The 72,089-nt window shown below is 37.2% G+C and overlaps 1 protein-coding gene and 1 pseudogene across 1 annotated transcript; one reads left to right on the plus strand and one right to left on the minus strand.

Annotated features, from left to right (window-relative positions):
- The first annotated feature begins 5,596 nt into the window (after positions 1–5,596).
- LOC125233596 (probable 3-hydroxyisobutyrate dehydrogenase, mitochondrial) lies at positions 5,597–25,077 on the plus strand. The gene is made up of 6 exons (XM_048139655.1): positions 5,597–5,791; positions 20,457–20,639; positions 22,088–22,205; positions 23,404–23,614; positions 23,997–24,153; positions 24,901–25,077. The coding sequence occupies exons 1-6, from the start codon at positions 5,654–5,656 to the stop codon at positions 25,054–25,056; spliced, it is 963 nt and encodes a 320-aa protein (XP_047995612.1). The 5' UTR covers positions 5,597–5,653; the 3' UTR covers positions 25,057–25,077.
- A 36,911-nt stretch (positions 25,078–61,988) lies between these two features.
- Positions 61,989–72,089, minus strand: part of LOC125233635 — a 16,188-nt pseudogene continuing 6,087 nt past the window's right edge.

A 72,089-nucleotide genomic window follows, 5' to 3' on the forward strand; every position in this document is an offset into this window, starting at 1 on the left:
GACACAAGGCGCTGTTCATAGCAAACCGAATCACACCCAGCTTCGTTGGCCACGACGTATGGTCGTTTCCAACCAACATTCCAAGCTGTGTTTTAAGATCGCGATTCTTGCGCTCGGCGGGATTCGCCTCAGCGTGGTACAGTGGGATGAGGCTCTGTTTGACGCCGAGGACAAACATACACTGTTGCATGACCGCCCCGACAAACTGGACCCCATTATCCGAGACTACCCTGCGTGGGAAACCGTACCTGAGGAAATACTCTTCTACAAGAGTACGCGCGCAAGCTTCGGAGGTAGCTTCTTGTAGCGCGTAAAGCTCCACCCATCGTGTGGCAGTATCTTCTACCAGGAGGATCCAGCGCTCTCCCTTCTCGCCTTCTGGTAAAGGACCAAACAAGTCGATAGCTATTACCTCATTGCGTTGACTAAGAACCGGAGTTTGGAGAAGGCCAGACGGCTTCTCATTAGACGCTTTGTATCGCTGACAGGGTACACAACTTTTTATGTACTCAGCGATGATACGACGCATACCTGGGAAGAAAAAGCGTTGCGAGATCTTGTGAAAGGTCCTTTCAATCCCCTGGTGCCCCGACAATGGAGAATCGTGGCATTCCTTCAAGATGTCGAGATGCAGTGAAACAGGAACCACCAGCTGCGGCTCTTCACTATCAACATCGGGATTGTACCTGTACAAGACGCCTTGCTGCATGAAGTATCCTCTCTCAGACCAACGCTTTGCTCCAAGGGCTGCAGCATCTGATGTACTCTCTAATTCTACTATAACCTTTTTCAGATCCGGGTCACCAATCTGAGCACGTCGTAGATCTATGGGGCTGCGGGCAGGTAAGTCCACGACGACCGCGCACACACCACACTGATCTCTACTTTCCTCTTCACAAGGAGGACGACTGAGCGTATCGGCGACCACATTAGCTTTGGCCGGCGTGACACAGTAAGGCGGCACCGCGATAGGTGGATGGTCCCCTGTGTCTATCCTGTGCTCGGCAAAAGGAGTTGGTCCTCCCCCTGGCTCAAACAGGTCACTATTTTCGGTGAGCAACTGGGCAAGCAAACCGTGCTGTTGGGCGGTAAGTGATGTGGCTTCGTCCTCCCTTAATGCCTCTAACGCAGCAACGCACAGAGTCGGAGGTGAAACACTTTCAAACTCTAATTTAAATTTTTCCCCAATGTTATCACCGAAGTACCAAAATTCTTTTCCAAAGTGAATGTCAATATCAAAACTTTTCAGAAAATCAATTCCTAGAAGCGACTCATTTGCTACGGACTCAGGGAAAATAACAAATTTAACTTTTCCCTTTTTGTACTTAAGTGTCACCTCCACCTCTGCAGTGAACACAGTTCTTTCGCTGCTGACACCGTCGGCCAACCTAACAATTCGCGTTGACGACACTAATGGGTGTCCTTTACTCAACAAGAAAGCGTACAGCGTGTGACCGGCGACACTAGTTTTAGCCGCAGGATCTACAAGTGCAGTGCCATTTGCACCAAGTATACTGATATTCAAAATAGGACGGCGAGAAGTTTTAACATCGCCGACCTCTTCACAAAAAGTTTGACAAACACTGGTTTTACAATCAACAGATTTAACATTAACATTTAAATTCCCCACTGCATGAGCAGGGTTACCTCTACTACAGTGCGCAGACGAAGGGTTAACAATCGGCGCGGTAATGGTGTCCGGCGCATCCGCAGCGCCCGCCGACTCTTCATAACCGGCGGCGTAAGTATCGCGCTCTCGCGAGTACTCGTTGGCGCGCGGAGGACTTAAGTTTCGCCGTGCGGCGGGACTTTCGCCGTGCCGTGCACGCGAAGCCGCGCCGTCACCGTCGGGCGGCGGCTGAGATGCAGGTTGCGACGCGCAGGCGCCGCTTACGCTCGACGCGCCTTTGCGCGGAGCAGCGGCGTCGTCGACGATATCAACCGCATAAAACGACAAGCCCGAACCGGATTTAGGCGATTTAGAGTTACAGTTTGAACACTTTGACCGAATAACGTTCGGTGCACCGCAACCGTAACACTTAACCTTATCAACAACTTTGTTATCTACGCACTTATCACTTTTTTCACTTTTACCTAGCTTTTCACATTTGTCTTTATTGTGACCGCCGCGACGACAATATACGCAATATAAACGCTGCGACGTTGAAGCGCTGCTGTCGACAGAGGAGGCGGCGGCGCGCGGAGTGGCAACGTCGCTCGCGCCACTTGCGCGCGACCTTCCGCCGCGATTCGGAGAAACGCTCGCCGTCGAACCTTGATGATCGCTTTGAACGATGTTTTTCTTCGAAACAGGAACATGATTTTCTTTTCTAGCGTCTTCTATGCTTTGACTGTTTTTCAACAAGGTAGCAAACGAATCTATGTTCTCTCTTTTAAGACGTTTACGTATACGGCGATCCAAAAGGCCAAACACCATATCTAACTGGACCCGCTCGCTTAGGTCCTCTGGCGGGAGCTTAGCTAACAGGGCCCTTGCTTTCGCGACGAACAATTCCGTGGTCTCCTCACCTTGTACCATAGAAAACAGCTCCGTGTAAATGACAAAGGGAGGACGGCGCTCGCCGAATGCACATCGTAACTTATTAATTGCGTCTTCCCATGTTCTTATCTCAAGCTTTACTCCTTGCCACCAAATACCTGCGTCTTTGGTTAATAACAAAGACAAACCACGAACGGCATTTTCATCCGTTATGTGCATGCAGGACTTGTAGCTTTCAATGCTGTCAATAAAAGTTTCTAAATGCTCGTCTTTGCTGCCGCTGTAACGCGCCGTACACTGCGCGAAATTTCCATTTACCGCAGCAAACGTGGTAGCCGCGGCGACGGCGGCAGCTGTGGCGTCGGCCTGTGACGGGGTAGAAGACCTAACTTCACGTAACAACTGCTGGCAAAACTCATTCTGAGTCTGTTGCAAGGTCGTGAGCATCGCCGTCAGAGCATCCTGATTCATCGTGATGTTGTTGTCAGCATCAGAGTCATCGTTATGCGTCCCCAACGAGTGTCTACCAGCTCGACGTCCACGAGACATTTTGAAAACGCAACACAAAAATAGTCACAAAACACTATACGTAGCTAGTGTAACACACCCACATCGAGAACGTTCCAGACCCACAAAGTTGGGCAGCCAGAATATGGCGTACCTACACACTTCGAGAACGTTGGGCAGCCAGAATATAGCGGGACGTTTTAAAGTAACAACAACGGTTTAATGAATCCAAGCTATATTTTAGTTAAAGTAACACAACAGTTTAACTTTAAACATTCTAACACAATAAAAATTAGACAAAGGGTCGTGCGGATACGCGTGCGTTCTCGAGTGAAAGCTAACGGCCACTGTCTCACTGTCAAACGCCGCGCTGCCAGCCGCTACGTGTTTTGAACGAAGCTAGTTGCACACAATAACCAGCTAAGGTTGACCCGCGGCTTAGTCCGTCAGGAAGCGAGCCGGGGGTCTACCTCGATTGGTTCTCATAGGGAGTCGTCTATCTCTCTCTTGACTCGTGCCGCCTCTCTGAGACGCGTTAGGCGTAAAGCCAGTGTCACACGCTATAGTATACACTTAAACCAGTCGAATAGTGCGGATATAAAGCAAAATTTTAGGTAACCACCTAATGTGCTAATACAATATTTGCAATACCTACTTTCCTACACCTAGCAACCCACCTACCTGAGTATTATCACAATTCTTATCATTTTATATAATTTTAATATCAAAACGTGGCGGCCTTGACTGAGCGGTTATATCTTTAAATAAACATAATCACAGTAAATTGCTTTACGACAGTAGGAATTAATGTAGTGATTATACCGATAACCTTTATTTTATGTAGGTATGTATAATAGGTAGGTAGGGACTAATAGGTACAATGTATGGAACAAACTTGAACGTGCTGCATAGACGTTACAAGTACAAACAAAGTAAAGAATGGTAATCTAACATGGGCGAGTTCTTGTTGGAGTGTAACGGTGGCCATCTATAGATTTGAATTTTAATTTTAGATGTCTTAGCGAGTGTTCTCTTTGCCTGTCACTCGATAACAAAATCTGTATTTGTAAACATGTCATATATTATTTTATAGTATTATTTATTAAATATTTCACTCTCTTCCCAGCTGCGTTTATCCTTCTACTCTGATAACAAACATTAGGTTATGGTAACCAGATTAGTAAAGTGAAAATATTATTATTTTACTCGAAATATGGAAGAGTATACTAATACGAAAGTTTCGATGGAAAAGCTCAAAGGTACCATTATTTAACTATCGTGATTGGGCATTTCAAATGCAAAATATACTTATATTCGAGGATTTATGGCATTGTGTTACTGATGGAAAACCCAAAACCTCAGGTGAGGACGTTGACAAATTAGCTCGTCGTGAGGTTCACTCTCTTCCCAACTGCGTTTATCCTTCTACTCTGATAACAAACATTAGTTCTAGAATTAGTCGACGTTATGAAGTAAACTACTAATAGTACTGAGGTATACCTATATCGCCGCACTATTGTTTTACGAAATAATATTAAAAAATAATGTTAACAAACATCAAATACTTTCATTTACGTGTTGCTCTAGCAAAACCAATCCAATAATTGGTATTGTTTTAAAAATTGTCGAATCGCCGGATTGGAAACGTCGGGATGAATTGATAATTCATTATACGCGATCCGTTTCCATAGTTTTATTTCATACATTTAATACCCGTTAGCCCTATCTACTGAATATTTAATTTTACTGCGCATGGGCTTGTTTTGCTTGCTGGTATCAGTATGGCGTTCGAATACTATAACACGATATTACGCTATTAAGAATTTTGTTAATAGATTTTGAATATTTTCTTGCAAAATCATTATAAGGTTATGTAGGTAGGTATTTCACGCATTAATTCTTTTTATTTCATTGTTTTTAATCAAAAGATAATTTTTTGACCTCAAATTCAAATGAAAACACTTACTGAGCAATTCCCGAAAAGTTTGTACATTTGGATCACGTCTTGGAGCATCATGGATTCTATCAGCCTACCAATTTTTATCAAAATCGGAGACGTCCAAATGTACAAACTTTTCGGGAATTGCTGTACCTACTATGACTTTAAAACTGATAACTAATTATTTAAAAGCGAATGAGTTTTCATTTGCATTATTATTGAAAATGTATGCGCATAGCGATAGTTTGAGTCCGAACAAGGCCCAAGGGACTGAGGGCCAATCTCATTCCAAAAATCCCCGTTTGTAAAGAAGATTGAAGTTTGTATTGATTAAAAATCTGATTGTATAAAACCCTGCTTAGTTACTAATTCCACGCAGATGTAGTCATCAGCAAAAGTTGAAAAGATAAACTAACTAAAAACTTACACACATAATTAACAATCCAAATAAAATTCCTCAAAACTAATGACGGAGCTGATAACTCGATAACGTTATCAAATCACTCACACCATAACCAAATCATCATAAGTACAAAAAACCTCACTCAACATTGAACCTTAACCCGACCAGTTCTACTACAAATTGAAAGAAAACATTAATAAGTCTTTATTGACATTATATTCATGTATCCGAACGACATTCAAACGCAGAGTTCAGTCGCTTTGCGCCGGCGCCTGAGTTCGACGCTTTAAATAAAAGATTCAAAATGGCGGCCAGGCCCATCCTCACTACAAGTCTCTCGACTTTCTCAAGACGCGCATATAGCTCGAAAGCTGACAAAAATGTGGCGTTTCTCGGCCTCGGGAATATGGGGGGCTATATGGCTGCCAACCTGGTCAAAAAGGTAGGATTTTGTAATGTTATTATAATTTATTCGTGTAATGTGGCACCGGTATGAATGTTGTTCAAGAATTTGTTTGTTGGATTTAAATAAACTTGTGTTGAACTTATTCTAAATAAATGTATTTTTTTAGGCTATACTATAGACCCTAGTAAATTGCAGTTTCAATAGTTAATACTTATCTGGTTTAAAGTTATTTAAATTAACTGTTGGATTATTTTTATTGCTAGCACATATTTACAAAGATTGATATCTTAATACTTTTGTAACTAATAAGATATACAATTTTAAGAAAAGGCAAAATCATTTATATTTTTTTTTGTTTGCTGTTTTTTCCGTTAACCGGTTTCAACTCTGACATGATAATGATCGTATTATTTGAAATTAGACTTTATTTAGTGGCAAGACCGTCTATAATCCCAACGTGATCATTACAACTGTCTTTGAACTTCATTGCTTTGATATTATAATCGATTCATTCTGTATCTTGTAAGTAGAATAGGTATAAATTATTACATAAGAATAAAAGATAATTAAACGTTAAAAAACATTTGATAGATTTTTTGTTAACTTATAACAATAGTACATAGGTATTATTATTCGACTTATTATATTACATAATAAATTAATATTATCCATTAGGGGGTTTGAGCTCCACATGATTATTTCTACACGAAATCTTATTAAAATAATTGCAACCAATTTTGAGAACAATCAGACCTTATTTAGAGGTCGTTCAAAATAATGCAATAATGCCATACTGAAATGTATGAAATGAATTTGATTAAAGAAAAAAATCTTACATGGAGGTATTTTAATGGTTTAATTATATTTTTCCCTATTTCATTAAAGCTAAATAAAACATGAACCGGGCAGTTTACAATGTTTTAATTATTTCGGTTTTTATTTTATTATAGGAGATATCCAATTTTAAATGTATCTTAAGCTACCTGTAAATAATGAGCAAATGGGTTAAAATTTGGTACATAAACTACTAATTCATAATAGAACAAAGGGAGAAAGGATTAGCCATATTTATTTTACTTCCATACAAATGCGGACCACCCTATTATCCATACGTGATCAAATGTGTCCATTCATTGTGTATCTACGATGTGTTTGACGTCACTACCATCTACATACATATTTATATTTAGTATGAGGCGTTTCGGAGGTGTGGCAAAAGATCCAAATTCAATTCCTAATCCAGAATTCATCAATAACTTTATACTTTCAATTAGTATTTGAATCTCACACTTAGAATAATGGAAGGCCGATTCTAATGGTCTGATTTGTCAAGATTTAGGTTTTGTTTTGATATGAATATGAAGAGATTTTACACTGATTGAATTAATGTCAAAGTAAAATGATCACAGAATCAAAACTTTTGAACTTCAGTTTTGACAAATTGGCCTGTATTCTTAACTTAATATGTGTTAAAATTGTCGAATATTAATAATAGAGCCATCTAGACGACCAAATTATTTTTATTTTTATTTGGAATTTATTATGTAGTTTTTGGCGATCATGATGAAAAGATAAATATACTTTTGACATGTATAGTGTAATTTCTATCGTGATATAAATAAATCTAAATCTAAATGATACATACTTCATGACGGTTCCGAGGTACATTTTTTTTTTACTTTAGCTGTATTTATGGAATCATAAAATACAATTGAGTATTTTTTTTAAATCGAAGAGTCGGATAATTTCATAAAATATTATCTGAATACAACTAGCCTATCTTAAATTCCTTTCTCTTATCGAAAGCATTCACTAAAATTTCCACTTGACTAAATACATTGTATCTAATTAAATAAGTAACATATTAAATAAAGGCGATCCACACAACGTGTTTACAGTAGGCGTGGTGAGACGCCATTATATAATATAAATAGAAATACGTTAATTTCGTAGATCGGATCTTATGCGTGTATACGCATGATTGAGGAAATATATTTTTGTTTAAATATACGTTATGTTTGTGTTGTTTTCAAAGACCGACGATTTTGATAGGGATCTTCACTTTATAATTATAGGCATAGTGATTAGTGACTATTTTGCAGTTTATAATTATTTGCGCCCGTGTGGTGACGGGTTAAGAATTTCACCACCCCCTTTCTTCCCGTGGGTGTCGTAGAAGGCGACTGTGGGATATCATGGGTTAAATTGTGGCGTAGGCGAGAGGCTGTCAACCTGTCACTGCAATGTCACAGTTTCGTTGTCTTTCAACCACTTATTTGCCAAGAGTGGCACTGAAGCTTTAGTAGTTTCATGAGCTCTGCCTACCCCTTTATGGGATACAGGCGTGATTGTATATATGTATTGTATGTATGTGTAATTATTTAGTTATATGAGGACTTTACATCATTCCCATGTTAACTGTATTTGTAGCTGAAAAGCATAAAGGAATAAGAAGAGTTGTAACTCCATGCATCAGTAAATGCGAGTTATTTGTATAGGCATAGTTAAGTGACATCTAGCGACAATCACGCGTCAAGTAGCGTAAATTATCAATACCACTACTTGATAGTAGGTGTCTACAGGGTCTCGTCTGCCTAAAATTTCATATTAGAACAGTTCATAACTTATATTAAAAACAGAAGGAATTGAAAACAGAATACTGATTAAACAAAATTGTGAAGAAAATAAAATAAAAAGTGGGGTTGCGACTAAAATCATAAATGCAAATCGTGTTAGTTTAAATCAATTCAAAACTATCGACATAAAAAGTGGTGTTATTTACGTTATAGACATATTATATAAATCCGCATAGATAGATAAAGTCTAATTTCTTAGCTAGGAACCATCAAGGAAAATATACCTATGGTGGTCTAGATAGACGACCTTTTGTTGATTCTGGTCTAGATGGCGGTAATATTAATGTTAACAGTATGGTCATTTATTTTGGGTTAAAAAAATACAATAAAATAAAAATCAAAGTCAAAACAAAACCCAAAGACCATACCAACCCACAAGACATTATTTGGACACTAATCAAATTGTCAAAACGGAGGTGCAAAAGTTTTAATTTAACGCTGTGTCGAGAGATGTCTATGCACTGTGACTACATCTTACTTTGACAGTTACTCTCTATGAATGAATGAATGAATGAATGAATGAATGAATGAATGAATGATTTATTTGCATGTGAATATTGGGTTTACATTATTAGGTGTTAGGTACAATATTTTATATTGGGATCTCCAAGATTCTACCTATACAGGTGTACATGCACTGTATATTGGCTTGGCTCGCTACTAATAGTAATAGAGTTTCACCATACTACAGAAAACTTACATATAACGAGACTTATTATAAAATGTTACAATATGAGGCTATAATACAATAAAATTATACATCAAAATTATTAACAAATTAGGGATAAACATGTCATAGAAATTACAAAACAATAAAAAAAGAATATATATGGACTAATAATTAAAAATGCGAAAATAATGTCATACACATAAAAATTTAAGTTAAAATTTAGATTGAAATTTATAATTTAAAAAGTAGTGTAGTTATACTATAAAAACAACACTTACATAACATTTCATAGAGTTTACGTTTGAATTCTTGAATTGGCAAGGTTTTTAGAGCTACAGGAATTTTGTTAAATATTCTAATGCACATAATGTATGCACTCTTTTTCCTGACTACTAAGCTATGTGGCGGTATTGGCATTTGATATATACTCGATCCTCTTTGTTTACATTAAAAGACACGGCAGTCTATGAAGACACCGGTTCGAAGACACACTTGCTCAAACAAGTAGCTGTTTGGCACTGCCAAGGTAATTTGAATTGATCGTGTCAAGAGTAGGAATAACTGAATAATTTAGCAAATGAACTGTGTTCAATAAATCACTTAAGTATGGGCTAGGGTACTCATTATAATAATCCTTAAGTTCACTTAACCTAGGACGCCATTAAGTCAATACTTTTATTTGTGTGCTGCAAAACAAATAAATCATATTTAGGAACATTTATTTTATGTTTTGTTGTTATTTTCAAAAAACGATTTGACAAACCGACCCATCGTTTTGACCCGAGAAATTGGCCGCATTACCTCGTTGTCTATATCTATCTACCCATTACATAGCAGATATAATCGATTCTGATCAGTAAATTATCAATTTCAGGGGGCCGATTTTTGAATGTCGATTATTCGATTTCGTGAATTTCGTTCAATAATATTTCCACTCTACTAGCGATCGAAATTCTACTAATAGGATCAAAAACGAGTGGCCACTAGATTTAACATTATTAGACGTCCTTTTTCAAAAATAGCATTATGTCGTTTTCCACAGACTTTCGAACGGCGAATTCATGAGTTCGAGATTCAAAAATCGGTCCCCAGGTAATAAACTTTTCCCCTCACTAGCTCGGAAACACGTGTTTTGTCCTTTAATACTAGCGGGTAAAAACGCATTTTATCCACTAGTGGGTAAAGTAATTTTCTCTTGAATAAAGTCAAATTAACTGCTTTAAAATTGATAAAAGTAGGTGAATCTAGTAATAAAGATGATTTACCACCTGTGGAACTACTGGAAGCAGTAATAAACGCATTTTTTGCGTTGTAATTTCCTCGCTATAGTGAGGGGAAAAGTTTTGTGTTACACTCGGGTGCAAATGTATTTTACTTCTCGTGTGTTAAAAAACTCGCAAGTTCAGGATTCTATTTTCGAACCACTCGCTTCGCTCATGGTTCAACTATAGAATCCTTTCACTCGCTCGTTTTTCAATTCCACACTTGGCGTTAAAATACAACTTTGCACTCTTGTATAACAAATAACTATTAATTGACATTCCTTACGCAAAAGAAATACTTTTTAATTACACAGGATTAATATCGTAATAAACTTGAACTGACGTTCCTCGCGCAAAAGAGATACACAGAAATATTTTTACACTTACACGTGTTTTATTTTTCCCATTTCACGACAAAAAATACATAATCGTGTATCTAATGAAAGATAAACATTCCAATCTGGAAATTGAAATACAAATACAAAATACAAAAATCCTTTGATTATTATGTTGTTGCATCTGATAAATTAATTATATAATGTTCATAACACAATAATTTATGTCACAGCCCGTTTCCGTATCCTATAGATATCTGGCCCCGTAGCCGAATGGCATTTCTCCGACGCCAAACGAAAGCGATACGCCGCTGGCTCTGTCGCGCCAATACGCAAGCGCGATAGAGATAGATATCTACTAGCGCTTCGTTTCGTGAGCGTTTCGTGAGCGATTGTGCCATTCGGCTAGCCACCCTGACGTTCCTCGCGCAAAAGAGATACACAGAAATATTTTTACACTTACACGTGTTTTATTTTTCCCATTTCACGACAAAAAATACATAATCGTGTATCTAATGAAAGATAAACATTCCAATCTGGAAATTGAAATACAAATACAAAATACAAAAATCCTTTGATTATTATGTTGTTGCATCTGATAAATTAATTATGTAATGTTCATAACACAATAATTTATGTCACAGCCCGTTTCCGTATCCTATAGATATCAGAGGTTGCTAACGATAGCAAAAACACGAGCTTGTAACCCAATACAACCGCAAACTATCGTCTGTCTTGCTTTCACGGGTAGCTTAACAATCAGGTCGGACTGGACTTTCTTGTGGTTCCTAGTAGATTAATTACTTCTTGTATCAGAACACTAATGCAGTTAGTAATAGATGTTGCATATAAGACGACATAGATATTATACATGGAAAATACTTTTATTAGGTACTAGCGTTTGCCCGCGGCTTCGCTCGCGTTAGAAAGAGACAAGAATTAGCCTATGGCACACGCCATCCCTTCAACTATCTCCACTTAAAAAAACCACGTCAATACGTCGCTCCGTTTTGCCGTGAAAGACGGACAACCAAACAGATAGACACACTTTTCCCATTTATAATATTAGTATGGATTTTTATAAGTAAAATGAGTTACCACAGTGAGTAAACTGCCATCTTTTGTCACAGGATTGAAAGTTTAGAACCTCATATTTGACAATTTGGCCTATATTTTTCACTTTACATGTGTCAAAATTGTCATATATTAATATTAGCGCCATCTAGTCGAGAATTAACCAAAAGGTGCGCCGTTGTCGACCGTGTGTGTATTCTTGATGGTTCCATGGTAGGTTTTTTCTAAACTTTATCTGTCTATACGGAGCTATATATCTCTTTTGTTTAATATAAAAGTAACACCGCCATTTAAGCCAAAAAGCGGTACAATAGCGTCGACATTTTACGAAATTTCAAATTAAAATCGTTTCAATTCATGCAAAAAATATGCTAAAATATGGAGATGGACACATTTTACACAGGGGTCGGTCACGTTACTTAGCTTCCTTTTGTCAAGTATTTTTAACAAAGAAGATAACGTCCTACTTTGCATTTACATACTTTTTTCTATTTATTTACTAGGGCCGCCATTGCTTTGATTAAAAGTACAATTTGAACTTTAAGTGAAGTCAAGGACATATGTAACTCGGTGTATCGACAGGTGTTACGTATTTGCTTTTCGCATGTGTATGTAGGCTGTACGGTGACCTAGATGGCGAATATACCTTTGGGGGACGCTCGGCTAGATAGCGCTAATATTAATATTTGACATTTTAACACATATCAAGCTAAGAATGTGGGACAAATTGTCAAAACTGAGGTTCAAAGTTTTAAGCCTGTGTCGAGAGATGGCAGTCTATGCACTGTGATTACCAGTGATTACATTTTACTTTGTTTACTTTGACAGTGACTCTCTATAATACTCGATCCTCTTTGGTGATGTGAAATATTAGCTTGAGATATTTTGTTTATTTGGATATGAAACAAACCGTCATACAAAAATGTTCATGCAGTTTCTTCCATATTTCCCATTTTTCTTTGACAAATCTTTATAAAAAACACAAAAAATTACCTACTTAACATATTACATAAAATTTATCTAACATATTTAGAGATAATATCGGTATGTTCAAATTCAATTCAATTCAAATCTTTATTGCGATCATGTTCATTTTCATTTTACACAGGTGTTAGGTAGTAACATAATAATAATAATAATAATCGCGTCAGCGATCTCTACCAGCCAACCCTCAAATAGCGAAACAGCGAACATAGTTAACTGAACGGGTGGTGCAAAAAAATATACTAAAAAAATAAGAAAACACAATTTTTATATTAAAGGAAAAAATGGAAAAATTTACGCTTCCGGCGGGACTTGAACCCGCATCATTTGCAATCCGTGCAAGGCTCTTAACCAATTGAGCTACGGAAGCCACGCCGGACATCGCAAATCTTTCCATGCCTTTCCTTATGTACACACGTCTTGGGGTGACGTCTAGCGCCATCTACCGACAGACTATTACATCTTGTAACGGCACTGGAGTCTCAAGTTATATTGAGAATTCACCAGTAACAATGTGCTAACCCATACTAAATTTATTTTTAACAAGCAGAAACGTCTGCTAACGATTCTAAACATTTTTATATTAAAGGAAAAAATGGAAAAAATTACGCTCCGGCGGGACTTGAACCCGCATCATTTGCAATCCGTCCAAGGCTCTTAACCAATTGAGCTACGGAAGCCACGCCGGACATCGCAAATCTTTCCATGCCTTTCCTTATGTACACACGTCTTGGGGTGACGTCTAGCGCCATCTACCGACAGACTATTACATCTTGTAACGGCACTGAAGTCTCAAGTTATATTGAGAATTCACCAGTAACAATGTGCTAACCCATACTAAATTTATTTTTAACAAGCAGAAACGTCTGCTAACGATTCTAAACATTTTTATATTAAAGGAAAAAATGGAAAAATTTTTTGGAAAAATTTGGTTATATTGGTTATATATAATAGTATTGGTTAAGAGCCTTGCACGGATTGCAAATGATGCGGGTTCAAGTCCCGCCGGAAGCGTAAATTTTTCCATTTTTTCCTTTAATATAAAAATGTTTAGAATCGTTAGCAACGTTTCTGCTTGTTAAAAATAAATTTAGTATGGGTTAGCACATTGTTACTGGTAAATTCTCAATATAACTTGAGATTCCAGTGCCGTTGCAAGATGTAATAAAAAAATAAAAATAAAAATAAAAATCATTTATTCATGTACCAAAAATAGCAGTTATAAACAGGGCATAAACTATATTAACACAAAAAAGGCTTCACCATGTCCGTGCCTGAACTAGGGAGATCCTGTATCTCAGGCAGAAAAAATAACTTATAAACTAAAACAGGGAAATTATTTGATAATATCATGTGCATTGCATAGGTATTCAACTAAAAAATAAATAAATTACATTACAGATTTATAAATAGAGTAGGTTACCTACTTAAAACTATCATAATTCTAAAAGTACAGCAAAAAAAAAATGGTAAGCCATATGTAATACTTATTGCTTATTAGCATTTTGATGAGTCAACAGTTGTACTTTATCGCATCAGCGTAAGAATACATAGGTAGGTGATATTGAAAATGTATCTAAATCGCTAATTATAGTTGTATTCATTGATCTGTTATAAATTAAGCTAAAGAATAAATAAAATATAAATATAACCTAGTATGTATACCTTGTGTCTAAAGTCAAGAAGCGATCTTAGGAGTGGCGCTCAGCAGGCGCCTTCATAATCTATAGAATTTATGTATCTCTGCTCAGCCTGTTTCTTGGCAGGACATTCAAGGTCACCTGTTTTGTGATTGTGGGGCTTCTTGAAAAATCTGCAGGTCGCACATCGGGGGGGCTCCGCTTTTTTTGAGCACTCGTTGCCCGAGTGCCCCAAGTCGCCGCAATACCCGCACGTGTTGTCTGCCTGCTTACAGGATTTCGCGGCGTGTCCAAACTGCTGGCATTTGAAGCATCTGGTGACAATGGTGAAATCTCTCACAGGGCAGGAAGACCAGTTGACGAAAACTCGACTTTGGGATACTAGGGCTTTGCGTATCAAGCTTGGAACTTCGATGACGTAGTTGACGGTCTCAGCATCTTTTTTCCCCGATTTATGGCTAAGTTTAATAGAGGCTAGGAACTTATCTCTGGTGGTATCCGGCAATTTATCGGCTAAATTTTGCTCGAAAATGCAACTGAAAACCTCTTGTTCTGGCAGTGCAGTTGGTACGCCGACGATGACTATCCGGGGCCTGCGTTTACGGGGCTCATCGATGGTCAGGTCTGCAGGTGTTTTTTGAAACTGTTCCTTGAGCTTCTCTATATCAGCCTTGGATTCCATGCTAATTATTACGCCGCCATTTTTAACCTTGCGTAAGGCTCTGACGTGAAGCTTCATCTGCTCAGGTTTAATAAGTTTTTGGACAAGGTTTTTTGTCTCCTCACTTGATTTCAACTTGTCAGTAGGGTAAATTGCTACTGAGCTCAAATTAGCGGGTTGGACCAGGTTTTTGGAGGTACATCTGACCATATCGGCGAAGGAGGGCGAGTTCGGGGAAGGAGAGCAGGTTTTCGAGGACTTCTCTATCGATTCCTGTAGGGCCTGGATACTGCACAATACTGTCTGGTTGTCTTTAAGGGAGTCAATAGTGTTGCGCTGCAGGCGAGCCGTCTGTTTCAGAGACTGATACAGGACTGCCATTTGAGATGTTCCTGAAGAAACTCCGCGGCAGATGCCGTGTACACGATTTTTTTGGTCCGAGTTTAATTTTCCTTCCTTAGCAATGGTGCATATCTCATTGAGGGACTGCTCGATGTACTTTATCCAGTACTGTATATCATGCGTCGATAGTACTTGCTCTTGGTCGTTGGGCGCTTGCGCATTCTCTTCAGCAGCGGGCGGCGGCACAGGGGTAGATGGAGGACTACGCTGTATTTTTGAACTCCTGCCAAAGGGGCTCTGGCCGTTACTATCCATTTCAATAAGTTATTTAGTTACTATTTTTTTTTCAATTTCAATTTCAATTTCAATTTATTTATTGTATACAATTAACACTAACGGTTAAACCTTACGTGCTAATTGACATTATATTTCTTAATATCTAACATGCATTAAACAATAACAAGTGCAGTGAAATGATTATTATAAATAGGTAAAGGTATTAAATTGAATTCAATGGACATTGCAAGATAATAAAATAAATAAACCGAGGGATTACATGTGAAAGGATAGATATGTCAAGGAAATACAATAATGATTTATAGTCATGGCAAAACAAAGAGGAAGTCATAATATTGATATAATATAAATAGTTCAAATGATTTATAAGCAACGATAAATTGGTCAATTTAATAAAATTAAAGTTAAGTCAAGTGACAGATATATAAACTTAATTATAAACAAATTTGAATAAAGTATTACTATTTATTGCGCGCATTATGTTAGGTTATGGAACTGGCGGTAACAATTGTCTCAACGTAGCGATTTGATGCAGCTAGAAATTTGGCTTCCGTTGTTAAGAAAATGTCCAGCTCTCTGTCACTGTCCAGGATGGCGTTTAGTAACGTCAGTGCCTGGTGGAGAGGGGACGCAGCGAGCAGGCGCGTGCGGCCCGCAGGCACGGCAAACAGACCACGGCTACGGGGCCGTAGCTGTTTCGCGGTGAGACGGGGGACTCGCAGTGTTATTTGCAGTAATAATGATGGGTTTGTTACTTGTCCTCGGATTAGTTGAAAAAAATATTTTATTAAGTAAATGTTTCTGCGTGCCTCTAAGGATGTATAATCTACCATACCTAAAACGAACAGAGTGGGATAAAGAAGGGGGTAAAAGCCGTAAAGCTTCTTATAAAGGAACCTTATAAAACATTTTTGTACCTTCTCTATTAGAAGCGTGTAGTATTTTTCGTGGGGGCTCCAAATAACAGCATTTGTTTCAAGTTTACTACGAACGAATGCGTTATAAAGTGTAGTCATAGCATGTTTATTAGTAAATGGTTTCGCTTGGCGTAAGACGAATCCCAGGCATCTACGGGCTTCATTACAGGTTTTTGCAATGTGCTCATTAAATGTAAGCTGAGTATCAAACCATGTTCCTAAGTCCTTTATTACCTTGGTGCGTTTTAACAGGTTGCCTTCTATGACATATGGATGGGTTATGGGGAGCCGAGCACGCGAATATGTAATGACTGAACATTTGTCTTTATTGAGGGATAGGCTATTGTCACGTGCCCAGGCGCAAACGCTATCTATGTCAAGTTGCAATAAAGAAAAGTCTTGGAAGCTGTTAATGGGCATAGCCAATTTGAGATCATCCGCGAAAAGTAAGCACGATGAATGGCTTAGGGCTAACGGTAGATCGTTAATCAGTATTAGAAATAGAAGGGGCCCGAGACTACTTCCCTGTCCGATTCCTGATGTTACCAAAAATGGAGCAGATCGCGCGTATTCATATTGAACATATTGGTGTCTTTCCGAGAGATAGCTGGTTATGAATTTAAGCAGATATTTAAACTAACATAGTCAATAAGTCTGCACAAAACACGCGTGACATAGAAACGCACTTGATGCATTCGCGATCGCGATCTGGGGCAATATTTTTGCACACGATTTAATTTGCGAGAAACAATTATAGCACGTCCGTTCGCAACGACAATACCTATGTAATAGTCTGTCGGTAGATGACGCTAGACGTCACCTCAAGACGTGTGTACATAAGCAAAGGCATGGAAAGATTTGCGATATCCGGCGTGGCTTCCGTAGCTCAAATGGTTAAGAGCCTTGCACGGATTGCAAATGATGCGGGTTCAAGTCCCGCCGGAAGCGTAAATTTTTCCATTTTTTCCTTTAATATAAAAATATTTAGAATCGTTAGCAGACGTTTCTGCTTGTTAAAAATAAAATAATAAAACACAAATTTAGACCCATACCAAATAAAATACATAAACTACACCTATACAATAAAACATACACTACACAACATAGTTGGTACATGATACCCTGTTAGGGCACAGCAAAATTTCTTTCACACTAAAGTACATTACATTATATTATATTTCATAGAAATTTATATAATTATATTAATATCTATTTTACATTATTTAATCTTTCTCATTTATATTATCATCATTTAAATATTCTTTAAGTGAATAGTAAGTAGCACTTATATAAAAAGAGATTTAATAACGTTAAACATTTTTTTATCAGTCAGTGTGTGTAGTAACGAAAACCCACAGACTTCGCTGGTTCGGTCACTTACCTACGAATAACAAAAGGTTGGGCTGTCATGTGAGGCGTTCTTGGGTCGACCGGCTGGTGGCCGTCCGGCGGGTTGTCCCAAGTAGGCTTGTGACGTTTCGTTCGTTCAATCGCTCCCACGAACTAGTTCGCTCTTTTAGGTCTTTTGATCATTTAGTTCAGCCAGACCAGCGACCACTGCGGTCGGAAAGATCAGAACGAATGGGGCTTAATAGTGTCAAAATGATACGAATAGTCCACAGATAGTAACATTCCGGGCCCAAAGGTTGTAAGTAACCGAAGTTTAATATGAAAACTTGATGTTTTTTTGTTGCTCTGCTAATTAGCTCTCGCTCTAGGTCGGCGCAGTCACACACTCGTTCTCGATCCAAATCGCTCGCGCTCGCCGATCCTATACTGAACTAAATGAGCAAAGACCGAATCTCAGAACCTGGAAAGATTCAGTTCATTTCGGTCATTGATGGGATTAGTCCCAAGTATCGCTGGGAGCCTGGGAGAACAGTGTGGTGGCAGATCCGCGTCAGCTTCAAGTCAGTGACCGGCAAGAGGCTGCGCAGAATCGGGTCAGGTGGCGATCTCTCATTTCGGAGGCCTAGATTCAATTTGGATCACTGTGCGAAAATAGTTACTCAGTTTTCTTATGTCAGTACCAAAAGTGATTTTCATACATCGGGGTTTTCGGAGCGGGAATGATTTGAGAAAGAGTAGAGATAAACAGATATGTTAGTATAAAAAAATATTATATTATGCCTAATGAATAATTACTTCTCTGCGAGTTGTATACAATCTGTGACAAAGTTTTATTTTAATTTCCGTAAAAGTCTTATAACTTTTAAGCAAAGATCGGATTTGCGACATTCTTAGTGACTTACGTCATTTTAATGGCTTTTAGTATGAGATGTCGCACAAAAATCCGATCTCCGCTAATAAGATAACAATAAAAATAACTTTAATTAATTACCTGCTGCAAACTCAATAGTTGACACGATTTTCAGAATAAACTTTGAAGCATTTTCTTATTTATAAATTAATAGACTTAACTGAAGATTAGAAGGTTGATAATGAATGGGCATTATAAAATATGTACCTATATGTATGATTAATCTTTATTTATTTTTCAATCAATTATTCATTCGGTAGAAACCTGCTAGAGTACTATCTGTTTTTAAGTAAATACTCTACTCTTTGGCTAATGTCAAACGTTCCCGCTCCGAAAACCCCGATGTATGGATATTGTTGTGATATGGACATATCCGACTCATATCGTATCTAGATTTAATATCTGACATGTTTTAATGTTCGAATCGATCCTAAAGTACAAAATGCTTTTCCACAAATCAAGTTGCTGAGAAAATTTAATAAACGAATTACTCAAAATTTTGTTGGTACATAAAATTTTTCATTAAAGGAATAAATTACATTTTCAATGGAATACCTCACTGGAAATATTCTTATTAAATTCAGCAGGTGTAACATTATCCATTTAGAATTGAATAATTTAAGGTGCTGCTCTCAGACGACTGGTCTGGCGTAGTCGGTAGTGACCCAGCCTGCTAAGCCGACGGTCCTGGGTTCGAATCCCGATTTGTGTGATGAACAAGCCCTTTTGGACAATTTCTACATTTGTCAACATTTCCAAAAACTGGATTGACAAACAAATTTTGGTTGATCATATAACCTGGTTAAAAATTTCATGGGATTGCAACTTGTAGAGGTGAACATCCGGACATACAAAAGCAAATTTACTTAAAATATAATCCTGCCACATACGCCGCAGACCGGTAGACTACGTCGGAAACAGATGCCTCAACCTCATCGTTCAAGGCCCTAGGTCACGCGGCCGCGGTAGGCCTAAGAAGCGCTGGCTGGACGTCGTGACAGCGGACATGGAAGAGAACAATCTTTCACCTCAGGATGCCGAAGACCGGGCAAAGTGGAGAAGGCTGAGCAGGAAAGCGGACCCTGGCGCTAGGCCGGGAAAACGCTAGGTTGAAGAAGAAGAAAATCCTACGCTGTTGCTGCGGTCAACCATTAGCCATAGATTAAATATAAGAAGATCATAATTTATCAGTCAATCTGTGTAAGAATGTCCTGTAATATTTATTTATTTATTTATTTATTTATTTATATATTTATTTATTTATTTATTTTATCCCATACATTAAAATGCGACCGCCTAAAAACGCGCACACACTACACCACACATAGATGGCGCCACAAAAAAAATGTCTTGTAGCTTTCGATTATACTTGTAGATGGCGTTAAGTGTCACTTTTGACATTGATTTATGGCTCGAAAGTGACACTTAATGCCAATCTACAAATAGTAGATGGCAACAAGGCATTTTTTTGTGGCGGCATCCATGATGTAGTGTATATGCGCGTTCTTAGGCGGTCGCATTTTAATGTATTGGATGGTATGATCTTCTCATATTTAATATATGCATTAGCGAAGAAAATTTAATGAAAAATTAAATTTTTGTCATTATTTTCTTTTTTTTCAGGGCTTCAACGTAACAGGCTACGACCCATCAAAGGATACCCTAACAGCCGCAGAAAAGACCGGCGTTAAAGGTGCCAGCTCAATCGCGGCGGCTGTCGAGAGCGCGGACGCTGTCGTCTCCATCTTACCTAGCAATAAAGTTGTATTGGATGCTTACCTTGGCAAGGATGGTGTTGTTAAACATGTAAGTTTAGATAATAGGGTACTTTACGCCCGAAATAAAGCATCTTAAAGGCCGGCAACGCACCTCCAACACCTCTGGTGTTTCGGGTGTCCATGGGCGGCGGTGATCGCTTACCATCAGGCGACCTGTCTGCTCGTTTGCCTCCTATCCCATAAAAAAAAAAAAATTAGAAAAAAAATATGGACATCAGCTGGGTACTTAACCGAATGGCACAAACGCTCACAAAATGAAACGCTCGTAGATATCTATATCTATCGCTCGTGCGTATTGGCGCGACAGAGCCAGACTACCTTTCGCGGCGTTTCGTTTTCGTTTCGCGTCGCAGAAATGCCATTCGGCTACGGCACCTGTTACTTTGAAACATAATTTCTATAATCAATAAGGCATTATGGTCGATTGGGGTAATTTAAACAGAAATTCTAGGGTAATTTCCAAATGGGAATCTTGATATGATGGAAATAATGGTGATTTTTATGTGACTTTCGAAATTAGACTTCAAAATTACCCCAATGCATAAAGTAAATGAGTCGACCGTGACGTCACTCCTCAGGATTTCATTATGAATTCCGTATTAGCAAATCGTTACGACAGTTCTTAAAAAGAATCTGATTTGACTCTTAAGAAACTAGCCTATTTTAAGATTAAATTAAATAATTAAGTACAGATGCTATGCATAATAATTTTTTCTCAAACATGGTATGAAATATTGATGTTATGTGCCTTATAATTGGCAGCGAAGTATGACGTTGCAGGTGCGGCTAGGACGATTGATAGATAATGGAATTTCATACAAACCTTGCAGGCCAAGGCCGGCAAAGTCCTCTTTTTTAATTTCCAAACACAGATAATGGTGACATCCAGGTATTTAGCCAATTAAAAAAAAACTATAAGGGGCTTTATAGACGTGCCGACTGCAACTGGTACGGGCCCTAGACAATATTTGATTTTGGGTGCGTTTTCATACAAAAAAAAAATTTTTTCGATTTTTTTTAAATTTTTTTTTAACTTTTTGTTTTTTTATAAGCGTATACGGGGCATCAAAGGGGAGCGAAAATTCGATTATTTTTGCGCTACGACGCACCGTTTAGGAGATACAGCCATCCAAAGTTACTATTTTCAGTAGACTTTATTTATTTCATACCATGTTTGAGAAAAGCACTATACATACCTCGGCGGGAAATGGGGTTGCCCGCCTCAGACCTATCTATATGTCTTCGGCCGGCAACCCCCTTTGTCCCGGCCTCTGTAGTAATGTACTATTCCTTCGTATTTGTCATGCTACTTCAGTCAACGTCAGTACTTCCTTGATTTCATTATTTTTCTGAAATAATAATTAAGATATTAATTAAGAAATCATATCATTTACATTAAATTCATGCACCTTTTGGACCTTTGGATCCCTTCTGTCGTGCACTTTATTTTTAAAATAGATTATTGTTTTCTTTCAGGCTCAAAAAGGCGCTCTGCTTATCGACTCAAGCACAGTAGACCCGAACGTGCCCAAAGAGATCTTTCCTGTCGCCATCGAAAATGGCGTCGGCTTCATTGATGCCCCAGTCTCAGGAGGTAAACTATTTATTTATTTAGTTGGTTAAATAGACTATATTGTCTCCCGTTACCGCGATAGTTACTCATGAAATAAAACGATGGAAACGAATTATATCGCGTATAATGAATTTACAATTCATCCCTACGTTTCGAACACTTTACAGCATTCGTGGTCAACGTGGATTCCGATGAATTTCATTATACGCGATATAATCTGTTTAAAAATATACTGTATTTGTATAACTGTCCACTTGTGTCCAGTGTGATTATCGTTTAATAAGGTTGATGTAAAAATTCCGGTGCCTTGAAGTTAAAAAAAAAAAGATAATTTAATTGAAAACTATGGTTATAGAAATTGTAGTGCTTCCTACAAAATCCAAAATTCTGAAGTCAGAGTCAGTTGTTAAGTATTATTTTATCATATCAAAATGAAGATGTCATGTGAGCGGTCGGGTGAATTGCATCATATTTCCACTGCAAGTGCATGTTTATCTGTGTGATAACGTCAAATGTTTAATGTTAATTTAATAATTAAACGATTTAATGGTACAAATATTTCATAGAGACCTAGGTAGAGAAGCATAGTGATTATGTTCTTTTTATTATTTTTGATAAATGAACAAAAAGAAGTATTGATAATAAAACATAAGTAGGAAGTAGGTCATGTTACGAGACAAGTATTACAGATGAATGTGGAAGGAAGAAGCGGGAAAGGAAAGCCGAAGAAAGAGAGAGATGATGTTGAATGCAAGTGAATGATGAGATGACGTATGATACAGAAGTATGGAAGAAAAAAACAGGCTGCGCCGACCCCAAGCTATTTGGATAAGGGCAATGACGAAGTAGGAAGTGTTTAGGAAAATATCACGTGATGAACATAAGAAAACAAATGAGAGATAACTATTATAAAACGTCGGTAAACAAAAATATGACATCATGCTATCAAAGTATACTTTATCTATCATTATTTGATTTAGCACTACACTCTGCTGGAAAACAACATTATATTACATCAGTGATAAGATTTAAATTTTGATGTTCTTGTACCGAAATCACAGAAAAGCTTTATGAGGTGTTTTAATGTATATTGTAGGCATAGATTTAAGATATATTTTATGACTGCATGATCCAGTAAAATTATAAATCCAGTATACTTACTTTTATTTCTGTATTCTTTTATGGAAAAACCAGGTTAATAATGTCCCAATTGCTTCAGGTGTGATGGGTGCCCAAAACGCCACCCTGGCCTTCATGTCCGGTGGTCGGAAGGGTGACTTCGACCGTTCCCTGCCCCTCCTCCAAGCCATGGGTGCTAAGCAGTTCCACTGTGGAGACGTCGGCGCTGGCCAGGTGGCCAAGCTGGCTAATAACATGCTCATGGGTATTACTGGCATGGCTACTGCTGAGTGCATGAACATGGGTATCAAGTGAGTTTTTTGCATCATATAAATATGAGGACAAGTAGTCGAAGGATTGCTGTAATCCTAAAGCCAAGAAGACAAGAAGGAGCTTACTGCAGATTTCTACAGAGGCCATGGCCAAGAAGGGGCAAGAGGGCATTGGGTGCCAAGCAGTTCCACTATGGACAAGTGGCCAAGCTGGCACATAATATGCTAATGGTGAGCATTTCTGTCCATTTTTAAAAAGCGAGGATACGTTCAGATTTATAATAATTTAAAAGTGTATTCAATTATTTACGAGTGTTTGATGCCGTCCGTCTTTCCAGGGAGATCTTAGGTTTCTATTTTACGGATACTTAATCAACAATAAAAATACTAATGCATCATAATAAACTTTCCTTTATTCCAGAATGGGCCTAGACCCCAAAGTCCTGTTGGATGTCCTAAACAACTCCTCGGCGCGATCATGGTCCACTGAAGTGTACTGCCCCGTTCCTGGCCTAGTGCCCACCGCTCCGTCCAGCAGAAACTATGATGGAGGCTTCAAGAACGAGCTTATGGTTAAGGTTAGTATTGTGACATGACAGTAAATGAATGTTTAAGGCAGAACCTGCGAATCTTTTGGCCTAACTGGATCACAAACGCTTACTTATAGAGAATAACTGGACAAGCACCCGTACACGAAGAAATCCAGACGCGGAAATGGCATTGGAGTGGACAATAGTGGACATATTCTCAAAAAACCTGATACCCACCTAACCAAAGTGGCCCTCACCTGGAATATACCCGGCAAGCGGAAACCATGCCGCCCTAAGTCGATTTGGCGTCGGTCTATTCAGCAAGAGCTCAGGGTGTTAGTGATGAGGTGGGAGGTGGTTACTCAAACTGTCCAAGACTGGAGTAAATGGAGAAATATGATTCGAGCCCTACACCCCAGAAGAGGGTAACAGGATTAAAAGAAGAAGAAGATGGTGGCCTAAAGTGGATATAGACTCTAAATACGTACCTACTTAGAATAATTTATAAAGATGGTTAGCTATAACAAATTAGTCTAGAATCAAGATTTTCATGTGTTTCTTAAGATTCGTAATATTTAAAATTTTGGGTTGACCAAACTTTTAATAATTCGGAATGTTTATGTTTTACACTCTGATAAACCCTTAAGTTGTTAATCTCTATACTTTAATCAAAGAAAGTGTAAAAATGTCCTAAGGCGCCCTCATACTTAAAGAGTTGGGTGAAGCATGTGGTTCAAATCCAGTGCCTTGTACTTATATCCTTTGTAAGTTATACAGACTGACTTATTTTTCCAGGACTTGGAGCTGGCCAGCGGCATGGCCCTCGGCATCAGATCCCCCATCCCCCTGGGCGCGGTGGCCACCCAGCTGTACCGCATCGTGCAGTCCCGCGGCTACGGCCAGAAGGACTTCTCCTACGTATATCAGCTGCTCAAGGAGGACAAGAAGTAGAATAAACTGATTTAGTTCTCATCGTTGTTTTATTTTATTCATGTCGATGCCAATCTGTTTACTTAGCTTATTTAATTGTCCCATTGCTGGGCAAAGGTCTCTCTCTTGGCTAGATATGACTCCCGATTTCTTCTAGTCAATTATTCAGAAAGGCGTCAAGGTCGTTCCGCCATCTTTACCTGGACTTACCTAATTTAGTGCTGGTTGTTGACATTTTCTGATTAATCAAAGGAGCAAAAATTTTGACAAGCGACTAACGAAAATAGTTTCTTTAAGTATATTAATTTAGAACTTAGTTTTACTGTTCTGTTTTAAGCTTTGTTCAAGCCTAGCTACATTTAGGTATGTAAAATGTCATCGATCGACTTTAGCTTTTTCATATTTTCCACCAATTCGTTAGAACTACAAGTAAAAAAAAAAAAAATAAATAAATAAAACGTTTATTCAGAACGTAAAGCTTAACCCTATTACATATCTTCTTCCAAACCACTTTGTGGTTTGTTGGCAGACGAAGCTCCCATACACTTATCAAGCTAAAATACCTCGTAGTTTTTAGATATATGTATATATTATATATATATATATATATATATATATATATATATATATATATATATATATATATATATATATATATATATATATATATATATATATATATATATATATATATATATATATATATATATATAAGTTTTTGCTACGCATACACACACACATGTACATATACGTATACGATGCATGTATGCGTAGCCAAAACCTAGCTTACCTTAACCCTTTACTTCATGCGCTTTATGAGCGATTACCTCTTAATCTAGCAATTATGCGTTTCAGCGTTTACCTTACACTTACAGCGTTTACTTTACAGTTCAAACTAATATTTTCTTATCTATTATGACATGAAGTAGGGAGTTAATTCTCTTATTTAAGCGCACAGCATAAAGATACAATTTGCAATTTGCAGTATAAAGGATAATTAAGATTTCATTTTCACTACAAACTACTACAACTAAGGGCCAGTTGCATCAACTACATACTACATTTGACAGACACATCATCGTCACGCAGCAGATTTTTATGGAACTTCTCATACAATAAACTTAAACGAACGCTTTAACGGTGCCAGACGGTTTGGTGCAACCGGGCCCTAAGTTGTAAGTATTGTTAAACAGTCGAGCCCCGAAATATTAACACCGAAATCAGATGACTATAAACTTTTAGGTAATTATATTCACTATCCTATAAAACTAGTTAACAAACACGAAAACTCAAGTATCCAATTCGAGAATGCGCAGCATCGTAACCCAATCCGCATCCCAACCCAACTTACTATATCCACTTAGACAGTAACCATTTCACCCAAAGCATTCCTCTCATTCCAGTAACGTCTACGAGCTCTCAAATTATAATCTGATCAGATCGGACACCCAACTGGCACGGTTGTCCAATTACCAGAAGTAGAATTCGACTGAGCAGTCAGTTCATAATTGGTACATTGTGAGACGGCCATTGACTGCGATAGAGGAATGTAGCTAATTGGTGTTCAAATGCCCTCATAGCATTATAGATACTTTGGAAAGCCATTTCCAATACTAAAGAAGGCGGAAAAATAATTGTAGGTGCAATGGGCGGATTTGAACCTAACGCGTTTTTTGAACTGACAAAGTGTAGCGTGTCCTGAATGGTACGTAGTAAATACGTTTTTTGGGGCATTCCACGAGAAAGTCGCTTACGACATGCTCTTGCTTTGTATGGCAGCTATATCAATCAAATCAGTAAAGTCATGAATGGTTGTCAAACACAACTTCGATTTCTTAGCGTCTTCAAAAGTATTAGAAGAATTGCATGTCGTAAGCGACATTCTCGTGGAATGCCCCTTTTAAGCTTTTCGGTTTAAGAGACGTTTCCCCCATGGCATAAATTAAATATAAGAAATTTATGCCGTTATACATTAAAATACGACCGCCTAAAAGCGTGCAAGAAGTAGATGGCGCAACTCAAAATGCCTTGTTGCCATCGATTATACTTGAAGATGGCGTTAAGTGTCACTTCGACGGCTGCTGTCTTAAAAAAAATACCTACACATTTCTACATAATCCAACATTCGCAAGTACCTTTCACCAGAACCCCAAAAGCGGCGTTTTTTTTTCTTACAAATTATGATATGCCGAGTTTACAATAACCTGCCATCAGACGGATCGTTTGTTTTCCACCAACTGGACATAAAAAAGAAAATTATTTTGAGGGTTTCGCAAGATTTTTCAACCATATTTTAAGTAATGAAATAAAATTTAATTTCACAACCATTATTTCATTCCAAAATCTACAATACACTTTTGCGTCGCATCAATTCGACCGATATTTTCTGTCCACCACACCACTCCCTTTACCCAATATGTTTTGTTCTGATTTCATTAGTCATTTATGATGTCATACCTATATATATATACCCCGGCACCGTTACAGCCCTCGCCAGCTGGCAGGATAGAATGATATAAGAGAGAAAAACAAAAGAATCTCACTTTTATTCAAATTTGGAACGAATGAGCTTGAGTGCGGCTATTCAGCCGTTTTATTATATTTTTTTAATTAAATACGTATGGAGTCAACATGTTTGCTTCTTGCTCCATATAATTATAATGATTAATAAGAGCTGGCGTCAAGTATCAACATATTCGTACATATTTCTTCACCACACCAACTGGTAAAGGCCTTCTTTGCTACTCGAAAACGGATAGCAAAATTGCATTTTATCCACAAGAGTGCAAAATAATTTCATAAAAATTATAACTTGATGTCAAGCTGTCCGGTAGAATTTGATTTATTTGATGTTTTATTTATAGTCAATAATATTTTGTTCGTCTTGGTGTGGTGAAAAATGATGTGTTTCACTCGGTGGTAAAGTTTGTTAACCCTCGTGTCTTGAAACCCTCGCACGCTCAAGATTCCACATTTTGTATTCTAATATTGAAATCTTTCGCTTACTCGGGTATCAATGTCGGCACGCGCGGTTAAACAACAACTTTGCTTCCTCGTTAAACAAATAACTATCCATAGTTTGTTAACAATGTAAAATAACATGTGATTTTATGTCATCCTTTTTGACAGTTTTGAGTTAGTAGAGTAAAACTACTGAAACTATTTTTAGCTTAGCAATTTTATCTATATTTTATTTTTTATTCAAATATCATTCGCAGCAAATCTAAACAAATCCTATCCATAACGACCAGTCATCAAACAAGACTGTAATTGGGTTAAAATATCAGGCTCAATTTTCATCGCAAAAAACCGTAGGCTATTTTGTAAAACTAGTTCGCAGGTATCATACGATATGACTGTTTAAAAATTCAACTACATGGCATACTATTAAAGCTAGCATGCATACCGGATGTCCTGAGAGGCAAAAATCCACTAACAGCGTGCCAAAAAAGGTCCGACGCTTGTTAAAAATTTAAAAAAATTCTGAAAGCCTCTGTTGCCAAACGATAGCGAAAAACCCCTGTCGCTCGGTGAGAGCTCAAGGGTACCAACGTCGCAACAGTTTACACTTTGCAAGCTAGCTCTTCCTATCTGTTCTGTAGTGGCGAGACAGAGATAGACTGCGTTTCGATCGCCATGTAGCTTTAACGATTGTCACTTCGGCTAGGTCGACAGGGAGGGACAACAAAGGGTAGCTTTTAGTAAGAATAGCAGACTTAAGAGGATTTTTCTGTTTTGTTGACGTATTTATTTTGGCTTCCCGTTTAATGCATTTCGTCTTATGTAAGTTATTCATGTACCTTTTTTGATGCTATCGGTGTCTGTTTGACACTTGTTTATGTGGTGGTACTTAGGGCACATCTCAGACACTGGCGATCAAATACCTATATGAAAGAGGCGCGTTCCTAGCACACATTCTAAGCTCGTGTAGGTGAACGCGTACCATGCTTTTTTGAGTGAGATATGACAGGTCGACTGTTCACGTTTTTGACAGGCGGTAACTTTGAGGTACCCGAGAGGGTGTGGGCGGCACTTTCCGCGGGGAGCGGGAGTGGCCATACTGTACGATAGTACTCTTTATTATACTGTGCTTAGGGTGCATAATTAACTACAAATATGTGCTTTAACACTAGTGATGAAAGTCTTTTTCAAATCAATATGCGAGGAATAAATATTTCCAAATATTTCCTGGGACTGGACATACTATCAAAATTTCATAATCAAAGAACGAGAGCGTGCAAAGGCCAAGTAAGATATTATATCAAGGAAATGGCAAATATTTCAAGGGAATTTATAAAATATCGACTGAACATTCTCGTTTTATGTGCCTTAGTGGAACGCTCTAATGTAGAGAGATGTGCCGAATATTCGGTAAATATTCGGTATTGGGCATATTCGGCAAGTTTTTCAAAGTTCGTATTCGGCCGAATAATTCGTTTGCATTGCCGAATACTTACCGAATAAACAAAGTAAATAACTAATGTAGATCTTAAATAGTAAGCTCCTATTTTAGTAGCTTTCTAAGGAACTACTAAAAAGAGATAATTGCCTATGCGTCAAAATACTCAAAATATAAATACAAAGTTAAAAAAACCGTAGATTAAGAGTTGAGAAGAGTTTAGAGTTGTTTTAACTAAGTTTTAGTTAAATGCACTAAATCGTAAAACCATAATAATATGTAGTTCGAATAACATAATTATGTAACCATTATCAATCATTTAATAGTTTTAATCTTAACATCCGCTTTCTAAATATGGCATAACCGAATATTCGGCCGAATGTTCGGTTCGGTAAGAGCTGAACCGAATGTTCGGCCGAATATTCGTATTCGGCAAAGTCCATATTCGGCCCATCTCTACTCTATGGTCGATGTACGCATCGCCCGCGATTGGTCGCATAGACTGCACGATAGCCCTATTCACGCTTAGCTCGCATACGCTGCACGCTTGGCTCGCCTATTCACGCTTAGCTCGCATACGCTGCACGCTTGGCTCGCCTATTCACGCTTAGCTCGCATACGCTGCACACTTAGCTCGCATAGAACTGCACGCTTATCTCGCATTCTTGCACCATATATGAATTGAATTGAATAGTCAATTACGCCACTATACTGGCACCATTTTTACATAGTACCTATTCATTCCTACGAAGTACTTGTACTATTAATAATGTCAACGGGAAATTTAGCCGCCATACCAATAAAGAAGTCTTGAATTTTTGAGAAAATTATAGCTAAATATTATTTATACCCCAACAGTTAAAACTGCCAAGTTTGCTTAAGCTCTGCAAGTACTTAGCATATTTTAATTTCATGAATGCATAAAAAAATCTGGTCCCCTAAAATGGCGGCAAAAAGTCTATATGGCGTCCATTTATTAGCCATGCGCATTAATGCCCCCTTTGTGTCCCTAAAAATATGATTATGACGGTGGCCTATTGTCCTTTCTAACGCCCAAAAATCCAATATGGCGGTATTGTAGCTTTAGACGGTAAAAAATGAACGTTTTAAGTAGTTGAATACGCGGAAAATTTAGGGCTGAAGTGTTTATAAAATCAGGTGCTTTTTGGTAAAAATTTAATATTAATACTAATGCAATGAACTGCAGTACTTGTATCGTAATATGCTATTACATACCTATGGTGTTTTTTTCCCGCACTAGTTCATTTCTTGCCAATTAGATATTTCAAAGGGTCATAATAGTCGGTCGTGTTTTAATTTATCGCTACCCATTTCCCTTTTCCGCACTTGTATCGTAATGTACGTTCTTTTACAAACCCTGCGGTTTATTGAAACCGCAGGGTTAATATTGAATGTTTCATATGTTTTTGTTTTAATAAATTAAGTAAACTATTTACTGACGCTATTGAAAATATGCACAGAAATTCAATTACGTCGATTATTAAATATTTCAGCCACTTACTGGGATATTGCACGTAATGAACGAGCAATACATATTAAACTAGTTAATTAATTTTGTAAATACCTAATAATGGTGGCTACAAATTCACACAAAATAAGACTATATTAATTTAGCAGCGATTTAAATCCATCAAAGATACTATTATTGCAAATGTCATTGATTCACAGAAATGTCTGTGGTGATAAAGTACGATTGAGTCGTCCTTAACGCACATTTAATTTATATGTCTAAGGGCCAGTTCTGTTGCATCAACCACATTTGACAGAAAAATCATTACCACGCAGCAGACGTCTATGGAACTTCCCATACAATAAAATTTAACGAACGCTTTAACGGAGACTGACGGTTGGTGCAGCCGGCCCTAAATCTATAACACTGTACTTTTAAGTATTTAAAAAAACGTAAATGAATAATTTGTAAATTTTCGGGTGGTTACACATTTGCCGGTTAACCAACCAATTACAAAATCCAATTGGATCCGTCAGTGAGCGACCTCTCTTACCTTCAGTTTTGGTCATGTAATATTTTCATGTGACAAGAATTCTTTCGAGGGTAAATTTTAGAAAAATAATAGATTTCAGTCAATAACACGACACTGGAAAATTCCCGGAAAAAGAGGGCAAGGTCGCCCACGTACCACCTGGAGAAGCACAGTGGAAAAAGAGGCGGCATCAGTTGACCTCGGCTGGGCGGAGCTGGAGGAGGCCGCGCTTCCCCCCCGAGGGTGCCCACCTTGCCGTTGTGGGGGGGCTTAGTAACCGTGGACTGGTCACCCACTGTGAAGCTAAGAGGTACCCAGGGCCGGCTTGTTGCTGGGCGAGCTGGCCCGAGGAGGATGCTCCAAATGGGCTTGTAAAGCCCACTTGAGACGCATTTGGGAGGACTGCCGTGGGAGGGAAGATCCGGCAGTATGGGATGCCGCTCTGTGCCCTCCCTCGGTAGCCGAGGTGGGATCGCAGGGGGAGAGGTGTGATGGTATAGCGGTGCGCCACTCTCCCTACCCCCTGCGACCTTGGCGGGGCCGCTCCGCTGTAGCGGCATTGGTGGGGCCGCAAAGGAAGAGGAGTGCCGGTATTACGGTGCGCCGCTCTCCCTATTCTTTGCGGCCGACTTGGTTAGCGGTGGAACCAAAGACCATTTCCACCGCCGGGCGCCGGAACTCTTCTTCTGGTGCCCATGGCCTCTTTGTCGCGGATTCGAGGGGGTCCGTCACTGTACCCATAAGTGGCCGAGGAGGAAGGTGCGCCCTGACATCTGGCGCACTCATTTTGGAGGGCCGTTGGGCATCCGCGTAGGAGCTGCACGTGGACGGCTGCCGCCGGCGGGGTCGCCGTTGTGAGCGCAAGTGTTCCGGTAACCCCGCCAACAAAGCGGCGAGGTGGCATGTGGGGGGGTTTTTAGTGGGTATACCGTGGCCTCATTAGCCAATACGGGAGTCCCACATTTTGGTGGATTTTTTTAGTTTTGTAATTTTTGTTGAAATTATGTACTGATGTTACATAACTAATTATTAGCAATGTTATGTATCAATGACCTTTCATTATAATAAGTAGTTTTAGAGAAATTACGATTTCAATGACATGGTCGCCACCAAAATTGGTCTACCCACAAAAATAAAAAATAAAATCAAAAATAAAGTTTTTTATTCATTTTTCTATTATTTTCTACTTGAAATAATAAACTTTTAACATGTCATAAATACTTTTCAAATAGAAACAAAAACGTTACTGCCCTCAATTTGTTCACCACCAAAATTTATGCAATTTTGGTGGAAAAAGTATTACGACCCACCAAAATTAGATATTTTTGTGTGGGGCGGACCAATCCAGCAAGGTATGACACTTTTTTCATGTCTAAATGCAGGAACGAACCTGAATGGTCATGTTACGACACGTTTGTTCGTCTTGCTGCGTCTCGTTTAACTATAAAAATGATAAGAGTTTTGAATGATTCACGGTTATTTTCATTAGACTTATATTGACCGGGATATAGACCGTGATGCATGCAACTGCGTCGAAATATCGGGAGCTCGACAAAAATCAAAAAGGTAATCACGGTCTATATCCCGGTCAATATAAGTATAAAAATGATTTCAATACTTACTTACCACCAAAATTGGTTCTTTCCCCCGGACAACTTTTGGTGCTCAGTTATAAGTGTCAAATTGTATAATAATATTGACTTATGTCATCTGAAAATATACTTAATGTAATAAAGAATGAAGTTATGGCAAGTTATCTTTATAACTGCGGATTTACTGGATTTACCATAGCAATATATATATTATAAATATATATATTATTTATAAATATATATATTATTTATTCCGTATTCTCGTTTTCGTATTGACTTACCGTACGTTTTTTGTCCCTTTTGCATTGTCATGTCACTCCTTTTCCTTGATTTTCTTCCTTTCCCATGGTATTTTAATTTGTTGAGGTTAGGATTACACCAGTTCGTACGCTTTGTTGCAGAACGCACTGAATCATAGCCAGTTGCACTAGAAGTGTAGCTAAATCTATAAATGGATTGTTGCGGTAGTGAATTTAGTTGCTTATTCTTAATATTGTGTTTTTATTTTGTTATCATTGAGCGGTTCGATAAATAAATTTTGTGTACTTATTGTATAGTCCATGTGTTGTATGTATAGTGTAGTGCAGGCTGTTAGTACATAAATCCGCCGCTGGCGCTAGTGGCGCAACTGCTGCGTTCAGAAAATAATTGTTTATCTGTTTGTTTTCGTTATTATTGTAATTGTAATCCTTGAGTTTGTATTGTTAATTATAAATTTCTGTGGATGTAGGGTTAAAATAATTGTACTTATATGTCTGTTTTTGTTTTTAAATTAATGTGTTACCTGTCGTGGCATCACCAAATGGGCCCTACGGAAGATCAGCGCTGGCTACATGGCTAGCATCATGCTGAGTTGGGTCCATTTCGTGATGAACACTTTTATGTCATTTTGTTCTTTGCCATTTTATGTTTGATGTCTGTACATGTCCGTACATGTTATGTGATCGTCATGAATAAATGTCTTTTATCTTTTTTTTATCTTTATCAATAATCCGCTAAAAACAGGCTCTGGACGCTACACCAAAATTAGAATTTCGATGGAAAATTATTTTTAAATAAATATACATAAATTAACACTTGTAACAATTTGCAATGTTGCCGAAGGTAGTATTTTAGGATTGGTTTTCATAAAAAAAATAAAAACCCGGAAACAATTAGCCCACACAATGAATTTCAGCTCCGCCACAAAAAAATCACGCTGAGAAATTCACCCAACCGCTCGGGTCCCCCCTCGCACCCGAGTGGTATGCGGAACGCATTTTCCCCCACTAAACAAAAAAAAAGGCCGCGCTTGACCGCGAAGATTGGAAATCCCTTCTGAGAGCCCCATGTCCCTGATGAGGGATAACAGCAATCATCAACACGAGTATATTTATTTAACCAAAATTCCCAAATTGAAAGGGTCCCTATCCATTTTCACATTTTCACTCCTATTGTCTCTTAAAATAAAGCAAGAATATTAATGAACCGCAATTTTGGTTTCTCACGACCGGTCTGGCGCAGTCGGTAGTGACCCTGCCTGCTGCGCCGCGGTCCCGGGTTCGAATCCCGGTAAGGGCATTTTATAGTGTGATGAGCACAGATATTTGTTCCTGAGTCATGGATGTTTTCTATGTATAATAAGTATTTATATATTATATATATCGTTGTCTGAGTACCCACAGCACAAGCCTTCTTGAGCTTACCGTGGGCCTCAGTCAATCTGTGTAAGAATGTCCTATAATATTTAAAAAACAAAAAAAAAAACTTAAATTTAAATTCACCACGAAGCCATTTCCTCAGATTGTCGTCCCGTCTATCCCACAAAGAAAATTAAGCGTTCGTATAAAATTTTTCGTGTCCCCATACAAACTGTATCGACAAAATTCAAATGACATTCGCGTCACGAACAACCATTACTTGCCAACAGTGACTTCCAATTTCAAAAAAATAACAAAACTACTAAGACTTAAGCACTTCCCTAATCCAATCAACTATCAACTCTGTTAACAAGGATTGTGGTTTAAATTGGATTAAAGGATTTCGGAGATTACGCTCTTTTGGTAGGTGGAAGTTGTAACGTGAAAATTTTAAATTTCGTGTTTAAGTGAAATTTTATTGGGAAACCCTATTTTATTTGGACAACGTCCAATTCCTAAGTCCGCTCTAAGCGATAATATTCGAATTTTAAAGATGCGGAAGAGTTTTCCGTTAGAAATATTCTTGCACGAAAATGTTCTAGAAATTTATATAGTGTTAGAACACCGCACAGGAGTTTATATGGCTCTTAAGTTCATTTTACTGCTTGCTACGGGACCAAAAGTGCTGACAGTAAAATTTTGTACCCGGGAAAAGTATTATTCAAGGAATTTCTTTAATAATTTTTAATTTAGTGAAGAGGGAAGGAGACATTTAATCAGGGTACGAAGCCGAATGGCACAAACGCTCACGAAACGAAATGCTCGTAGATATCTATCTCTATCGCTCTTGGGTATTGGTGCGACAGAGCCAGACTACCCTTCACGGCGTTTCGGTTTTGTTTCGCGTCGCAGAAATGCCATTTGGCTACCGGGCCAGGCCGGGTGGCTTAGGTGTCGTCATCGCTGAACGCATGTTCATATCTGGCCCCGTAGCCGAATGGCATTTCTCCGACGCGAAACGAAAACGAAACGCCGCGAAAGCTAGTCTGGCTCTGTCGCGTCAATACGCACGAGCGATAGAGATAGATATCTACTAGCGTTTCGTTTCGTGAGCGTTTCGTGAGCGTTTGTGCCATTCGGCTACGCACCCTGATTTACTAACGACCGATTTTTGGTCGGCGAAAGAAAATTTGGCGTCGATAGGTTTGGGAAGACCCTTAGGTTTTCAGTGGCTAGTGTAACACGTTGTATAATTCGGATTTTACAATATTTATCGTTATAATTTTCTTTCAAAATAAGTGCTTGGTCGTAGAAAAAGTATTGTATGCAACGGTGTTTAACTGAGTCAAAAAATGTTCGTGGCGTCTTTATTAACAATTTTCGGCTTCGCCTCAAATTGTTACCCACGCCACTCACCTATTTTGACCTCTTTTAAACACCAGTTGCATAAAATACTATTATCTGAAAAATGCCGTACGATACACGTGCGAAAAGGAAATTCTTAACTCCCGTTGGTCGTGTTTTTAGTCATCGCCTCTCGTTTCGAACTTCCTTTTTCGCACTTGTATCGTAATGTACTATATTTTACCTTATTTTGTCATCTGAATGACACTTTCATTTTTAAGTATTTTGTACTTACTTACCTAATTTCCTCAGCTTGAGCAAAACAAAATTTTGATTAACTTTGATAAAACTTCGAAAGCGCTAATCAAAGTTTGTTCCTCGTGTATTGCAGAACGGATTTGGACTAATTAATTAATTGTAAGCAATTAAGCGGTAAACAAAGTTATTGAAAATAAATTATTATATTTATATTTTTTTTGTTTAACTACTAGTTACCAAGCATCCCGATTCCCCCCCCCCCCCCTTCTACAAGGCACCGTTTTTAATTTTGTAAAAAATGCATTTTTTTTTCCTCCACTTTTATCATATCATTTCTAATAACTTTTAAAACTAAAAAAAATTTTATCATATCATTTTTCCAGACAACTTTAGCAGTAAAGTTGTATGCTGCATGTCAAAAACCAAAAGCATGACATTGTTAACAATCATTCATCATCATTTGTCAATTCCTATGTTGCGTACCAATCTAAGTTTCATACCGTTTTACGAAGTTTAAAAAGTCTGAAAAATTATTGTTTTTTTTTTTCTTATCGCCTTAATTATCTTGAAGTTAGCTTTTAGTCCAGTCTTACTTTTCGGCACAGTGTGGTGCAATCTTACCTTTATACTTTATACCAAGGATTATATATATAGGATTGACAATCTTCATACTAAGAATCGTACCTCAGTTTTTTTGCGCCACCTATTGAACACCATCATAACTAACGCCGTGTCATGCGTGAACGACGGTCGCGCGACCGTCGCCGTCGCGTCTCATACTTCCATATCGATAAGGTTTGATTTCGTATGCGTCGCATCGCCGTCGCCCACGCCAGCCACGGCGTAAACTGATGATGCCAACAAATTACTTTTTTTTTTTAAATGTGTCAATGACGTGATATTAAAATAAAAACACGCAAAAATATTTAGGGAAAAATATGATTTTTGCCACTTCCAGGCTGTAAAACAGTGCCATCTATTTTTATCCCTAAAAGTCCCACACATTTCCGGGGTACACTTTTTTGAATAGGCTTTGTCAGTCCCGGTAGATAATCGTCCTTTCTTATACCATGATATCTACAACAACGGCCATACAAGTATACATATTATATGTTACACTACCTACCTTGCCATTCTTGTCAAGAGTTCGTTTAATCAAAACCTTTACTTAAACTAAGTTCTTCACAACCGGCGAGAGATGGCGCTGCTGTCAATTTTCGCATTGCAGTATCCTGAACTGTGCACCGTTAATTGAATTAATAGTTTGCGGGGCCTATAAACCGACGCGGCACAATGTTATGTTGTTGAAAAATATAAAAAAAAAGTTTTTGAGTATGATAGGTATTGTACTTACACTATTTATCCAAACATTAGTTTTAAACCAGTTTTAGCTTCGAGGGTTAACTGGTTTATTATTTACAGTGACATCGTAATATTTATGCTTAGATTTTGAATGGTTTTTACAGATATTTGTTCCCCGGTCATTTTTTTTTACAAATTAGCACTGGTAGCCCAGCGGTAAGTGCGTGCGACTTTCGTTCCGAAGGTCGCGGGTTCGAACCCCAGCTCGCACCAATGAGTTTTTCGGAACTAATGTGCGAAATGTCATTTGATATTAGCCAGTCGCTTTTTTGTGAAGGAAAATATCGCGAGGTAACCGGACTAATTCCGATAAGCTCTAGGTAACCTTCGGGTTGGAAGGTCAGGTGACAGTCGCTTTCAGAAAACTAGTGTCTACGCCAAATATTGGGATAAGTCCGGTTTCTTCACGATGTTTTCCTTCACGGAAAACCGACTGGCAAATAACAAAATGACATTACGCACATAAGTTCCGAAAACTCATTGGTACGAGCCGGGGTTCGAGGCCGCGACCTCTGCATTGAAACTGAAAGTTGCACGCTCTTACCGCTTTGCCACATACGTACTTTATATGCTTGAGCATTGCATGTATCAAAAGAATTATTTAACGGTAACAACAGTCAATGGGTACCCAATCAGGGATACATTATTACAGACCAGAGATAAATTATTTAAGACATCAAAATCTTTGAGTCCAACAAATTTTTCGTAGCCGCCTTTTTATAGATTCGATAAAGCAATTCGCTCGAGACTAAAGTAATTTAAACAGAACATCTCACGTCCCACGTAACACGTCCAAACCAAGCCTACAATGAATCTCCCGCTATTCAAAAATTGAAAGAAAAAAACCATTTGCAATTCCCGACATGCTCGGCCTTTCAGATGTTTCTTTCGGTGGCACTTCATAAAAATTCGGCAGCAACCCTAGCGTGAAGACAAAAGAAATTGTTCGTGACGTGAAAAGCAAAGGCGATGGGCTTTAGGGTTGTCAAGTACAGCAGAATTACAATGCTTGCGTTTTCAATTGTTTTTCGGTGTGGATGGTTACGTGAGATGTTCTCTTGTTTGCGCTTTGTACCTATTTTATTAGGTTACTGTCGTAGATGTAGATTTATCTTTGCCCTTTTTTGTAGCGTACCAAATATGTGAAGGTATTACCTTTAAAATACGACTTTGATTTATTCAGGTACCTGGGCATATTCAGAATTTGGGACCCCCCAATTAGCGTAAGGTGTTAACAAAAATTAACTCACTGTCAGTTTTGTGACGATAATTAAGCATGAAATTTCAATAAACATATTGTTTTTGTGTAATTAAATTTTTTGACATATTTTATGCTTAATTGTCGTCACAAAACTAACAGCGTTGTTTTTGTTAACGACTTACGCTAATCGGGGGGACCCTAATTCTGATAATGCCCACATAGATAATAATTCTCGTTGCATTTACATTTTCATAGCTGTTACAATTGAATGCAATAAAATTTTGTTTCCATTAGTACGAGGAATATTTGTTAAAAAAAATTGTTTGATCGTTTTTTTATCTTTCTTCAGGGGCTTTTTCGATTAACGAATATGTCGCGCAATTTGTTGTGACCGTTTATTATTTATTTAATTCTCTCTTTATTAACAGTTTTTATTCGAACGCGTAAATAACTTTACAAATTATTTTCACACGACCCTCTGTCCACGACACATGCGTTTAAAAGAGAAAATTGGTATTAACTTTGTTTTCAACAATTACTTTGTTTTCGAACAAGCAAATAACTTTAATTCAAAAAAACATTTGTAGATTGAAAAGAAAATTATTGAATTCGTTTAAACGTGGACAAAAGAATGAACGTTTGTTAATCTCAAAACAAAACAGACTTTTTAATGAAAGTTGTAAATCCACCGTCAAAAGTAGAGTGGATCATTTTTTTTTTTTGCAAGGGGCTAATGTTGTTGTTAATTAACCGCACGTGCCAATATTGATACCCGAGCAAGCGAAATATTCCAATATTGAAGGGAGCGTAGCGAGTGGTTTCAAACTGGAAACTTGCGCGATGCGAGGGTTTCAGGGTACGAAGGTAAAACAATCTTTGCCACCGAGTGAAACACAAAATTTTATCCATACCAAGACGAACAAAATACTGATTATAAAACATCAAACTATATAGGTAAATTCTAAGAGCCAGCTTATGACATCAAGTTGAAATTTGTATGAAATGTTAGGCACTCTTGTGGATAAAATGTTTTTGAATAGCAAAGTAAGTCATTACTGTGGGGAATATCCCACAGGTCTAACACTATATAGCAGAGATCTATAGCACAAGGAAACCAAGAAAGTGTACACCAGGAATTTATTCAATGTTTACATGAGAACTGTTATTGACCGACTGACTTACAAAATGTAAACAAACATATCAAAGAATCGGTTGCTATACCAAATACAAAATATGACAGTATTCCTTCAACAGCCAGTACTGTGGCCTCTTAGGCACAACTCGATTCTATCGAATATCTCATTATCATTATATTCAATACGCCCCCTTAATGTGCATATTCAAAATAAATTGTAACACAATAAAATATACGAACAAACTAAAGTGATATCAAAGAACAACTATTAAAAATGTAAACAATTAACAAGCAATGCCCAAACCGCGCATGCACGTATAATGCTTTTCTCTAGGCAAAGCCTTCGTTAATAATATTCATTAATAATCAGGGGGCAATATGTCTTGTGAGCGATCCAATGTTTCATTCTCGGTCCAAGCATATTGATATAAAGTATCATTTTGTGCGAAGTGTATTAAAGGACAATAAGAGTATTGAGTTAAAATACTTACCGACCGACTCAATGCTCGCCGACATATTATGTCGGCGAGCATTGAGTCGGTCGGATATATGATACTTTATATCAATATGCTTGGACCGAGAATGAAACATTGGATCGCTCACAAGACATATTGCCCCCTGATTATCTGCATGTAAAGATAATGGTGCATACTTACGTAACCCAATTTCAGTAAGCAAACTGTTCAGGTATATAGCTTCCTTCATTGCCGATGCCAAGCTTATATACTCCGATTGACAAGATGAAGTGCTCACACATCTGTTTTTATGATCTCCAGCTTACACAACCAGCTCCTAACATGAAAACATAACCAGAATAAGAACGCCTATCTATCAAACAACCTCCCCAATCAGCATCCGAATAACCATGCAATGATTTACCTGTCTTTTTGTAAATAAGTCCATATTGTTTCGTATGCTTCAGGTATCTCAAGACACGCTTTGCTGCATTCCAACATTCCTCGTTAGGGCAATCCAGGAATTGACTCAATACAGCCACCGTATTCGTCATATCAGGTCTCGTTCCCGTAGAAAGATACATCAACGAACCTTATAATTTCGCGATATGGGTATTGTTCACGCGTACTGCACTTATTCACCGGTTTTTCTATCTTTTGCTTAAATTCCATAGGCGTAGATATCGGTTTACATGTATCCATATTAAATTTAATTAATAAATCGTCAATATATTTTTGTTGTGATAATTTCATTCCATTGTCAAATCTGTCAAACTCTATGCCTAACATATACTTCGCAATGCCATAATATTTCAATTCAAACTTTTCGGCCAGTTCCTTTTTGAAATGTTCGATGCATTCACCTCTTTGCGATGCGACGAGTATGTCATCCACATAAATTAATACAAAGAGTTTAGTTTGCGAGTCTATATTTTTAAAATAAAGGCATGGCTCATTTAAAGATGCTTGCAACCCCATGCACTTCAGCTGTTCATCCAGTCTGATGTTCCACTGTCTACCAGCTTGTTTCAGGCCGTACAGCAACCTCTTGAGCTTGCATACATTGCCTCCAGACCTCAGGTCGCATAACAACTTGCTAGCTCTTTCATATATGACTGAACCTAGCTGCTCCAATCGTGTTAAATCTTGCAAACATTCGTCAAGAGGATCTGGTACTTTTATGTATATCTCTTCTTCTAATAATCCATTTAAATATGCCGTATTTATGTCCAACTGATGAATTTCAAGATCCAGTTCCACTGCAAGTGCAACTAATAATCTCACTGAATCAAGTCTGGCGACTGGCGCAAAGGTTTTCTGGTAATCGACGCCGTAACGTTGGCTAAAGCCTTTCGCCACCAGTCTAGCTTTCTTCTTCTCAGTCTTGTCGATATTTAACTTCGTCGTTAAAATATATCGGCAACCAACGACATTTCGGCCCATAGGTTTCTTGACGATATCGAAAGTGTCGTTTTTAATTAAACTTTTGACTTCTGACATTATTGCATCCTTCCATCCTTTTCGCTCGTTACCTGATAAGGCCTCTTTCAGGCTAATCTCGGCAACTCCAACGAAATCTTCGCAGTCTCCATACTCCTCAGTTGACTCAAAGCCTTCTTCCGCAGAAACCTCTGGTTCTATGGCAACTTCTGGCTCTGCGACAATCTCTGGCTCTACGACAATCACTGGCTCTACGATAACAGGATCCGGTTCTACGATAACTGTGTTGTATATCTTCCGAGGACGCCCAACATGGCCTCTCTCCAGCCGCGGTCGCCCTGGACCTCTCTTCACTATCCTCCCCCCATCAACATGAACTTCATCTTGATGATGATCATGTTGAGATGGTTCTGCGACAGTACCTGGAACATCTGTCATTTGACGGGCTTCAACAGGAATATCCTCTTCTCTCTCGGGTTCAGGATCACGACCACTCGATGACCTTATGTTCACATCCTCGTGATCAGAGATCTGTTCTACCGGATTTCCACTAGTCTGAGTCGGATGGTACTCTACATCTACCGATAAAGGTTGATTTGTAGTATTTGCCGATATTTTCTTATCGATTTCAAAAGGATCAATTTTCACGTTTATGTTCACGTTCTCCTTTCTTCACTTTTAGCTTCGTGAAATTTCACATCTCTTGACATGATAACTTGTCGTTGCTTTGGCATCCATATTCTGTAACCCTTGCGATCTCGAGGATATCCTACAAAGATTCCTTCCAGGCTTCTTGGGGCAAACTTATCTTTCCCGCTTGACTTGTCCAAGACATGTACCTTAGATCCGAACTTGTGTAAGTAATCTAACTTCACAGGTCGTTCAAACCATTTCTCATAGGGTATCTCACCTTCAAGACTTCTCGTTGGACAACGGTTTCTTATGTGGCAAGCTGTTGCTACAGTATCTGCCCTGAAACCAGGGGAAAGTCCTGATGAAATCAGCATGCACCTCGCCATCTCTTCCAGGGTCCTGTTCTTCCTTTCGGCTACTGAATTCTGTTGAGGAACTCCAGGAATTGTCAATCTTCGTGCTATTCCTTCTTGTTTCAAGAACTCGTCGAAATCTCGATTACAGTATTCGCCTCCGTTATCTGTATTTATCGTGATCAGCGACCCGATAAACCATAAAAACGATACCCATATTGATTTTTTGACTTTATCACCCCCTTTTCACCCTTTTAGGGGTTAAATTTTCAAAAAACCTGAAACACGTATTCAGTCATATGTCTTAAGGAATCTTCCTGTGAAGTTTCGAATAAAATAGTCAAACTAATCTTGTTTCCCCATACAAACTTTGAACCCCCCATTTGACCTCCTTAGGAGGTGAATTTTGGAAAATCCTTTCTTAGTGCTCCTCTACACTATATAAGGAACCTACGTGCCAAATTTGAAATCTCTAGGACCAGCGGTTTCGGCTGTGTGTTGATATGTCAGTCAGTCAGTCAATATCTTCTTTTATATATTTTTTTGATATTTAAACCCCATTGCACCACAACAGGGGAGAAGGTATTTCACTTCCGCCTCGTTAGATTTTAAAAACGTTGTATTTATCGTGATCAGCGACCCGATAAACCATAAAAACGATACCCATATTGATTTTTTGACTTTATTACCCCCTTTTCACCCTTTTAGGGGTTAAATTTTCAAAAAACCTGAAACACGTATTCAGTCATATGTCTTAAGGAATCTTCCTGTGAAGTTTCGAATAAAATAGTCAAACTAATCTTGTTTCCCCATACAAACTTTGAACCCCCATTTGACCCCCTTAGGAGATGAATTTTGGAAAATCCTTTCTTAGTGCTCCTCTACACTATATAAGGAACCTACGTGCCAAATTTGAAATCTCTAGGACCAGCGGTTTCGGCTGTGCGTTGATATGTCAGTCAGTCAGTCAGTCAGTCAGTCAGTCAGCTTCTTCTTTTATATATTTAGATTTTGACCTAGCCTGCTCTGGGGCATCACATGCGCGTTGACTTTGCTCTATGCCACTCTTTGGCTTAGAATATCTCTTTCCTCTTACAAGAAGTGCCTTATCTACACATTCTTTCTGATTTCTGGAATGTTCCTCTTCTAAAATCTTCACTTTTAGTGCGTCTGGCTTTGGCAATGCATCTCTAGATTCTATTGCACATCTAAAATTGTCAAAACTGGACGGCAAGCTATAAAGAAGCATTATAGAAGTCAAATCGTCAGGCATTTCAATGTCCATGTCAGATAATTGGTTTATTATGTCAAAAAATCTCAAAACATGTTCCCTCAAGTCGCCGTTTTCATCCAATTTACGCAGTAACAACTCTTTCAACAGTGTAGCCTTTTTCGCAGGTCCCTTGGAAGCATGAATATCCTTTAACTTTTACCATACGTCACGCGATGTCTTGCAACCTCTCAGGTGCCTCAATTCACTCGGAGTTATGGATAAAATTAGGTCAGACTTAGCTTTGGAATCTCCTGTCTCCCATTTCGCTACTTCGGCTTCTCCACTTTCTCCAGCTGGCTTCTTGATACTCCCATTCACGTATCCCCAGGCGTCGTTTTTTATCAACACTGCTTCTACTTGGATCTTCCACGTCTCATAATTACTCTCGTTGAGTTGGTAAATTTTCACAGTACTACTCATTTCCGCTGAAAATTTCTTCCTTTTACCGTTAACACTATTCTTGAATCGTACAAGGGACCATAACCACTGTGGGGGATATCCCACAGGTCTAACACTATATAGCAGAGATCTATAGCACAAGGAAACCAAGAAAGTGTACACCAGGAATTTATTCAATGAATTTATTATGTTTACATGAGAACTGTTATTGACCGACTGACTTACAAAACGTAAACAAACATATCAAAGAATCGGTTGCTATACCAAATACAATATGACAGTATTCCTTCAACAGCCAGTACTGTGGCCTCTTAGGCACAACTCGATTCTATCGAATATCTCATTATCATTATATTCAATAATTACCAGTTAGTGTAGTGAAGAAATAACTAAACTTTGATATTTCTGACCGCTGTACACTTGTACAGATTTATCTATTGTATTTTTTTTTATTACAGAAAACACATTTAAATCGCGATTTAAATCTTCGCCAAACTGCACAGCATTTTGTTGGCGAAAACAGACACTCTTTTTAACCGACTTCAAAAAAAGGAGGAGGTTCTCAATTTGACTGTTTTTTTTTTGTATGTTACTCGATATCTCCGAAAATCGTGGACCGATTTTCAAATTTTTTTTTTGATCGAATAGGTGGTACCCCCCCGAGATGGTCCCATTGGCACCAAGTCAGGGTCTGATGATGGGATCTTGGAGAAATCGAGGGAACTCTTCAAATGTTATAGGCACATGTAATGTTTTTAGTGTATTTTTCAAAGGTACCTACACCAGTATTTACGCCTGTGATGGTAATAATTTTATGTGGCTCAGCTGATGATGGAAGGTCAACTCCTCAATGGTAAGGAGTTAAAGGATAATTCTTTCACTACTGTACATATATTCGGACTGATACATATAATATCACTAGGAACCACTAAAAATCAACAAATAAATAAACTTTTTAACAAAAAATAAAACCGCCTTCAAAAATAAGCGTGTTACAAAACACGGAGAAACTAAAAAGCCAAAAATAATAAACCTTTGAATTCAGATTTCTTATCGGATTGCAATAATCTAAACATCCCAATTATAAACAAATCAATTATTTTTGGAGTCGGGGCCAGCCTGAGTATGGTTGGGTGGGGCAAACAGGAAATAGCAATGCGACGAACAGGTCTGGTACCGACTACAAAAATAATTGATTTGTTTATAATTGTGATGTTTAGAATATTGCAATCCGATAAGAAATTCGAATTCAAAGGTTTATTATTTTTGGCTTTTTAGTTTCTCCGCGCTGGTAGCCTAGCGGTAAGTGCGCGTGACTTTCGTTCTGGAGGTCGCGGGTTCGAACCCCGGCTCGCACCAATGAGTTTTTCACTTATGTGCGAAATGACATGTGATATCTGCCAGTCGCTTTTCGGTGAAGGAAAACATCGTGAGGAAACCGGACTAATTCCAATAAGGTCTAGTTACCCTTCGGGTTGGAAGGTCAGATGGCAGTCGCTTTCGTAAAACTAGTGCCTACGCCAAATCTTGGGATCAGTTGTCAAAGCGGACCCCAGGCTCCCATGAGCCGTGGCAAAATGCCGGGATAACGCAAGGAGGATGATGAGTTTCTCCGTGTTTTGTAACACGCTTATTTTTGAAGGCGGTTTTATTTTTTACATATTTTAAGTAATTTAAAAGATTTATTCAGCATGTCAGAAACTTTTGGTGCGTTGTTTCATCTGCTGATAATGTAGGTTTCTATCAAAAATCAAAATCAAAAACATTTATTCAGTAAGTAGGCCACAGGGGCACTTTATCAATCTAAAGTTTTAACAAATCTAACGTAGAATCTGTAATATTAATCCTAGATTAAACTTTACTTTCAGCTGAAATTAGGTGTCATAAAATAATATGGTTGTTCGGAGGCCAAACTTTTATTAAAACATTTTTTTCACGCTCCCTCGGGACTTCATCCGAGATAACCAATATGAAATATTTTTCCTCATCTCTAAGATTGTGTTATATCATATTCTCGCTTGTTATCTTATATAAATACGTAAATAAGTTGGGTATATTCTACTATGTATATGATTTAATTTTGATATGACCTTCAGACCTTCAAGGAAAGAGCTTCTCTTGATTGTAGCCTAGATTTAGCTAATAAGCATTCATTTTTGTCAATTTTAACACAGAGGCTCACCTAATTTTCCAAGGGTATTTTAGGGGGTTAACATGTTTTTTTTTTAAACTAGGAAACTATAAGTTTCGCCATGTCTGCCTGTCCGTCCGTCCGCGGACAGTCTCAGTGACCGTTAGCACTAAAAATTTGGTGTTAATATGTATATCAATCACGCCTACAAAGTGCAAAAATATGATTTATTAGGGTACCCTCCCCCCCTACTCGTAAAGTGGGGAGTTTTTTTTTACTTTTTTTTTATTATAAATGGGCTTACTCTTGACCACAGACTAGCCAAAGGCAAAGACGTGGCCTACGATGGAGTGAGCTCGCCCAGAAGATGCCTGTTCACTCTTGATTTGAAGGTTGCCGGGTTATATGAGCTCGGAAATATAGCCGCCGGCAAGGAATTCCACTCCTTGGCAGTGCGCATAAGAAAAGAAGAAGCAAAGCGCTTCGTGCGGATTCGTGGAATATCCACCAAGTAAGGATGGAGACCTGCCGTGCGTCTAAGAGTCCGATGGTAGAATGGGGACGGTGGAATAAGCTCGTGTAGCTCTTGAGCACACTCCCCGAAGTGCAACCTGTAAAAGTGTTTTTTTTTTTTTCATTTGAACCCTAACGTGTAATATATTGTTGGATAGGTATTAAAAATTGAAGACTTACGAAAACTATTTTTTTACTTAATTTTTTTGTTAATATTTTCGGAAATAATCCCTCCGAAAGTAAAAAAAAATAAAAAAATGTAAAAGTGCAAAAAATATAAAAAATCACAAAAATAGAACTTTATAAAGACTTTCCAGGAAAAATATTTTTAACTTGATAGATTAAACCGTTTTTGAAAAAAAATACAGGAACCTACGGAACCCTACACTCAGCGTGGCCCGACACGCTATTGTCCGGTTTTTTATAAGAATTTTAGTTTTTTTTTTTTGACGAAGTATGTTGCGGATATTCTTTTTGCGATTTGCAGTTATAACGAAGCTTGTGCCGATTTTACATAGCATATCTAGTATTTAATAGGAGGCGTTAAAAAATTGAGGTACAATTCTTAGTATGAAGATTGTAAATCCTATATGAATCATCCTTGGTTTATTTCAATAAATATGGGATAGATTTTAATACAAGTCATATCAGATTCGTCGAAAGATGGCAGTATATATGTATGCACGGTAACATTGCATTTTACTTTGACAGTAGGTAATCCCTTAAGACGATACGGTAGGGGTCAATTCTCCATACAAACGCTCTCGACTATTTCCTCCCTGGTTTTTGAAGATAGAGCAATGATTTTTTCAACACAAATTTTTATTATTTTTATCTGTGTCGGACCGTTTTGATTTTTTTGATATTCTGCTTTTTAAAGACTCTAGAGCCAATCAAAAATTTCCAAAAACTGCCTTTTTCATTGTGGCGCAAAAAAAGGTGTGATACTCAAGATTGGTAAAAATTAACCAAAAAAGCTAAACGGTCCGACATAGATTATTTAATTGTTATTCAGATTCTCAAATTTCGTTCCGATTGATTAAGTTTTGAAGGAGGAAAGAGTCGAGAGCGGAACCTCAATTTTAAATATTTTTTTGAAATACCTTTTGACTGAGTTATTCTTAATGGACAATTTTTTTTAGATAAATCTAGTTAATAACACTTGTATATTTAACTAAAATTCCCAAGTTGAAAGGGGGGCTCCTTTCCATTTTAGCATTTTCGCTACCGTATCCTCGTTTCCAAATGGTGACGTCTGACTGTCTAATGTTAAATGCGTAACATGAATCTTTCACTAGGTAATCGCAAATTATTTTTCACCACCCCAACTGGTAAAATCTCTGTTTGCTATTCGAAAAAACAGAAAAATTGCATTTTGTCCACAAGAGGGCAAACTAATTTCATACAAATTTTAACTTGATTGAGTCTTAACCGGACTGGTATACTTATTGTGATTTTGAATCATGAATATTGAATAAATTGACGGATTTAATTTAGTTTCATGTTTTATAGTCAGTATTTTGTTCGTGTCGGTGTGGTGAAAAATGTTGTGTTTCACTCGGTGGCAAAGTTTATTTAACCTTCGTGCCTTGAAACCCTCGCAACGCTAAATAAATAAATATATAAATAAATAAATATTATAGGACATTGTTACACAGATTGACTGAGTCCCACGGTAAGCTCAAGAAGGCTTGTGTTGCAGGTACTCAGACAACGATATATATAATATATAAATACTTATATACATAGAAGACATCCATGACTCAGAACAAATATCTGTGCTCATCACACAAATAAATGCCCTTACCGGGATTCGAACCCGGGACCGCGGCGTAGCAGGCAGGGTCACTACCGACTGCGCCAGACCGGTCGACAATAAAGATTCCCCTTTTTGAACCACTCGCTATGCTCGCGGTTCAATATTAGAATATTTCGCTTGCTCGGGTATCAATATTGGCACGTGCGGTTAAACAACTACTTTGCCCCCTTGTAAAACATTTTTAAATAACTATTGTTTCAGCCCAAATAAATAGGACATTTTTCAGAGTACAGTGTGACAAAATTTCCGAGTATTTCGAAGAAGCGTAATTTGAATATGCAGGAACCTGCGTGACACCAACTACACATTACGTAATCTTTTCGTTCTAAACGATTGCTCTCGAGCCGCGGTTGGGTTACGCGATCAATTTATTTTCAATTTTTTCCCCTCCATACCCACGTCACGGCCAAATTGGATCTACGAATGCCCTACTACGCGTTTTTTTTATGCAGAAATCGATATTTTATCAATCGAAAAGTATAGTCTACATCGGGTTCCGTTTAGCATCTAGGATAGTCTGTATCTTTAGATTTTTTTATACCACGTCGGTGGAACCAGGCGTACGTCTATGGAAAGCAGTCACCGTAAACAAATGTAAACAAAATCGACCCCCAAAAGCTCCTCAAGTCCCTACAGTGCAGTGCGTTTCAATCAAATAACCTAATTAGGTACATTGAGTGAGTACTCGGTGAATTGCAATCGAGAAACCCATGGTAACCCAAGTGTGTGTTTACGCACGACCTGGGGGGCAGGCTTTGATTCAACGGCTGATCTCAATCTCCAATAAGGCTGTGTGATAAAAAAGCATGTTAAGGTGGGGGAGGTACCGTAAAAAACATCATCGAACTGCTTGGTGGGAAAACAAATACATTCCTGTCAATCGTAGGAAAGACATGTCAACGAAACTGAATCATAAATATTGAAGAATCTTATAGGCACAAAAAATAGGAATTTGTTTTTATAAGCTTTTATTCAACTTGCCTTGTTATTATGTTAGTGTGCGTCAAAACGTAGAAACTGAATTTGACTTTCCGGTTTCCGATTGAGCTGGCACACATGTAAATCACGTGACAATGCAATATTATGGTATCATGGAGCTGATCTGATGATGGAGCAGAAAAGTGGTCATAGGAACCCTGTCATGAAACGTCGTATCCCCATCGAGTAAGGGGTTTTTAGAAACGTTTCGGAGAGCAGTAGATGACTGTTGAAAGAAAGGTATAGTCGGCGATAAAAGCTTGTGCCAAAAATGAAATTTTTGCAAAAAAACTTATTCTTTGTATCTGTAAGTCGAAGGACAAATTGATTTAAACTACAGTGCATGAGAGATCTTCAAGGCTATACAGTGCCAATTCTATTTTTTTTTATCTCACAGGCTGTAACAGACGATGTGTTCTGCAACATCAAACAAAAACATAGGTACAGTAACATTTTATTGAGGGTCAAACTCATATCTGTCCAGTTGCTTACAATAGTTATTTGTTATACAAGGGGGCAAAGTTGTATTTTAACGCCGGGTGTGGAATTGAAAAACGAGCAAGTGAAAGGATACTATAGTTGAACCACGAGCGAAGCGAGTGGTTCGAGAATAGAATCCTGAACTTGCGAGTTTTTTAACACACGAGAAGTAAAATACATTTGCACCCGAGTGTAACACAAAACTTTTCCCCTCACTATAGCGAGGAAACTACAACGCAAAAAATGCGTTTATCACTGCTTCCAGTAGTTCCACAGGTGGTAAATCATCTTTATTACTAGATTCACCTACTTTTAGCAATTTTAAAGCAGTTAATTTGACTTTATTCAAGGTCAAATTACTTTACCCACTAGTGGATAAAATGCGTTTTTACCCGCTGGTATTAAAGGACAAAACACGTGTTTCCGAGCTAGTTAGGGGAAAAATAATTTAAAAACTAAATTATATTCCCTCGCATAACAAAAATAGAATCAAACACAAACCATATTATTTTCTAACTGCAATATCAAATAAAAACACAACCAGGCATATCATTTGCCTTTTTTATAGAGGGTTAAAATCGCATCCCTCTGGCAACACACCGACAACACCCAGGCAACATCCTGGCAACACTAATTGCTCGTTACGTGTCGCCGCGTGCTGTCAATTGCTTTATTTTTAATTTTTTATCTGTATTTCGGGTCCGAATTGACGCGGCTTGTTAGAAACGGTCTAATAAAAATATGAAATGTTACGATCACGGAAGATTAAATTTGGTGTAATGTAATATTCAGCAAAATACGGCAATCAAATTTAATGTGTATTTACGATGTCATTTCGTTTTTTAATAGGGATATATTAACGATCAGTCCAATGAAAAACGCCGTATCAACATTACTGTGACGTTTTATAACAAGGGTTTCTAATGCTCCTTGTGTAACAAGTACCATTTTATGAATTCAATATTTTCATGAACATATATTTACATAATTAATATAAGAAGCTAAGACTAAAGTTAAAAGCTAGCTAATGTTTTAAATAGGCCCTTTAAGCATTGTACCATTTTATTATATTTTTGTTCGAATTTGAAATGGAAGAAAAATAATTGTAATTGAATATTTACAACCTATTGGTAAGAACCCCTCAATCTGTAAGAAAAACAACATAACATTACGTTTAATTTTGTTGTATATAAATCAAGTTAACTTCAAGTCTAAAGCAGAACCTAACCAATCTTTTAGTTAAACCCACAGAACTAAATCAAGATAGAAGGAAAAAGTGTATCTACTTCGCGTGCGAAAAAGTTAAATAGCGAGCAACATTGTTCGCCGCGCAAGTCAGTCTGCTCCCGACCGCTGCCCGCGAGTGACATACAGTGAAAAATACAAAATGGGTCGGTATTCGATAATTAACTGTTCAAACACCACCAATAAAAGCAAGGGTGTTAAACAAAGTGTTTCCTATCATCGGTAAGTACCATTTGTCCTAAAATATTTTTTATTAAATAAAAAACACGATTTTTTTTTTTTTTTTTTTTTTTTTTTTTTTTTTTAGTATAGATAGGTAGACGTTTGACCACGATCACACCTGATCATTTTCCTATTTTTATCATCAAAACATTAGCTGACGTACGGCCGTCAAACTAGTTTTCCATTGCGGCTTTAATTTGACGAGTCCGACTTGGCGTGCGTTTAAAACAAGCGATATAAAAATAGGCTATTCAAACTGTCGAGACAAAGTGAAGGTAGATTTGTTATTTTGTCCGTCGAACTCACGTCGAACTTAAGAATAGTGGTGCACCACGGAACTATATCGTCATGTATGCTGCGATTTCCTTATTCGATTTAAATCGATTTTGCGAAGCAGTGGAAATTATAATTATGTTTTTATATTGTTATGAAACTATACATATAAAGTACGAGTGAAAATTAATTTAACTTTAAAATAGGTTACAGTTACGGTATTAACGTTGAATTTGCGGTCGGCTGAAAAACAAATACAAACATAATACGCTCTATATTTATTATGAATAAAAATAACTCTAAAAATGTGTTAATGGTTAATAATATTTATATATTACTAAAAGTTGTAACAAATAACATGTGAGTACACGGTCGATTTTCTTAAAAATATTACGAAATATTAACTAGTATTAATACCTACCTACTAAAATCTTTGTTCCTGGCCTTAGGCAAATTATATACCTACTAGTGAATTGTTTGTCATCACACGAATACAGGTATATACTTACTTCATTTCACAACGAAGATGAACATCCGATATTTTTAACTTCGGCGGGCAACCTCCACAATCGATCGAATGGGTTACGCGGCGACAACGTTCCCATCACTAAAGTACACTCGTGACGTCATAGGCTCGACACAAAACGTTACACGCTCGGTTTCGCTGTTAATCGCCGAGCATTTTCCTTCTATCTTGATTTAGTTCTGTGGTTAAACCCTAAAAAAAATTAAGTTTAAGATAGTGCCTGGTAATTGGTGCAAGCATTATCGCCACATTAGATTATTTGCCATTATGGTTCATCAGGCGCTATCAAAATTACTAATTCCACGCACATAAAATTGCGACCAAAAGCTAGTAAATTATATACTTCATCTACTAGAGAAAGATGAATGTAGGGGGGATAACGCTTCGAGACAAAAGTGAAATCTCTGTCCTTTGTAACAAGTGTAAATGATAAGAATATTTGAGTCACAGACTAAGACAAATTACTCTTCACCGAGCTAATTTCATGGTTAGGGAAAAATTCACGTCTTTCGTACTAAAAGACTCAAGTTACTGTACATTTATATTGACTTATGTCGTTTTATAAATAGCGTAAAAAATACTTGACGCTTTATATTCAACGCGAGCGTTCCATTTCTACAGTTGTAAAATGTAGTATGAGACAAAAATATTCATAAGTTTCGTGACTTTTGGTTTGTTTTGTTTTGATTTAAAATGAGACTGCTGCTGAATAAAATGGCGAATTCAAACTTAAAAAGTTCAGAAAACGACTTCTTGTTCAAACGTACAGAAATAAAAAGAACGAAACGAAAACTCTCTGGATATTAAATTTAAAGAAAATATGTTTACAGAGTTTTGTGTTTTTTATTTACGATTTTTTTTATTTCTTATGAGAGTAACAATTACAATTAAAAATACAGTATTTGATTTTTGCTACAATTTTTTTCAACACTCTTAATAAAAAAAAAGCCAACGTTGAGGCATTTAAAAATGCCACAAATTGTACGCAAAATATTTTTAGTAAAATCACAGGACTATTTAAGTTCGTGTAAAAAACTGGTTTTGCCCGGACATTTAATTTCTTAATAGTTATATGTACATATATAAGACAAGATAATTTCCGTCTCAACAGAAAAGCGGCAATTTAAAAAAAATGGGCGTAAAAATCTATCATCCCATGTAATTTTTTTTTATTTTGAGTCTTCTAATTGAGTTTGACACTTTATTTAATATAGACGGACAATCAAATCTTCTCACTAAAAAAAGTAGCAGAATTAAAATGTTCTATGGGATAATAAACCTTCTACATTTTTTTCAAAGCTGCCTTTTTTTTAGGGTTCCGTAGTCAACTAGGAACCCTTATAGTTTCGCCATGTCTGTCTGTCCGTCCGTCCGTCCCTCCGTCCGTCCGTCCGTCCGTCCGTCCGTCCGCGGATAATCTCAGTAACCGTAAGCACTAGAAAGCTTAAATTTGGTACCAATACGTATATCAATCACGCCAACAAAGTGCAAAAATAAAAAATGGAAAAAAACGTTTTATTAGGGTACCCCCCCTACATGTAAAGTGGGGGCTGATATTTTTTTTTCATTCCAACCCCAACGTGTGATATATTGTTGGATAGGTATTTAAAAATGATAATGAATGATAATATTAATATTTTCGGAAATAATCGCTCCTAAAGGAAAAAAAAGTGCGTCCCCCCCCCTCTAACTTTTGAACCATATGTTTAAAAAATATGAAAAAAATCACAAAAGTAGAACTTTATAAATACTTTCTAGGAAAATTGTTTTGAACTTGATAGGTTCAGTAGTTTTTGAGAAAAATACGAAAAACTACGGAACCCTACACTGAGCGTGGCCCGACACGCTCTTGGCCGGTTTTTGTGACAAGACTTGCTTGTATAATTGATCACGTGCTCTCATCCAGTCCCCAGGGTTCCAAATCGCTATCCAGAATAATACTAGGTAAACACATGCCGGACTATTAATTAAAACTAAAGGCCCTCGTGTGGTAGCCACATGAAGTTTAAATGAATTTATGCCTTTAGTTGGGCCGCCTAATTTCGACTGCGAGCAAATTTGGTATTGGCCCGCTTGCTTCAGGACTTCCCAGGCAGTTTTGTAATATAAACGCAGGATAATGGGTTCAAATATGAGAGGGGATTAATTTATTTATGTATGTAATTTGGAGCTACAAGCCGATAATAGGGATGACGACTACATAAAAAAATGGCGTTCTGTTTAGTAGATCGTCCAAAAATACTAAACACATATTTTTCGCTTTTTCTAATTTCTAATATAGAGCATCAAAGTTCCGGAGTGGGGGCTTGTGTCGTCACTTCTAAGTAAAAATTGTACCTAGGCGTGACGTCACCCGAAACTTCAACGGACTGTACTGTCGTCATTTTTCGTTTACGAGAAAAAAAAAAACAAAAAATACGTGTGTGAAATTCTTTGATAATCTAACTGACGGACTAATTCGTTTTTAGGGTTCCGTAGTCAACTAGGAACCGCAGTTTCGCCGGTTTCGCCATGTCTGTCTGTCCGTCCGTCCGTACGCGGATAATCTCAATAACCGTTAGCACTAGAAAGCTGAAATTTGGTACCAATATTTATATCAACAAAGTGCAAAAATAAAAAAATGAAAAAAGTTTTATTAGGGTACCCCCCCCCCCCCCCTACATGTAAAGTGGGGGCTGATATTTTTTTTTCATTCCAACCCCAACGTGTGATATATTGTTGGATAGGTATTTAAAAATTAATACAGGTTTATTAAGATCGTTTTTTGATAATATTAATATTTTCGGAAATAATCGCTCCTAAAGGAAAAAAAAAGTGCGTCCCCCCCCCTCTAACTTTTGAACCATATGTTTAAAAAATATGAAAAAAATCACAAAAGTAGAACTTTATAAAGACTTTCTAGGAAAATTGTTTTGAACTTGATAGGTTCAGTAGTTTTTGAAAAAAATACGAAAAACTACGGAACCCTACACTGAGCGTGGCCCGACACGCTCTTGGCCGGTTTTTTTTAGTCGTCTCGCCTATTGGCAGGAAGCTGCGCAGGATCGGGATAAGTGGCGTGCTCTCGTTTTGTAGGCCAAGATTCTCTTATAGCTCTTAAACGGGTGATCTAATTTGACTTCATTAATATCATTATTTTACTTATATTTCCTTAGCATTATTTAATTTGTCTACCAATGTACCAATGCACGCACAAGGCATACAAAGGAACGAGAAAAAATGTCTACAAACTTGAATCATTACGAAAGTTGTGCTGTTAGAACTTTGGTATCACCTGTTAGTGTGCTCACGATAAAAGTTTATTGTTTCGGGTAAAATAAAAAAAAGTAATATTTAGGTATAAAATTTCGGATGCCCAGTAACTGGTGAAAATGGCAAAAGGTCGTTTTTATACTGAATATTTAAAGGTTTTTATTTTATCAAGAGCAGTGTAATACTAGACATTTGAATGGTAGATTCCACAGGAGCACCTATATTTTTGAAAAAGCTTAGTTTTGGATATCATATAGAAGATAAGCCCTTTTGAAAAGTATCTAAATCTAATAAAAGGTAAATATTAATGTTTGAATAAGGCTTATATAGAGCCTAAATGGCAAACTTTGTAAGGTGCATTAGGGTTATTCCGAATAACAGAAATGGTCTGGTAATTCCGAAAGGCGAATCATAATTATGATGGAAATAAGTAATAGTGATTTTTATGCGACTTTCGAAATTAGACGACTAATTACCCTAATTAAATGCACATTACCTCATAGAAATTTTAAATATTTTGCACAGTCACCGGCAATAATACACAGCACAAATATCTGACACGCTCATATAGCTCTAAAATTGTGTCAGATATTTTTGCGGCGTACTTCACTGTATATACAATTAAATATAAATTTACTGGGTTATGGTTTAAGATATTTATTTCTCTTAAGGGTTCGACCTACATTTATACTTTTTTTTCTTCCTTACTCCTGCTGCTGAACAAAAACCTTCGCCATCCATATCAATTCACCCAATTTGTCCACCGAAACAAGTCCACACCAATCAAGCGAAACATTTCAACTTTACTCCCTGTACATTTTTAACTGCAATTTTGCGTCTATGTTAGAACATTGCGTGCAACATTGCCCAGTTGATTGCCATTTCAGAGATACCACGAGTTTGACGTTTAATAGTAGGCACATTTGTATTAAAGTCAGAAAGTGAGGGTTACTAACGAGAGGCCGGTTGAAGGGCCTTAATAACTCTAGTTTGTATCCTTCTGCCGCCCGTGGTATACACAATGTTTTCAAACTTCAATATTTTTCAAATGTAAATTTTTTTCTGAGTTTTTTTTTTCGTTTTTTTTTTCATTTTTTTAATTATTTTTTTTTAATTTTTTTTTTTCAAATTTCAATATTTTTCGTCACACTCGCGAAGTAATAAACTAAATGTAATACGTTCGCTGACATTTCGAACATTCGTACGCCATCTTGTAATTTTTGACAGGTCGTGGCCCCCCCATATTCACTTTCTGCCCTAGGGTGTTAAAATAGCTCATTACGTGTCGGTATGCAGGCATGTAATAACACCGTTTACGAGCAAGTCGTCACGAAAAATGAGACACAAATGAGAGACATGTTACTTTTTCCTATGTCCTGAGTGCAGGCTCATATTGGGCGTGCAGCAAGGATGGGCGTGCGGCGTGCATGTCAAACAATTGAAGCTTATACAAGTGTACTGAGTCGACGCTGCATAGGGTTACCCTCATCTGGCAGAATAATTTTAGTCCGAAACACACGCATAACATGTTTCGCGGAAACACTTTCAGTCGAATGGTAATTTTGCAAAAACCTTAGTTGGCATTATTACTACCACGCATAAGACACATTTTGCAGAATATTGTTTTACAGAACATTACTTTGTTCGACTTTGATTTAGCATAATTGTATGTACCATAATAATCTTATAGCTTACATTAGCAGAATTATTACACGCTATCAAAAAAGAAAAACTACCCCAGAGTCACCGTTAGGTACGACGACGAGCGAAGCGAGTGTTAGGTATCTTGCATCCCCAACACATCCAACTCGCTATCAAATAGCAAATTGCAACTTTATGCCGCTTAAATATTATGCAGAAATATTACCTGCAAAAGTATTGTTCGTTTAGAAGACTATTATGCTCATCAACATTGTGACAACAGACGATTCGGTATTACAAAAATCTGCGAAATGATTTATGCCAAAGCATATTCTGCGTAAGGTGTTTCTGCCAAACGTGACTTCTGCCAGGAACTATTATACGAATCAAATATATGCGTAAAAAGTTTCTGCCAGATAATAGTGAACCCGCTGCATAGAATACGCACTCTCGCCCGCCCCGCTGCCCGCCCCGCCGAACGCTCCGCTCCGAGCGTCCACGTACGCTATCCAGTAATATACTTATTTTAAAAAGTCTAATACTCATGGTTCAGGTTCTGTGAGAGAATAATTGCATTTCCAAACGAACATTTCATCGCGTTGGTGGCCAAAAAATGACTCCAGCCGCTGCCGTTATACGTTCAATGGCCGAACTTTTTTATTTATAGCGATTTTAAATGCTCAATTTATGAGTACAACGAACGAACTTGATGCTTGTTTAGCGCCAGTTGAAGTTGTATAACTTACATTTTCTGGTATATATTTGCAAGTTGGAATTGGTCCGTAAGATGTCGCAAATGGAAATACCACAACCGTTGTTGTCACACGAAAAACCTATTACCTACCATCAAAAGGTAAAGGGATATACAGAGTGATTTTGTAGACGTGAGCAGGTTCAAGTAAATTGTAATATATGCAAAAGTTAGTGAGATTGAGAGAGATTAATGTATTTTAGTGTTGATTCAAACAAAAGTTTTTATTTTGGATTCATGGTCTCTCTGCAATTGGTATAAATACTTCTGGAAGACACGTTTGTTAGATCTGTGACAAGTGACAAAATGGCATAGTAGAAAAACTCAAATATTTATTTAGACATTGTAGACACCATAGAATTTAACACATCGTTATTAATGAAGTTGATACCTATATCCATTATAGTTTATAGGTAAGTAATTACATGATTCCTTAAAAAAAAAATGCAGGAATAATGTGACTGTTTTACTTAATTAAACATGATGCTTAACTCGACACAGGCTTAAAACTTTCGGTTTGACAATTTGGCCCATATTATTAAATTGAAACTGTTTTTTTTTATATACTTACCTATATAATGATTATACTCATGTTAGTTTTCGTAACCCAATTTGCCTCACGCGCCATCCTGTATCCATCCATTTGTTTATCATTTGAACGTAACAATTAACGCGCGGATCTCATTACTCGGCGAACAAAAGTGCTTTTCACCGAAAAAGCTTTGTTTCGCCACGAGCGTGATACTTCGAGCGTGATAATTAAAGTATGTAAAGGAAATATATAATAATGTATGTCGGGAATAGAGATGACGACTATATAAAAAAAAATAGCATTCTGTTTAGTCCGTCAGTCAGATCGTCTAAAAATACTGTACACATATTTTTCGCTTTATCTAATTAATGACAAAATACAAAGACATAGAGCATCAAAGTTCCGGAGTGGGGGCTTGTGACGTCACTTTTAAGTAAAAAATTGTACCTAGGCGTAACGTCAGTACCGTCGTCATTTTTCGTTTACGAGAAAAAAGAAAAAATATGTGTCCAAAATTTTTTGATGATTTGACTGACGTACTACATAGTTTTTTTTTAGTCGTCTCGCCTATGTGGGCGTATAATACTGGAACATTGTCAGGACCGTCAATCGTGGTTGTTGAGAGCTTTCAATAAAATACCATAATATCACACAGTTTTATTATTATTGGGAGCCTGTTATGTCCCACTACTGGGCAAAAGCCTCCCCCCACTTTTTCCATATTCCCGATCTTGGGCACTCTAGGGCCAGTTACTTAAATTAAGAAAGCAATCCCAGTCGTCTCGTCATTGTCAACGGGGTCTGCCAGATCCTCACTTTAGGCTAGGTTGCCACTCTGTGGTGATATTAGCCCACAACTCACCCGGTATGCGGCAGACGTGTCCACTGTGTCCAGCCTGCTTAGTCTCACTATACAGTCACACTTCAAATCATATAGTTTACACTTCAAATAATAAGCGAACCTGCCTACTTCAAACTAAGTACATAACACATTTAGAAGTTATATATATTAATTTGTATATTTAACTATATTTAATAAGAAAACTGTATAAAAGAGACTGAAACGACTCCACAGTCAAACTAATTGTAGTTTTGTGGAGCATTGTATTTAAGTTATGTTTTGTAATTCTGAGTACAATAAATAAATACCTCTTAATCCGCTCGGCCACCCAGGTCACAGCTGTCGAGGTCGAAATTATCTCTCATATGAAGTACCTGAGTTTGGTTTACACGGGGGGCAAGAACCATACCGTTCTGCCCTAGGGGTGGACAGAGGGCGCTACGAGTCCTTGTATAGATTACTCATATGAGAGATAATTTCGACCTCGACAGCTGTGACCTGGGTGGCCGAGCGGATTAAGAGGCATTTCCCGCGATTGGAAAGTACGCTGGTTCGATTCCAGCCTCAGGCACCAGAGGACTTGGTCACTTTTTCTTTCATATGTGTAATTTATTTCGGTTTTAATTTATATACATAGTAGTGTGACTACTTTAAGACAGCACAAGTTGAAATATTTTCAATAGATTATAATTTAACTTGTGTTCATTAGAATAAATAAATAAATAAATAAATAAATAAATAATAATAATACTGGACAAAATGAATCATCATACTTTCCACCTATTATTTCAAGCAGATTAGATTCAAGAATTACCATCAACATCATAACATAATTCCTCGCACCAATGCTCTCGCAGACCGATTGACACTGACAGCCTTCCGTCATCTGTTTTCAGATTATGTTCTTTTAGACAAGTGCGGCCTCTATGACATTTTGGTAGAACTTTATCACAGTATAATAAAGAGTACTATCGTACAGTATGGCCCCTCCCGCTCCCCACTGAAAGTGCCGCCCGAAACCAGTCATTATCCATGATGCAAACACGAGGCAAATATTTGGAAATATTTATTCCTCGCATTTATTGATTTGAAAAAGACTTTCATCACTAGTGTTAAAGCACATATTTGTAGTCCATTATGCACCTTAAGCACAGTATAATAAAGAGTACTATCGTACAGTATGGCCACTCCCGCTCCCCGCGGAAAGTGCCGCCCACCCCCTCTCGGTTACCTCACAGTTACCGCCTGTCAAAAACGCGAACAGTCGACCTGTCATATTTCACTCATACAAGCATACAAGTACGCGTTCACCTACACGAGCTTAGATTGTGTGCTAGAAACGCGCATATTCATATAATTGATCGCCAGTGTCCGAGGTGTGACTTTGTCTAAAACACCAGCCAAGTCGTAAAAACCTTGTTAGCTCTATTTGGCAAATACAGCGTGATCTTAGGTCTTAAATCATATTTTAAAGTGCCTGCTTAAAAAAAAATAAAAAAACATGTAATAAAAACTAATTTGATTTGTTCCCTGTTCGGTCAAAAACAAATTTCAATTAATTAAGTATTATACTTTGATGAATTAACAAAATTGGTGTCTAATCTAACCAATTTCCACGTACTAAACTCGACGTTCCTCTTTACAGCTTAATCAAGTATTTAATACTCAACTAGTTAGCTGCTAGAAACTCTAGGAATCTCTCAAAGCGATATTGAAATTATTAATTATTAGATACCGAGCTACTTTCATGGACAGCGATTTTGGAGTTTGAAAGCTGAATTAGATTATGGTTGGATTGAAAGACGTGGTTCAAGAAACATGCAGATCTCTTTGATTCAGGGACTGAAGTTTGACCAAGTTAACCATGCAGCCGTAGATGAAAAGTAACTACACCGCAATAATGTGACAATAGCAATACCGCAGAACTTATATTGACCGGGATATAGACCGTGACTACCCCATGCATCATGACGAGAAACTGAATACGGCTGTTGGATGTCAAAGTTTCGTAGACAGCGCGCGTTCTACCCTCATTCGCGCGCGTTGGCTGCGTTCATTCTCAGCGTTACCACTGGTTACTAGTTACTACTGGTTACTGGTTAACCATGAATCATTTAAACCTCTTAATACCGCAGGAAATCAGGTACCATACTAACCTATTATGAAAATCGGAAGTACGTATACTTGCTGATTGTGAAAACTTATCTAGCTCTAGCTTATTTCAAAATGTATTAATCAAAAATAAAAAAGGTATTAAGTAGATGGTAAATTAAAAACAGAGTTAATAGCAATGTGTTTATTTAACAAGTACACATGATACGTGGATTTAAATCCCTTGAGCACGACATATCTTGTCTTATTTACTTTACATACCTATTAGAATTAGGTGTTCTTAGAGATAGACACTAACAGACAAAAACAATAAATAAATACGTATTATTTACTTATAAATTATGTAGGAACATGCTGAGACTACATATTAGATAGATAGATTGATTTAAGAATTAGTGATCATATTGCATATTGTCATTGTCATGATATATATTGTAATATGTATCTATGAAGCCTTACATAGTCCCTAACCACGAAGAAGAAGAAGAAGGGTCAAACACATTCTTGAAAAAGTCATCTGAGAAAAAAGAGTTTCACACAGTATTTATGAAGTTGTGTTGCAGGCGTCCATAGGTGACGGTGACCGCTTTCTATCAGGCGGACCGTATGCTTGTTTGTACCGACGTGGTATAAAAAAATAAGTCTCACTAAAGCCTCAGTGACTCAGTTGGTCAGAACATTCTATATTTCCTTCAATTTGAAAATATCCGTGTATTTTTTATTTCTACAAGAAAGATATTAAATAACTATAAAATATACATAAATTGTGCATGGCTCTTTAGTGAATCACTAATTCTGTAATCAATTTTATTATTTCAACTTAACAATCAGCAATTCTATTGTACTGTATAAAAAATATTTGCTTGCTGCTGATGTATTAAAGATTATAAACTATAGTCAGCCCTTTAAAAATCAATTATTATTTACCTATATACTCTTATAATTTCTTCTTTTCTCAAATCATAATGTAAAGCATTAATTGACACAATATTAGCTAAGTTACATTAAATTTAAAATCTTTGTGTCTAGCAAACTAATTTTAAACATAACAGCGCCCCTCACACTATAAATTAACTGTCCTCATTCATAATTTGGACTGTCTTCTGTCATCTGATCATTCTCTTCTAATACAAAGTATGTATATATTGTTTTTATTTTATTAGGACTTCCACTAAGTTTTAGCACGTTTAAGTGTTTGTTTTCTTTTACGGAATTATTTATTTTTCTTTCTTCGTCTTCCCTTTTTCCTTCCTCTTTCAATTCCTTGTAGAAATTGTCAAATCTATTCCACATGCACTCATGGAAGTTTTTTTTTTCAACATAAACGCCACATCAGGTGGTCAGTTATCCTAATGCAATAGAGTGCCACTGGGATCTACATATATAGACGTTTCGAGGCTCAAAGATAAACTTTGAGTGAGTCAATAGTCCAGTAGCAGAGAGACATAGCCCTAATTAAAATTGGTCTACATTCACATGAATATTCATAAGTATGAACACTCCTTGTCAGGGCTAAAAGAGGGGTATTTGAGGTCTAGACCCTGCAACCTGGATGTCATGAATTCTTCGGCTTCGACTTCCATTTTGGCGTCAAAGTGTGATATCCAGCCACCTGCTTCTCCTGAAAGAAAGAAAGAAAAGCAATTAGGTAACTAGTAATAACATTTGACTGGTTATACACCCTGTGCCGTTTAAATATAAAATTTCTCGATCCACATCAAATACCACTATTACGCAGAAAGGATTACGAGAAAAGAGAACACTACAAAATCAAGGAAGCCTAAAAGTTTCACCCATTTTACAAAAAGTACGAGCAAATACGCTAGCATAGTACGGACATGTGATGCAGAAAGATCATGTGACAAGAACGTTATTCCGAATGAATATAGAAGGATTAAACGGGAGAAGACAACCAAAGAATAGATGGGTAAATGTAAGAGATGATATGAAAAGCAAGTGAATGATTAGGTGAGGAACAATAGAGAAATGATTAATGAGATTAGAGTAAAGGAAAAAAACTGATAAAGACCTAAATAAATTTACCTTTTCTAATAAATTGTATTCCATTCCCATTGACCGTGTTATTAACTGCTTTGTTCTTCTTAAGACTGTCGAAGCTGAGGTAGCTGGTGAGGTAGTCGAGCTCTTTGTCTGAGTATTCTGTCGTTCCGAGGAAATTACATACGCTCCGGACTTCTTTTCTGAGATCCTGGAAGATTATATTTTTGTTAAAATATCATTAGAACTGACAATGACAATTTTAAATATTCGTACAAATTATGTTCAGTTACAATGATTTTTACTGACAAAATTGGAATAAGAACAGGTTCCTAAACAATTATACTATCATACGGACCAAAAAATAAACCTAATAATAAAAAGACAGAAGTACAATTAAAAGGAACTGAAAGAAAAAAGAAGCCTTATTTGTAATAAATTTTTTTGTCTAGAAAAACATAATATAATACTGAGCAAATAAATAGATATAGAGTAGGTACACACCTTAATCATATCTTCATAAAATACAAAATGGAGATTCGGTTCATGTCTTTTCATCCATGCTTCATTTGTGTGCGATATGATTGGTGTCCATGGCACTATAAAGAGAAACAAGAAGTTCACGCACCAAGACAGTATAAATAAAAACTTGTGTCTTCCGAATCAAATACAGGTACTCAATATAAATTATACTATTAGTTTGATACTTCAATCAATACTGAAGGCAGTCTTTACCACGCGGTCCAAGTGGCAAATAGTTTCACAAATTAAACAGTATTATGTGCACGAAAAACACATCAAGATATTCAAAATCACAACAGCCACTTCTGAAGAAATTACAATTAACTTACATAAATCCCTCTTATACGTCTCCCAAAAAGTCCTGAACGACGTCCTTATCATACCCTTCATCGTCAATTTATGTAAATAATAATATGACACACAAACATCTCTAGGGTCCCTCGCCACGTATATGACCTTGGCCGTCTTCAACAACTTGGGAGGCAGAAGGGACAGTGGTAAATGTGTTTTGATGAAGCGAGGGGATGGAGCGTCTCTCAGAAGTTCCCAGCTGGGTGTTTTAGCGGCCTTGTCCAGTCCTTGGAAATTTCCTATGTTCATGAAGTTTACTTTGATGAAGTTGTATGCCAATTCTGGTATTTTTGATGTTAGCCTGTAAAAACAAATTGACTTTTACAAGGATGTAAGAACGTTAGTTTTACTGCTAGTCACAACTTATACATGTCATAGCATAGAGGAATAAGTAATGTAAGAGTTGTAACTCCATCACAGAGAACCTCCTATAGAGTACGAATATTGTAAATTTTGTGCGCGGTACAAATCACCAGTGCTTGGGGCGCGAGGAGCGAGAGGGGAATGTGTTTGGCGCGCTGCGATTGGTCGTTTCAAGGCGGTGGGAAGTCGCGCCAGATTGGGACAGAAGTATGACTGTCCCTCTACTGTCGCGTAAGTAGCCAGTGTAAGTTGACCTATGCCGGCTCTGAATAAATTATAAATATGACTTATTTGTGGAATGTAATGCCGTCTGTTTTTAAATTTGAGCTTGTTGTTATCTTTCCACACCATTTCACAATACAGGTGGACATCTTTAAGGCATCAAAATACCCTTTTTCAATTTTTTTATTGCGAAAAACACGCGCTGCTTTCAGGTCGGTTACTTGGTCGCTACTGATCGGGCACGGCGAGCGCCGCGAATAATCATGGCAAATACAAGTAAGGCTGCTGACCGCGAGTCGTCTTGTAATGGATGTCTATAGGGGTTGGTCTGTGAACTCCATACATCAGCAAATGCGAGTTATTTGTATAGCAGTGGCGGCTGGTGAAAATTTCTGCTATACAACACCAAAGCAAAAAGAAACCTGCCTTAACATTGGGTACTTTACTAGTAATCAATTTTAGGCAAGCCGGTGGGAATCGGCTTGTATGGACCAGCCACTGCTGTTGTATAGGCATAGTTAAGTGACATCTAGCGACAATCACGCGTCAAATATCGTGAATTATCAGTACCACTACTCGATACTAGGTGTCACAGTGTCTCGTTTGCCAAAAAAATAATATTAGAACAGTTTACAACTTATAACAAGCAGAACGAATTGAAAACAGAATACTGATTAATACTATTGTAATATTAGCTAAAAATTGGTGAGCATTAGACTTTTCGTTCGTTGCGACATCTATTGACAAGTAGCAGTACTGATAATTTACGGTACCTAGTTGACGCGTGATTGTCGCTAAATGTCACTTAACTATGCCTATACAAATAACTCGCATTTACTGACTATAGGACTTGTGTTGGTCAACGATCTTATCGAAGTTAGCCTATCGCATAGCTGGGCTGTATACAGGGTGTAACAAAAATGGTGGTGATCCGTTTAAGGGCGTATTCAGTATCGTATTCTCATCAGGAAAAAGTAGGATAAAAAATTTTTTTCGCAAAAAATTTTTTTATCTTTGTATGGAGATTGCGGCCCGGCTCATACAAAAGTGAAAATTTTTTAGCGAAAAAAAAATACTTCTACTTTTTCCTGATAAGAATACGATACTGAGTACGCCCTTAAACGGATCACCACCATTTTTGTTACACTCTGTATGTACTACAGCTTTACTCATATAACGACCGGACGACTTTTATGAATAAATATCTATAAGGCCCAGAACGATATCATGTCATGTCATAAGGATATGATATGATATCATTCCATATCTTTCCCCTGGTCCTTTAGACAGAATATTCATAGCTGTATTGTATTAATATAAAAAAAAACTTACTCTAACATAGGAAATCTCTCATGAAGGGGGATTTCTTTGACCGATGGTAGTCTAGATCGTTTTTAAGCAGCCAGACCATTTCTTGTGTCCATGTAGTCCCTGCAGAATAAAATAAGTATTTATGATATAATCATGAATCGGTTTCCAGAATAATTTTGCTTTATAAACTAAAAACTGACAAAAAAGCGCTGGTGGCCTAGCGGTAAGAGCGTGTGACTTTCGATCCGAAGGTCGCGGGTTCGAACTCCGGTTAGTACCAATGAGTTTTTTGGAACTTATGTGCGAAATGTCATTTGATATTTGCCAGTCGCTTTCCGGTGAAGGAAAACATCGTGAGGAAACCTGACTAATTCTAATAAGGCCTTGTTAGCCTTCGGGTTGTAAGGTCAGATGACAGTCGCTTCCGTTAAACTAGTGCCTACGCCAAGTCTTGGTATTAAATAGTTGTCAAAAGCGTACCCCAGGCTCCCATAAGCCGTGGCAAATGCCGGGATAACGCAAGGAGGATGATGATCAGGGCCCGTAACTTTCATGCCGATGACATCAATTTGACGTCACGCTACATATAGGATGATTCAAATAGTTCTATTGTAATAATTAATCATTATTCATTAATAAATTTAATCGATTACAAATGACTTCAAAAGTAAGCTATTCATACAAGGAATAATTAATACCTACTCGATACGTGAAATGAAAAGGAAACAATTTGTTTTGTTTTTATAATTTATTTAAATATGGTAACAAAACTGTTTAATAAATTGTATGTATAAAAATAAACAAATAATTTAATTTACTTTTCAAGTATCAAGTAGGTATTAATTATTTCACATATGAATAGATTAGTTTTGAAGTCATGATTAAAATAATTTATGAATAATGATTAATTATTAAATAAAACTCTTGAATATAAATATAGGATATGCAGCGTGACGTCAAATTTATGTCATCGGCATGAAAGTTACGGGCCCTGATGATGATGAAACTAAAAACGGGCAAAGAACAAAAATAAAAAATCCTAATGATACGGTCTAGAGAGTCATTGCATTGCACGAGTTTTGCATCTTTTATCTCAACCTTTCCACCAAAAATATCAAACACACCCATGAATATAATAACTTTTGCTTTAGGTGAAAGGAATTTATTCATTTAAGTCATTATTAACCAAATTTATTTTTTATCATGCAGAAACGTCTGCGAGCGATATTACATATTTTTAAATTATTAACCATTTCATATGGTATATTTACAAAATATTATGAGCGCAGTGTAAACCAGTAGTTTTAAAACCATTTAATAAGAATTAAATGTTTATCATCTATTTTACAGAATTTCATATCATCTTTTCCAAATGCAAAACATGGAAATTGAGCTACATCATTCAGACGGCTCTCAAAGTGCTCCAAGCCCAGGGTAAATACCTGTACCTATAACATTTCAAAATAAATAGTTTAATATTAAATAAATTTAGAACACAGCACAACTGGAAAATTCCACCTTAAAGAAAACTACAGCCAAAAAGCTCAACGAAGGTGCGGAGTGTTAACGTCATCAACGCATTGAGAGTTGGTTTTTTAGATCCATACATTCCAACATTTTTTTTGTGCAGGTTCTGAACACCAACACCAAAATCTATTCTAACTTTTTTTGGTGCAGTTTCAGAACCCCAACACCAACATCTTTAATGAGAACTAACAGCGTCATGTCACCTCCACCATTCAAAGCGCCTCTTTCGCGAGTGGAATCCAACAGAAGTAAGTATAGTTTTCAGAAAGCAAAATAAATAATTACTGATTACTTCTTCCACTCGCGAACTTTCAACCAGTTACCGACAATACCACAGCTCCATTTCGTCGTCTATCATTAATGTATAAAAATTAAGAAATAATAATTATATTGAATAAAAAAAAATATATTTACTAAGTATATTTACTAAGAAAATGGTTTGCATAACTTTAACCTCTTGCCGCCCAATGTACAATAAGATGTACATTTGGTTTCAATGGAATTTAACTTTCATGTAAACAAATGAGGAGTGTCTTTTCAAAAGGGCTTATTTCCACTTTGAACTTTTTTTGGGAAATCGAAAAAAACATAATTCCACGGTATTGATTTTGAAATTAATATTTAATTTGCAAAATTGTAATATTGTAAGTTGACGTTAATGCTATGATTACATCAAACGTAACATGTGTACCTAAATAAATATTTACCATATGTTTTTGAGAATTAAGCATTTTTGATGCGAACTTTTGGGAATTAAGCCCTTTTGTTGTGGCCTTGTAGCGTAAGTGTTATTATTTTAAAATAGTTTTATTTTATTTTTGGATTTTGTATTAAGTTAGTTGATATCAATGGTGTTGTACTACATACATTGGTTTATCCACATAAATAATCATTACACATTTTTCAAAATGTGTTCTAAACTTTGATGTTACTCTTTTTTTTAAAGATCAAGGCGAGGCTTTTTGAGCTTTAATCTCAAAACAACACGTAGTTTTCTATACTAAAAAAAACGGCATTCATAGTTTAAAAAAAAAGAAAAAATGGAAAAAAGCCCTTTTGAAAAAACACTCCTCAAATAAAGTATAACTTTTGTTTCTAAAATTTTTATTTTTAATTTTTAACGAGGGTAAAGTATAAACTTGTCATTAGGATCTAGATTCCGTATGAATTGCTCTTAAGTAAAAAAAAACTTCAATTTTTTTATTTACTAGATTTAGTGTGATATAATTTTATTCCGTGGGTGTGGGACGTGGGCTTAGTTGTGGCGTGAGTGATAACCGCTAATTCATTTTATTGTAACCCTTTAATGCCTCTGCCTAAGCTTAGAGCTAAAAGAGAGCTAAGAGTACAGGCTTGAGTTTATTATAGTATTAGCAATTTCGGCTTCACCTCAAATTGTTACCCACGCCACTCGTCTTTTTAGGGTTCCGTAGTCAACTAGGAACCCTTATAGTTTCGCCATGTCTGTCTGTCCGTCCGTCCGTCCGTCCGCGGATAATCTCAGTAACCGTTAGCACTAGGAAGCTGAAATTTGGTACCAATATGTATATCAATCACGCCAACAAAGTGCAAAAATAAAAAATAGAAAAAAATGTTTTATTAGGGTACCCCCCCTACATGTAAAGTGGAGGCTGATATTTTTTTTCATTCCAACCCCAACGTGTGATATATTGTTGGATAGGTATTAAAAAATAAATAGGGTTTTGTTAAGATCGTTTTTTGATAATATTAATATTTTCGGAAATAATCGCTCCTAAAGGAAAAAAAGTGCGTCCCCCCCCTCTAACTTTTGAACCATATGTTTGAAAAATATGAAAAAAATCACAAAAGTAGAACTTTATAAAGACTTTCTAGGAAAATTGTTTTGAACTTGATAGGTTCAGTAGTTTTTGAGAAAAATACGGAAAACTACGGAACCCTACACTGAGCGTGGCCCGACACGCTCTTGGCCGGTTTTTTTTGACCTCCTTTAAACGCCTGTTGCATAAAATACTATTAATTAAAATCCGATAAATGAATAGGTACGAAGTATTAATTATTTTCCACATTGCAATATCAGACATGGAAAATATTGTTTTCTAATTTATTACGTCAATATGTTACATTACGCGACATTTTTATGAAGTGCTTTAGCAAAATATCTATAGATATAAATACTATCTGGCGGCATGACATAGATAGTGGAAATTTTATCAAAAATGAGCCGAGTATTATCAACCTGCGGTATTAGTTGATTGACGTCGCGTTCATTGGCAAAAATGCGACGTTTTTCAGTACAGATGACCCTCCGAAGTTTCGACCTGTCACATAAATTTCAGTACAGATGATGCTTTTTTTACGCACTAGTGCGAGAAGTGGTTCATTATAATGTCAGGTCGAAACTTCGGAGGCCATCTGTACTGAAAAATGTCGTACGATACACGTGCAAAAAGGAAATTCGTAACTCGTGTCGATTTAAAACACTCCCTTCGGTCGTGTTTTAATTTATGTATCTATGTATGACATTTTGAGTTTGACATAAAATGTAAAGCATTTTGGCCATAGTTTTGTATATAAGTTGTCAATTTCCTACTATTTCATTGTAGATATAAAAAAAATATTGTAGCAACATAAAATAAATAAATATCTAGGTTTAATAATTAGTCTGTAATTCCACTAACACTATTTTATAAGTTAAATGTACATGTTACTAACAGCTATGGGTTTTTTATCCGAAATAAAATTGTTTTTTTTTTTTTTTTATAAAATTATAAAATAAAAATACTATAAGTAATAAGGAAATATATGTATATTGTTGAATTCTTACAATTTTATGTCAAAAGTCACGGTATGAGTCATTCACGACCGGTCTGGCGCAGTCGGTAGTGACCCTGCCTGCTAAGCCGCGGTCCCGGGTTCGAATCCCGGTAAGGGAATTTATTTGTGTGATGAGCACAGATATTTGTTCCTGAGTCATGGATGTTTTCTATGTATATAATATTTGTATATTATATATATCGTTGTCTGAGTAAACGGAACACAAGCCTTCTTGAGCTTACCGTGGGACTCAGTCAATCTGTGTATTGTGTAAGAATGTGCTATAATATTTATTTATTTATTTATTTTTGACAGTGACAGATTCGATAGGTAATTAGGTACATCATAATTATGCCCGGCATGTCGTTCCTTACTATTATCCTGTGCACTGTGGTATAGGTAGCTTTTTTTAGGGTAACCCTTATAGTTTCGCCATGTCTGTCTGTCCGTCCGTCCGTCCGTCCGTCCGCGGATAATCTCAGTAACCGTTAGCACTAGAAAGCTGAAATTTGGTACCAATATGTATATCATCACGGTACACAAATTTTTATTAGGGTACCCCCCCTACATGTAAAGTGGGGGCTGATATTTTTTTTCATTCCAACCCCAACGTGTGATATATTGTTGGATAGGTATTTAAAAATGAATAAGGGTTTACTAAGATCGTTTTTTGATAATATTTATATTTTCGGAAGTAATCGCTCCTAAAGGCCGGTTTTTGATAAAAAAAAAGTGCGTCCCCCCCCTCTAACTTTTGAACCATATGTTTAAAAAATATGAAAAAAATCACAAAAGTAGAACTTTATAAAGACTTTCTAGGAAAATTATTTTGAACTTGATAGGTTCAGTAGTTTTTGAGAAAAATACGGAAAACTACGGAACCCTACACTGAGCGTGGCCCGACACGCTCTTGGCCGGTTTTTTTAGTATGAATAGGTAGACGTTTAAAGCTATGAAGTTTTTAACCCCCGACGCAAAAACGACGGGGTGTTATAAGTTTCACATGTCTGTCTGTCTGTCTATGTGTGTGTGTGTGGCATCGTAGGGACCGAACGAATAAACCGATTTAGATTTAGTTTTTTTGTTTGAAATCTGAATTAGCCGGGTCTTAGCCATGTTTCATGAAAATTGGTCCACTATGTCGGGGAATTTTTCAAAATTGTAATTTTGTGGTTAGATTAG

This window comes from Leguminivora glycinivorella, chromosome 14, assembly GCF_023078275.1.
Source record: "Leguminivora glycinivorella isolate SPB_JAAS2020 chromosome 14, LegGlyc_1.1, whole genome shotgun sequence".
Taxonomy (NCBI): domain Eukaryota; kingdom Metazoa; phylum Arthropoda; class Insecta; order Lepidoptera; family Tortricidae; genus Leguminivora; species Leguminivora glycinivorella.

Excerpts from the sequence above, each read along its gene's own strand:
- LOC125233596 (XM_048139655.1), top strand. The coding sequence starts at position 5,654 with ATGGCGGCCAGGCCCATCCTCACTACAAGTCTCTCGACTTTCTCAAGA. Across the intron at positions 20,640-22,087 it reads AGGATGGTGTTGTTAAACAT|GCTCAAAAAGGCGCTCTGCT; the intron begins GTAAGTTTAGAT and ends GTTTTCTTTCAG. Across the intron at positions 24,154-24,900 it reads AGAACGAGCTTATGGTTAAG|GACTTGGAGCTGGCCAGCGG; the intron begins GTTAGTATTGTG and ends TTATTTTTCCAG.